This window comes from Lactuca sativa, chromosome 8 (genome assembly GCF_002870075.4).
Source record: "Lactuca sativa cultivar Salinas chromosome 8, Lsat_Salinas_v11, whole genome shotgun sequence".
Taxonomy (NCBI): Eukaryota; Viridiplantae; Streptophyta; class Magnoliopsida; order Asterales; family Asteraceae; genus Lactuca; species Lactuca sativa.
The window spans coordinates 78,361,885-78,433,973 of record NC_056630.2 but is presented as its reverse complement, the minus strand read 5'-3'; the positions used below and the strand labels follow the sequence as shown (position 1 = coordinate 78,433,973).

Genomic DNA, 72,089 nt, shown 5'->3' with positions numbered 1-72,089 from the left:
AGTTTGGATTTGTACGAAGCGAAGACGAATCTTGTGTATATGTCAAAGCCAGTGGGAGTATAGTAAGCTTCCTCGTTCTATATGTCGATGACATTTTACTCATAGGAAACAGCATCCCGACTCTGCAGGAAGTTAAGTCTTGGCTCGGGAAGTGCTTTGCTATGAAGGACCTTGGAGAGGCTTCTTACATTTTGGGAATAAGGATAGTAAGAGAAAGAAGTAAGAGACTAATTGGACTTAGTCAGAATACTTACTTAGAGAAGGTACTAAAACGTTTTAGTATGGAAAACTCAAAGAAGGGAGAACTACCGATACAAAGTAATGCCAAATTGAGTAAGACTCAAAGTCCGAGTACCGAAGCTGAAATAGCAGAAATGAGCCGAGTACCATACGCTTCCGCAGTTGGCTCAATCATGTACGCTATGACTTGTACTCGCCCTGATGTAGCCTTCGCTTTGAGCATGGTTAGCAGATATCAAGGGAATCCTGGCAAAGCACATTGGATTGCGGTGAAAAACATCCTTAAGTACCTTAGGAGGAAGAAGGAATGGTTCTTAGTCCTCGGAGGGAGTGATGACTTGAAGGTGCGAGGGTATAGTGACGCCAGTTTTCAGACCGACAGGGACAACTACCGTTCGCAGTCGGGCTGGGTCTTTACCCTAAATGGAGGAGCAGTGACATGGAAGAGTTCCAAGCAGGAAACCGTAGCTGATTCAACGTGCGAATCAGAGTACATTGCAGCGAGCGAAGCGTCGAAGGAGGCAATATGGCTAAAGAACTTCATCGGTGATCTTGGAGTCGTACCTGCCATAAAGGAGCCCATGGAGATTTTCTGTGATAACGAAGGAGCGGTTGCCTTGACCAAGGAACCGAGGGATCATGGTAGATCAAGACATATCGACAGAAAATATCACTTCATCAGACATCGTGTAGAAGAAGGACAACTCGTAGTGAAGAGGATATCATCAGAAGATAACCCAGCAGATCCGCTTACGAAGGGACTGAGTAGGGTTAAGCACTTGCAGCATGCTAGGAGTATTGGGCTGAAGGATGATATTAGCATAGATTAGATAGTGTTAGAAACGTGTAATAGATAAATGTAATTGACATTTGATGATTAAATAAAGGAGTTTTATTTATGAGTAATGTTACTATCTTATGTTAATTGTTTACCTATTATTTCACTTTGCATGTTTTGACTTCTAGAATAATTGAGTTTATTAGGAATAATCGAATTATTCAAATGGTCTACAATCGTTCATATGTTGGGAGTAGATATGAATGAAGGTTGTCATGAATTGGTGTGTAGAATGTCTAAATGGTGTTAGACATAGCAAAGGATTGCTGCAACGTTCATGAGTGCTTATGAACTAGTTTTGAGCATTGGAATAAACCCGCGCTTGTTGGAATCACCTTATGGAATACGATATAAAAAGTGATTGCAAGACGATAATATCATATAGTCTTAAAACCTAGATATATGGTTTATTATTTGTTAATTGATTGTACATTGATAATACGAAAACGCATCAGTAACTTGGTGTTATAAAACGTATTGTTGTGTATAGTTGGTTAATGAATAAGTAAATGCATATAAGTCGAAGTTTATCTGTAACTTTTATCTAAGAAGGTAAAAGCGATATCTCGGCCGCTCGATGATTTGATTTGACTTATGTGCCGGGCCCGGTCAGAAATGAATTGATGTGTTCGATTAAGTTCTATGTCAAATAAATCAGAGATCGAGAAACCTAAATGCGTGACTAACCATTCCATAGGATTGTCAGCATGATATCTAACAGAGGACTGTACGTTCCCTTATCTAAAGGACAAGATTGATTAGATCAGAGTTGACAGCATCTTTGAGAGCTACGATTGCAAACCGAATTGTACTTGTAAATATAGTTACTAGACTTATCCAAGTGGGAGACTGTTGGAATAGTGTCTAAGGCTACAAATATATTAGACAAGTGTTTGACCCGGTTGTGCATGGTCCTTTTGGGTTGCCTTCACCATAGCAACTTGATAGGATGATTTATTAAGAGAGAGTAAATATTATTAATATATTATGAGAATAATATAATGAATAATATATTTGTTATTTGATTAATATAAGTCATAGAATTAATTAGAATTAATTTGGTGACTTAAAGAGATTAATTAAATAAAGGGGTATAAACTGTCAATTGTTTGATAGTTAAGCTTTAGACTGTAAATCCATTTGGATATGGTATGGACGAATTCTAAGAGATTTAGGATAGCTAAAATCATCCATATGAGTTATCTATGGAATGGATTTGGATAGCCTTAAGAGAAGATTATCCAATTAGGGTTTAGGTTGTAACCCTTAAGGAGTCTACAAGTATAAATAGACCCCATGGCATAGGGAATTCGACACCTCTGATTAAGCAAGAGAACCCTGGTCGAAATTCCTCCCTCTCCTCTCTCCTAAATCATTCTTATTGCTATTGGTGTTTGTAAGCCATTAGAGGAGTGACACTTGTGACTCTAGAAGCTCCAAGACCTCAAGATCAACAAGGAACTCAAAGGTATGATTCTAGATCTGTTTCAATGTTGTTATTTAACCTAATTAGTCATTAGAAGTCTTGGATTCAAAAGCATGTTTAGAAGAAAGCCTAGATCCAAGCATTAGGGTTTTGCATGCGCACATAGGAAAGTTCTTACGGCCAAAACCCATCAAAAAGAACATATTTACTTCTAATTATAAAGTTATGTTTTTTAACATTTAACATATTATATTTAATTTATTAGTTTTAATATATTGTTGGATATAAACCATTATCATTTTAAAGCTACAAATTTTGAACAATTTGTATTAAATACTTATATAATTAATTTAAATATAATATTACATGGTCAACTTAAATATAAATCTCAGTTTAACTTAAACAATCCAAAGAATCTTTTTTAAATAGTTAAAAATGATAAATTGTAGTGTCTTTCTAATAATGATTATAAGTTGGTTAATAAGGTTAAATAAATATCAAACATACAGCGTAACCACAAATAAATTAAATTTTTAATATTAACATAATATCTTTACTTTTATTTATAAAGTTATGTCATTAACATTTAATATATTATACTTAATTTATTAGATTTAATATGTTGTTGTATGTAAATCATTATCAGTTTAAAGCTATAATTTTTGAACTGTTTGGACAAAATACTTAAATTGTTAATTTAAATATAACATTACAGTGTGAACCTAAATATAAATTCAAGTTCCACTTAAAAAACCCAAAGAATATTTTAGTTAAAAGTAATAAGTTGTATCGCTAAATGCAAAAACTAAATTGTAATATCAGTTTAACTACAATATTTCCTAAAGATATTTTTATAATCGTTAAAAGTTTTAAAATAAATAGCTTATAAAAACTTACAATAACAATAGTTAAAAGTAATCTTACATAAATTATTATATTGTTACCTTTAAAATAAAAAAACAATGTTTGATGTTTTAAATAATTATAATGATAGAAATTAAAATGTTAAGCAAATAAATTTTAAAAAATTAATTAACAAAAACAACAATTATAAATAACATTAAACCATATATTATATTTAATTTTATTAATAGTTATGCAGTTATAATAGATGTATATATATTATCATATAATTCAAAATAATCAATATATTATATCAACTTAGTATACGAATTAGTATATAAAATTTAACAACAACGTTATTCTTATATTTTTAAAAAACATATATTTGTAAAGATTTCAACTATATAGATGTTTTTGTGCAACGCGTTGCACCGCATTCATTTGAAACCTCCATGACTTTTCAATTTCTTTCTAATAATTATTATAAATTGGTTAATAATGTTAAAGTAATGCAAAAACTAAATTCTAATCATAAATTAGCTAAACTACAATATTAAAATATCATAATAAAGTGAACTAAAAAACCTTCGGAAATTTCCATTTCCATACTTTTAAGTTTGTTGGCCATGTCATTCATTACCATTACGTGTTCTCGGACACCACCATATCCTTCATATTTAGTTGTGAGCTTTTAAGGATAAGAGTACTAGCATGGCCTTTAGAGGTACCCTTGAATTGCTCCTCAACCGACTTAATATATCCGGTGGCTGTTTTAGAATCAGGAATTGCACCACAGATAACAGATGATATGGAGCTTCTAATGATCATTAGAGACATGCGGTTTGATCACTCCCACTGATCAAAAACACGTTTTTCATCAATAGTGGATTTATCGGTTAAGGGCTTAAGCCATATAAATACCACATTATGGCTCAAACCCTAGCCTCCTTACAGCCCCTCATCCTCAGAAACCCTAGAAACCCTCTCTTACTCCATTCTTGTGTGTGTGTGTGTGTGTTTGGACTTTTGAAGCTTGTTTTGGTGAAGTAGAGCTTGGAAGAAGAGAAGAGAAGAGAAGTTGGAGAAGATGAACTTTAGTATCCTGAGCTCAAGGATCTGAGATTACCTCACCTTTTGGCACTAATAGGAGGTATAAAGCTTCCAACTTTCCTCATAAATGCTTAGATCTAGTTTTATGGAGCTTTGGACCTTTTTAGGTCCAAAGAACAGATTTTTATGGTGCAACTTTGTATTTAGGCTTAGGGTTGCCACCCTTAGAGCTAAATGTGTCCCACAAGCAGTAAAGTTTCAATCTTTAGGGCCTATTGATAACCATGCATGAGATCTAGCCATTTCCATGAAGTTAATTGCTATATTCTAAGTTTGGGATCACTTGGTGGGTTGCAAGCCACCAAGTAGTCGACTTTATGGGCTAAGACGTGTTATTGGACTCAGATCTGTAATTTGGACTTAGTGTCTTTAAGGATTAAGCAGTTTTGAAGAAGATGGCTTAACAGAGTAACACGCTGGGTGTACACGCCAACAAGCGCATCTTACAAGCCATTCCAGAAGTATGTGTAGCGTATAGAGGAGGACGCTCAGCGTACTCTCAGATTTTAGGCTTACGACTTTTGGTCCACGGTTTGGGCCGATCTTTGGGCTTAGCAGTTATTGGGCCAAAATGGGCCATCAAAAATTAGATAATGGACCAAGGACATGGTTGGGATTAAGGAAAGGCCCATTTGAGGAATTGGGCCCAATTTAGAAGATTGGGCCATTAGTGGGTCTTTAGTGGGCCATTAGTGGGCTTAGAAAAGTTAGAAGGGATTAGGCCCAGGTTATGGTCCAAATTAGCTCAGAAGGAAAAATGGTCATTTTTCCCTTCAAAGGATTCTCAGTTTTTGACTAAGTTTTCCTTGTGAATTTATAGTCGGGGAGTCGTTGGAGCAGCCATCGGAGATTTCCTCACTTGAAATATCAACATCCAGCTTGAGAAGTGAGTTATCATTCAGTAGGAACAGGTCTAAGGCACCAAGGCCAGCCCGTATATGTGATATGTTAGTATTTGAGTCTGGGCAGGGCCCGAATCTTGTAGTATTATTTGAGTATAGTTATGTGACTGTTTGATAGATATGTTTGTTGTTAGTGTGATACTTGTATGCATGTTAGTAGCGGAGTGTGGGCGGGGCCTGAATCTCCCAGACAGTGGAGTGTTAGGACTAGATAGAATTTACACAACAAATCTGATCTACTAAGCTCTCGCCAACACTCCCCCTCAAGGTGGTGAGTGGATATCAACCATTCCCAGCTTGTCAAGAAAGCTTTCAAATATTCTTCCACACACAACCTTAGTTAGCATATCAGCCAACTGCTCTTTCGATGCAACATGTGGTAACTCCACGGTTCTTTTCTCAAAGTGGTCCTTAATGAAATGCCGGTCAATCTCCACATGCTTTGTTCGATCATGTTGTATAGGATTGTTAGCAATTTTCACAATAGATTCATTATCACAATATAATAACATGGGTGTAATCAATACTATTCCCAAATCCATGAGAATTCTTCTTATCCATAGTAGTTCACATATTCCATGTACAATTCCCCGAAACTCGGCCTCCGCACTTGATCGAGACACTACTTTTTGCTTTTTACTCCTCCATGTCACTAAATTTCCTCCCACAAATGTGAAGTAGCCAGAGGTAGACTTGCCATCCATTCGATCACTACCCCAATCAGTGTCTATGTAACCTCTTACTTCTAGTTCCTTGTTGCGATCTGTGTTCCTTCCAAAAAATAAGCCTTTTCCAGGAGATGACTTAAGGTACCTTAGTATTCAATTAACAACATTCATGTGTTCTTCTCCTGGAGCATGCATAAAACGACTAACCACGCTCACAGCATACGCAATGTCTGGTCGTGTATGAGCCAAATATATAAGTTTTCCCACAAATTTTTGATACCTTTCTTTGTTTGTTGGAACTTGGTTCTCATTGATTGACAAGGAGTGATTAGTTTCAATAGGAGTATTAACAAGTTTGCAATCTAGCATTCTAGTTTCAGCCAGTAGATCCAATACGTATTTTCGCTGGAAAAGGTTGATTCCTGCTCTTGACCTAGATACTTCAATGCCTAAGAAGTACTTTAGGTGAACTATATCCTTTAACTCGAACTCTGTAGCAAGAACCTTTTGTAACTTGGTTATTTCCTCATGATCGTTTCCAGTTACCACCATGTCATCTACATAAACTATGAGAGCTGTAACCTTATCTTTTCCTCCTTTGACGAAGAGCGTATGGTCAGCATCACTCTTTTTGTATCAAATTTTCTTCATAAAGGTTGAAAACCTCCCAAACCACGCACGAGGAGATTGCTTTAACCCATATAATGCCTTCTTTAACTTGCAAACTCTTCCGTTGCTGTTTGTTCCTGGTGGTGGATCCATATATAACTCTTCCTCCAAGTATCCATTCAAGAAAGCGTTTTTTACATCAAATTGTTTTAAGGGCCAGTCTCTATTCGCTGCAATGGATATCAAAATTCTGATCGTATTCATCTTTGCTACAGGAGCAAATGTATCTCCATAGTCTATGCCATATTTTTGTGTATATCCCTTTGCTACGAGTCTAGCTTTATGCCGGTCTATGTTTCCCTTTTCATTGAGTTTGATGTTATAAATCCACCTACATCCTACTGTTTTCTTGCCTTTAGGAAGATTCACAAGCTCCCATGTCTCATTCTTTTGCAACGCCTCCATTTCTTCATTCATTACCTTTTTCCACTTTACATCTTTTAGAGCTTCTTGTATATCTCTTGGAATAGTAACAGATGACATTTTTTCTACCCTTAGAGCATGAGTATCTGAAAGCCTGTGGTGTGATACAAAGTTCCCGATGGGGTATTTTGCTTTTGCTTTTAAGTTAGGTACATATTGTCTCTTTGGTTGGCCTCGATTGATCCTCACTGGGTAACGCCTTTCGCTTCCTTCTTCATTCATATCCTGCAAGACAACATCATAATTCCCAGAATTGACATCTGGGATATTAGTAACATCTGGAGTGTTAGTGGTATCAGGTTGTTCCGACTCCAGCTAATGGTTTTCATGGTTTCCGTTTGTACTAGGCTCCGGCTCAATATTAGTACTAGGCGTATCGATATCAATTTGACTTTCGTAATTCCCACATTCACCTTCTTCTTCATCAAAAAACATGGATAGTTCATGAAAGTCGTGTGTTTTCACTTCTTCGTTTTTCTCCCCTTGAAGGGAACATTCATGACCAAAGTATGGAATTGTTTCATGAAATGCAACATCACGCATGACATGAACCTTATTTTGGATAAGATCAAAACATATATACCCTTTCTTTGCATCTGCATACCCAAGAAACATGCATCGAACTGACCTTGGCTCCAAATTTCCCACATTTTGGTGAACATATGTGGTACACCCAAATATGCATGGTTCAAGACCATCACTTGTTTGTATTCCTGTAAGGTCACAAAGCTTTGTAGTGGAGGTTTAAAACCTAGTACCTTTGATGGTGTTTGGTTTAAGAGATACGTAGATGATCGTAATGCCTCACCCCAAAATTTTCGAGGTACTTCCATATCAAAGAGAGAGGCTCAAACTATTTCGAGGAGTTGTCTGTTTCTCCCCGCAGCTAGTCCGTTTTGTTGGGGTGACCGAGCACATGAAGTTTGGTGGTGAATCAAGTTCGCCTTACAGAAAATCTTCATTTGATTGTTTATATACTCCCCCCTATTATCGGACTGGAGTATTTGGACTTCCCTCCTGTACACAGTTTTTATAGTATTGTATAGTTCTTCGAAAGCATTGAATACCTCCCCTTTGTGTTTAAGGAGTGATACCCATACCATACGAGTACTTTCGTCAATAAAGGTTACAAATTACTTTGCACCATCAGGAGTGGGTATAGGAGCAGGACCCCATACATCCGAGTGAATTTTCATAAATAGAACGAAAGTTTTATTATCACTAGAACCATATGAAATTTTCGTGTTTTTTGCTAACTCACAAATACCACACTTGAAATCACTATCCGTTACATTTGAAAATAAATTAGGTTTAAGCTTCCTAAGATAACCAAAAGATAAATGTCCTAGCCTACGATGCTATAACATTGCCACACTTATTTATTTCCACTACTCCTTCATGACATGCTTGACTTTGATGATTTTCTTCAAGATAATACAACCTGCCACGCCTAGTACCATAGCCAAGAGTCTGATGAGTTTCCATATCCTAAAAGACACAATCATTTTTTAAAAAAATTACATAACAGTTTAGTGCTTCTGTAATTTGGCTGACGGATAGTAAATTTGAAGACAGTGAGGGAACTACAAGAACACAATCAAGATCCATAGAGTTTGTTTGTAACGCCCTGTTTATTTGAATAAATAAATAAATGTATAGAAGCCCTAAAATTAATAATAATTGAGCAAGGCGTTAATTTTGAGGAGTTAAAGGTCATAATTATAGAAGGTGGGGGTTAAAATGTAAGTTTTGGGTTCGTTTCGTAAATAGTTATGAAGGCAAGGGCTCCGTGGTAATTATTGTGAATTAATTTGAAAAGATTTGAAGGCTTAGGGGGTTGAATGGTAATTTCAGGACCTATTATGAAGAGATTCTTGAAGTCAGGGTCTATTTGGTAAATTTTGGATTTAGTTTGAAAAAGAATTGGCAAGGAGGGGCTGGTTGTGACAAAAGTGTAAGGATGTTTGGTATGTACGTGGGACTTGAACCCGACGGCTTATACCCTCTCGTATGCAGGTTCAGCAGCAAATACCCTAACCCTAAATAATAGAAGCGCCGCCATCCTTATCCCTCCCCTCCTCCAGCCGCCATCACCACCCGACTTCCCTCATGCCTTCCCGATCAGTCGAAGCACCAAGACTCCGAATGACCTCCGGTGACTCACGTTGACGACAAGCTGAAGACTGTCGGATTGCGGGGACGTCGTAACAAGTGAAGGGCAGCGGACTAGTCATCGTCGTGTGCTCGTCATCGCTGACGGAACGACCATTCGAGTGACGCCGGTTGCTGCCGGCGAAGTCAAGGATTGTTAGGCCGACGTTCGTCCGATGGGAGGTGAGAAATAAAGTCAGTTGCCACCCGCGGTTGTTTTCGGTGGCGAACGAAACCCCCCAGCTCCATCCGTTGCCGCTAGCCCACTCCTGTTTGCTCCGGTCTTCGTCGCCACCCCGAAGGGGCTGTGGTGTTCGTTGTCTCGCTGTTGCTGCTTTTTCCTTCTTCCTCTGCCACTAGCCACTGTGAGAGGTGGCTGTGGGTGTAATTTTGGGTGTGTATTCTTGTGTTATCACGGTTCTAGCAGTTATTAGATTGTATGTGCGTTTTGTTTAGCTGGAATTTCCAAGAACAGCCACTGCCACCACCGTGAGAGGTAGCTGCCGCCAAGCATCGCCGCCGGCCACCATGGTGTGGTTGTGTGTGTAGTTAGCTTAGTTAGTGTGTGTGTGTGTTAGTTTTGGAGTAAAACATGTAATTGTAATTGATGGGTTTTGGTCATAAGACATCCTATGTGCTCATACAAACCCTAAAGCGTGGATCTAGGTTTCTCTATTGTACATACTTTGAATCCAAGACTATAAACCCTAATTCTAGCATATGGAAATCAGAATTCACATGTAAATAGGTTTAAGAACATACCTTGATTGTTATATAGCAATAACAATCCAATTCCTCCTTGAATTGACCTTGGAAAGCTGAGAGTCACAAGTGTCACTCCTCTAATGGCTTACAAACACCATAAGCAAGTGGAGAAGGTATAAAGAGAGAGGAGGGAGGTTAGAATTCGTCTCTAAGACTTCTTGGGAAGGGATACACGAATTCATGACCCTAGGGGTGTTTATATAGGTGTAGAGATAGGGTTTCAGTCATTATCCTTATCTAGTTGCTTATCCATTAAGCAACCAATAAGATAATCCTTGAATCCTTATCATACTCAAATTCTAAGTGATTATCACCTCAAATTAGTTCACCATATATATAAGATAATCCTTACCTTATTTTGTAACTATCACATAATTACAAATCAGCCCCTCTAGTTTAATTAATTACACTTGATCACAAAATTAATTCTTAATTAATTATTGACCAATATTAATTAAACAAATATGATTTCTCCTTTAATATATTATTCTTATAACATATTAATAAATCATAATAGCCTCTCTCTCTATTTATTTCTCCAATCAAGTTGCTTTGGTGAAGGCAACCCAAAAGGACCATGCACCATCGGGTCAAGTACATACCAAAATAGTTATGGACTTAGACACTAATCCAACAGTCTCCCACTTGGATAAGTCTAATAACTATTCTGCGTATGACTTCGGATCCCGATCTGCAATCGTAGCTTTCCAAAGCCGTCGTCAACTCTGATCCTATCAAAAACGCGTGTCCTTAGATAAGGGATCATATATTCCTCCATTCTAGATATCATATGAGATATGATTTCAAATCATTCTCTTTGTACTACTTCTCGATTTCTGATTTATGACGACTGACTAATTGAACAAATCAAATTAGCCCTAGCCCGGCCGAGCATTTATGTTTGTCATCACTAAACCATCGAGGGGCCCAAAGATATCGCTTTTATCCTACTTTGAATAAAAGGAATGGATAAACTTTGATACAATGCTCGCTTGCACTCACGCACCGAATCACACACAACAATATGTTTTATAACACCAAGTTACTAGTGCGTTTACATATTATCAATGTGCAACCGATTCGCAAGATACAACTCACACATCTCGGTTTCAAGAATATAAGATGTTATCGTCTCACCAATCACTCGTGATACAATTCATGGAGTGATCTAAGTGAGCGTGGGTTTAATCCAATGCTCAAATCATATTCTTAAGCACTCATGAACGTTGCAGCAAACATTTGCTTATGTCTAATACTTTTCTAGACAATCCACACACCAATTCACGACAGTCTTCATTCATATCTACTTCCAACATCTGAACGACTGTGGCCCGTTTGAATAATTCGATTATTCTTAAAAAACTCAATTATTCTAGAAGTCAAAACATGCAAATGTGAAACACAAGAATAATACTAATCCCATATGGCCTCAACCCTTTGAGCATAAATAAAACACCTTTTATTTATCACCATATTGATTACTCATTATTTGTAGTTTCGGGTAATCAACTTCTTACTTGAATTACAACACTTGTCCCATGCTCCTAGCATGCACACAATGTTTACCTATGGTTCTTACTTTGTGAAATAGATCACATTGAACACATTTCCAATCCTTCTCATTTCACAACTCCAAATCCGTTTTTCATAAGTCAAAGAATATCAAATTCTTGCTACTTATAAAATATGCTAGATTCTAATATTCTATGCAACGATTCTTTCGTAATGTCACTGCACCAAAGTCACAAAGACTATTGCCAATGATATTACAAAGTATTCTATCGGATATTGTTGCAAGACAATTCCTTAGATATGATGTTTCTCACTCAAAGTACATCCTTTTGCATAAAGGTTTCTAATCTAGTCATAGATTTTTCAATATTCAATTCCCAATATGGACACGCTTCCATATTTTCCATATGACAACTTATTCTTAATAGAATCTTATCTATTCGTAATGATGTCGATATGGTCCATCCAATATGGAAACATTTTCATATTTTCCAATACTATACTTCCAACTACTCACAAGCGACCAATCCTCGTCGAACTTTGGATTGTCCTTTGATAGTTGTTTAATCATTTTAGTCAAAACCGATTCTAGTCCTTTTTCCCTCTAAATGCGCTAGACATTTGGAAATTTAAGAATGGTCAAACATTAAATCATTTGCAATCGATCCTATACCCAAAGCGTATGGGACACGACGCATAATGTTTTATTTGCTATGTTCTCAAAATTCGAATTGTGAAGAGGAATGCCATAATCATAATCGAAATTTTAAGAACACACTATGTACCTTTGACTAAATTTATTAACATTTCTCAACCTAATCCTTTAGATTTGAAATGAAGCATAATATTCTCTCCCTTAATTATAGCAAAACAACCTTTCAATTCTTACAACTTTGCAAAGTATGACTCTTGTTTTCTATAATTAATATTGCTAACCTTGCAATACTTTCCTTAATAATCATACAATCATAACATTTATGCTCCCACTATCATGATGATTATTATAAAACATAACACTTATGCTCCCACTAGCTTCGACATGTATTCATAAACATCTTAACTTTCAGAAAACAATACTTATTGAATTTCTTAAGTTCATGTTTCTAATACTTAGTGCTTTGATAATCCTTTATCAATGCTTCTTGAACTTATACACATTTGCCTTCGATAGTTCATATGTGTTTCTAAACAATTAAGACTAATTGCCAAACCTCACAACTCAAATTATGGAAAGGGATACCGTAACCATAATCGAATTCGAGAATGCAATTTTACAATCACTATCTTCTTAAATCTTTCTTAGTGAAAGCATTTCCTCACAATCATTTTCATGAAGGAGGAAATCTTATGACACTTAGATTTGAGCGGTGTATGTGTTCCTATCCATGTGAATTTGTCAAAACCAAAGTTTACGACAAATTCAAACTCTTATGGATCGAACTTTCTTGATCTTGATTTCTTGCCTTTATAGTAGCACAGCTGCCCACCATGTCTTCCAAGTAGTTAAGCAGCTCACCCTTTCCTATCAATGTACCTTTCATTGATTAAGGTGCTTTGCCTTTTATGCGTTCAAAATGAGAACTCATAGAACTCACATGCATAATTAACTCGATTGGATTGGCACAGAATCAAAATAATGTCAACACGATAGGTTGTAAACCTCAACTCGTGTGCTAGTGATGATCGATAAGGTTTATTTGATTTGTTCTTGAAACCTTTCAAGACCATTAAGACTCCACTGACTCCTTGACATATAAGATTCTCTTGTCAATAAACATTTCTTGACAAACAAATATTCAAGAGTTAGTGTAGTTTTTATCAAAACACTTCATAAATTGGTCCTAGTTGGTCTTTGTCTTATCCAAGACATCACAACTTTCCACATTTAATGAAAGTTACAAACCTTCTTAATACCTTTCACTCAATGTCACAATCTTAACTTTAAGATTTGTTATTGGAACGAAGTATGATTGACTTATTGATTTAACCATTTCTTCAATTCTTGATTCCTCTTCTTAGACATACAATTGTACTAAGACTCACTTAGAGGATCAATTGAGATATGGTTCTTAATCATTAAGACCTATCATAAAGCATAAAAGGTACTCTCCCTTCATCTTAGAATGGAGTAACTTTTATCTTTCTGCCTACTTGATTCTTCTTATTTGTTCTGCTATTGATTTAAACCCTTTAATCAATTCAGAATTACACCTAATCATGTAAGTATAATCATATTTACTAAACCTTTAGTAAATCATGACGAATATCATTTTTACTCTTATGGTGGACTTGATCAACACGCAACATTGTGTGCTCGATCTTTTAGTCCTTCACTTGACACCTTGTCAACGAATTAGTCTAATTTCCATATATGAAATTTCTCATTCATCGTGCAACCAAGTTGCATGATTCCAAAATTTCTGTCCAATTGAAACTTAGGCGATGAGAAAACTCTCCCTATTTGATAAATTCTTGACTTTTCCATAAACACCATGAATAAGAATCATATCCATTTGTTGTAGAAATATGCAAACACCAATTTTCATAACGATTTCATTGCAAGGAAATAAACAAATAAATAAATAAGTCAAACAAAAATTTATTTTATTTATAAAAGCAGCGGAAAACATATGTCCTTACAATGCAAAATCCATTGAAAACTATGTATTTCAAAAGAAAATTTTCTAACAACTCTATCATAACTATCTAAGATCAAAATCTAATCTTCAAGTCCATGCGATCAAGATCCATTCCTTGTGATTAGATTCATCTTGCTCTTTCACCAAGCTTCCTTTCTTTTCACCGATCATGTAAAACATTCAAATGCAATCTTATTACATTATGTATTAAGAATTAATGAATAGGAACTTAATGGAGTTAGATAGTGGATTTTACCTGAAGCGCAACCATACTCTTTGACTCTCCCATCTTCTGGACTCTTCAGGCTCTTTGGGCAGACTTGTATCCAACGCCCTTTCTTTTGGCAGCAAACACAGGTCGGTTCTCCTAGAACGTCCTCGGAAGTATGGTCGGTTGACTCTCCCAACAAATACGCTCCATTGCTTCGCCAAATCATTTCTGATTCAGCAGCAATGAGCATGTAAGTTAGGTCAATGAGGTTGTCGTCATGATCCATCATATAATACTTTCTTTTGAACTCATTATATGATTCTGGAAGTGACTGCAAAACCCAATTTACAGCCAACTCATTCGGGAATGACACACCCAACATTATCAACCTATCAATGTGTGATTTCATTCCTAGAACGTGGGCACACACGGGTTTACCATCTTCATGTTTCATTTCCAATAGGGCTTTAGTGATATTGAACCTTTCAATTCTTCGATCTTGTGGGTTGGGGAGAACAATAAAAGGAGGAGGAGGAAGTGAAGCATGATTTCTCGTTCCTCGATTGAATCGTGGAATACCATCTTCATTTGGAATGCTTGTTCCACGGGATTTGGGAAGACCATAGTTGTCAAACTTTGACATCTACAATATGGGATAAAAGCGAATTCAAGTTAGTTGATAGATTGAGTCCTTGGTAGATCACCCAAATGAAATTCCAAGGCTAGGACCCAACACAATACGCTACAACCTAGAAAAGGGATGCCGTAATCTAGTTGCAGAATATTTGAAGGTAAGTGAATGACGATTCACTAATTTCCACCATGAAAAACGAAAAAGAAATTTAAGTTTTAAATCTATGAAAACTCCTAGATCCTTTGAGATACATTGAACTTTCAATGGCATGTTTATATCTCGATATGCCCCTCTTGTTTGTGACTGGGATGCCGAGGATCACAAAGCGGGTGTGAATAACCATGCAAACTACATGGTGCCCTCACATGTTACAGTCACCTATTCGATGTGCCGGTAAACCACACACGCTCCACCGAACTATGACAAACATTGAGTCACCCTTTGCTACCTTTGCTTAGAACCATTTAGTGTGCCGGTAAACCACACACGCTCCACTAACGTCTTCGCAAGGGCACAAAGTGTAATTTCATGGAATTGCATCAATTCACTTTTGCCTAAGTAACTAAGATTGGGAATTTTATGAAAACATTTAGTTACTTTAGTAATACATTATACTTATAATGGAAGGTTTCGTCCTATCCTACCCGTTCGGCTAACGACCCTCCACTAGTCAAGAGTGCGGTGGGTAAGAGTGGATACCCATTCAATCGCCATTTTATAGGCAATTTCCTTAAACACCCCTTATAGACCAGCTTCGTGAATGAGGCCTACTAACAGTAAGACTGACTTTTACTCATACATATATATATATATATATATATATATATATATAATGTTAGACTTTTAATGTTATATATATAGTATAGGGTGTATTTTATACTTTTAAAATACCAGGTGGTCTAATTTAACAATTATACTTTTAATTCAATTAAATTGTAAACCTAAACTTTTATGGATTTATTAAATCTCTTTTAATTATACACCTTAATTAATTAATAAAACCATAAGGGTGTGATTTGAACTTTTTCAAAACTATACTAGAGTTTTAGAATTTAACATTCCTAATTAAACTTTTAATCAACTTTTAAATTCCAAAACTTGAGGGCAAGTTTTGAAACATTTCAACACATTAGGGTTTAGAATTTAAATATACATCAAAGTTAAACCATTTAATCAAAATTTAAATTCCAAAACTTGAGGGCAAGTTTTGAAACCTTTTTTTTAAAACATTAGTGTTTTAACTATTTAAATTTCAAAACTACAAAACTTTTGGGTTCAAATTTAAACTATAAAACCTAAAGGGCTAAATATGAAACTTTTCATAACAACAAGGATCAAATAACAAATAATTCAAATTAACATTTAATCACATAATTATCCATATTTGATTTATTTAATGATTTCTTGCAAAACAATTTATCAATTTAGTCAAAATAATTAATCAATTATCTTATAAGGAAACAATTATCTTATTAATTGATAAATATCTTCAATTAGATCAAAAATATAGTCAAATATATCATATAATCGGATAAATATTGATCTAACATGATAAGGTAACTATCCATAAGCAAAAACAGCAAGAAATCCCGAAGTACCCTCCATCTGACGAGCTGACTCGTCGAGTCAGGCTAGGACTCGTCGAGTCACCTTGGACTCGGCGAGTTCAGCTATGGACTCGGCGAGTCCAGCCTCCAAAACACCAAAAAACGAATTTTTTTAGATATATCAAGCATCAATACAATAGAAACCAATCAAGGATCTGATACCACTGATGGGTTTTGGTCATAAGACATCCTATGTGCTCATACAAACCCTAAAGCTTGGATCTAGGTTTCTCTATTGTACATACTTTGAATCCAAGACTATAAACCCTAATTCTAGCATATGGAAATCAGAATTCACATGTAAATAGGTTTAAGAACATACCTTGATTGTTATATAGCAATAACAATCCAATTCCTCCTTGAATTGACCTTGGAAAGCTGAGAGTCACAAGTGTCACTCCTCTAATGGCTTACAAACACCATAAGCAAGTGGAGAAGGTATAAAGAGAGAGGAGGGAGGTTAGAATTCATCTCTAAGACTTCTTGGGAAGGGATACACGAATTCATGACCCTAGGGGTGTTTATATAGGTGTAGAGATAGGGTTTCAGTCATTATCCTTATCTAGTTGCTTATCCATTAAGCAACCAATAAGATAACCCTTGAATCCTTATCATACTCAAATTCTAAGTGATTATCACCTCAAATTCGTTCACCATATATATAAGATAATCCTTACCTTATTTTGTAACTATCACATAATTACAAATCAGCCCCTCTAGTTTAATTAACTACACTTGATCACAAAATTAATTCTTAATTAATTATTGACCAATATTAATTAAACAAATATGATTTCTCCTTTAATATATTATTCTTATAACATATTAATAAATCATAATAGCCTCTCTCTCTATTTATTTCTCCAATCAAGTTGCTTTGGTGAAGGCAACCCAAAAGAACCATGCACGATCAGGTCAAGTACATACCAAAATAGTTATGGACTTAGACACTAATCCAACAGTAATTTGCTTGGATTATTAATGAAAATAATAATAACCATGGTGTGGTTGCCGCCAAGCATCGTCGTCGGCCACCATGGTGTGGTTGTGTGTGTAGTTAGCTTAGTTAGTGTGTGTGTGTTAGTTTTGGAGTAAAACTTGTAATTGTAATTAGCTTGGATTATTAATGAAAATAATAATAACCACCACCGTAAGGTGGTGGCTGCCGCCGTGAGCCGCCATCGACCACCACTACCCGAGGTGGTAGTGGGTGGTGCCCCGCTAGCAAACCCTAATGGGCTTAGAGATTGGTTTTGGGCCTATTAGGTCATGTGTGGGTGGAAAACCCTAATTATGAGTATTGGGCCTTAGACTAATTGGGCCACTTGTGGGCCATTGGGATTGGATTGTGAATTAAGCCCAAATTATTCCATGCCATTTATCTTGTAGACTAAAGGACTTAATGGATTAAGTCTTTAATGGGCTAATTGAGAAAATACTAATATTTGAGAGATTATCAGCATGCACACGAGAATTATTTAATAAGTGAATATTAAATAATAATCATTGGCAGAAATTAATCTAAGCAATAAAGGACTTAATGGATTAAGTCCTTAATGGATTAAGTCCCTAGTGTGTTAAGTCCTTAGTGGGTTAAGTAAGAAACACTTAACCCTAGTTATCATTTGATGTGAAACCCTGATTTCACTTGGGCTTTGTGTTGGGCCATCCGAGAATAATCAAATGGACTAAAGTAATTAGTTGGGCTTTAGGGTAAGGCCCATATGAAGGATTGGGCCCAATTTGGAAAATTGGGCCATAGATGGGCCATAGTTGGGGCCTAGATGGTGGTATGATATTGGGCCCTAGAATGATACATGTTGGACTGGACTGATCAATTGGGCCTTAAGGGAAGTCCATGTAGAGGTTTGGGCCTAATTTGGAAAATTGGGCCATATGTTGGGCTTTGATCTCTAGTTGACTTTGGGCCTATGGATTGGGCCTTGGGCTTGGGTAAGCCAAGCTAGGGGTAATGTAGTAATTATCCAAAGCATGTATTTTTAGTTATGTGTTAGAACCCAATTATTAATTGGGTGTTATTTGGTGTTGACAGTTCGGGAATCTGTCAGCCAGCAGCTGGGGTGGAGTCTGCGGGACTTCGACAGTGTGAGATTGTGTCTACAGGACTTCAGCAGTGTGAGATGAGTTTCCTTCCAGTAGGAACGGGTCTACGGCCACAATTCCGGCCCGTTTAGTTAGCAGTATTTCCGGACTTCAGTCCGATGCAGTAGTTCAGTATGCTTGGTGTCTTTGTGATACAGACATGGTATGAGTTATGTGTTCCGGACTATGGTCCGATGCGGTATGCAGTATATGTGTTTATATTATATGCTATGATTATGTTATGCTATGTTCAGTTGGTTTCGGACCTCGGTCCGATGTAGTAGTTAGAGTGTTCGATGTCTTTGTGATTCAAGCATGTTTGTGTTATGTGTTTTGGACTCTGTTCCGATGCAGTATGCAATATATGTATTCATGCTAGTTGATATGTTTATGTTATGTTATGTTCAGTCAGTTCCGGACTTCGGTCCGATGCAGGGGACAAGGTCCCAATCAGTTCCGGACTTCGGTCCGATGCAGTTAGTTCCGGATTTCGGTCCGATGCAGAGGGCAAGACCCTGGTTAATTCCGGACTCCGGTCCGATGCAGTTTCCGGACTTCGGTCTGATGCAGAGGGCAAGGCCCTGGTTAGTTTCCGGACTTCGGTCTGATGCAGTGGGCAAGGCCCAGTAGATGCTTTATATGTTATTGTATGGTATGTGGTAGTTTGGGGGAGCTCACGAAGCTTCGTGCTTATGGTTTTCAGTTTTGGTTTCAGGTACTCAGTTTTCAAAAGAGGAGCTCGGGAAGATTACAGTGCACACACCATTTGTTCAGCCTCGGATGTTTATACTCTGATATATTTGACAGTTGTTAAGATATTTTGAAATACATTCTTTATGATTCTTATATGACGTTTGATGAATATGGTTTTATTACTAATTTAAAACGAAATTTTCAGACTGTATTTTTGGGATGTTTCATTGTTACTTTTACAGTTCCTTCACCAACTATAGGTGCCATTTCCCCATTTGCGGTTTTAACATTTGCTTGTTTTGGAGTATGATACCTAATTAATTTTGCTGGATCATTCGTCATATGATCCGTTGCACCTGTATCAATTATACACCTGTTATTTTGATTCTTTTGGTTACTAATGGACATACCCGTGTTTGTAGAAGTGTGAGCTGCTATAGGAGTAGTCATTTCCACAGTTTGTGAAGACTTGACAGTAGCAGCTTGGCCAATCTTTTTTTTAGGTTTCTTTGTGAAATCCCACCACTCCGAGTAGCCAATAAGTTCATAGCATTTAGTTTTTGAGTGTCCATCTTCACCACAGTGAGTACAATTAAGCGTATTTCCCTTGTTATTTCTTCCTTTGGTGTTCTGAGTTCGATTTCGTGAGGCCAAATGCACCATGCTGTCAGGTTCTGGCTTGGGTTCCTCCATTGATTGTCTTTGACTATGGTCTTTGCGGATGTAGGCATACGATGATTCAAGATCGAGGGGTGGATCCTTCCTTAGGATTTCGCTCCTAGCCTGGTTAAACTCCTGATCCAGACCTGCTAGGAAAATGTGGACTCGAAATGTTGATAGAGTTTTGCTTGATGCTACCGTAGACTCCACAGTGTCCTCTTCAGGGGTTAATCGAGCATCAATCTCTTGGATGATACTTACCAACTCGTTGTAGTAAGTTGGTAAGGATCACCCACTCCGACGAGTATTGAAGGACCTTCTGTTCAGTTCAACCAACTGGGTTTCATCGGACCCATCATAGAAGGTTTTTTTCACTGCTTCCCAGATTTTAGCTGCTGTTTGGAGACGAATAAATCGGCGCATTAGGGTTGGATTCATTGAGTCAACGAGCCAACTCTTGACCCTATTGTTATCAGTGATCCAAGTTTCGATCGCCTTTTCATTCGTTGTGGGTTTCGCCGATGTACCGGTAAGGAACCCTGATTTGCTCCGAGCTCCGATACGCATCTCCATCAATTGAGACCACAAGGGGTAGTTTGTGTCATCTAGGATGACTCCAGTAGGGAATGGGGCGTCCTGAATGTTCTGCACAATCACAAATGAGTTGGACGGTCCTGAAGAGTCGCCTTCGTTTCCCATGGTCCTTTAGTAATCTGATGATTCGATGATTTATGATCTATTCTGCTCTGATACCATGAAAAACTATGAGATCAGGAACAGATGTGGAGTAATTTCCCGGTATATTATTTATTCATTGGATGGTACATGTATATATATATATATATATATATATATATATATATATATACAATATAGGAGCTAACAAATCACCTACAATACAACCATTAATCTAGGACTAGATAGAATTTACACAACAAATCTGATCTACTAAGCTCTCGCCAACAGACGAAGAAGATGACATTGTCGGTGCTGTTTTGTATAAGATGATTATGACTCCTCTCTTATGTGATGACTTTAGTTGTTTCTATGTAATAAATTATTATCTTTCTCTTTTCACTATGTGTATAGGCTGGATTCTCTGAAGGATGTTGCTATAATAAACATTAGACTAGCAAATCGATTATGTAAACTGTGGTAGCAATGTGTAAATATTGTATCTATATATTTTTTCCAATGTAATACAAGGAAACGTGATCACGTTTCCTTGTATTACATCGGAATATATATATATATATATATATATATATATATATATATATATATATATATATATATATATATATAGATATAGATATAGATATAGATATAGATAGATAGATACAATATTTACACATTACTAAGAAGTTGAAGAACCTATACTCAATCAAATGTCCGAAGAAGGATTGTTTTGTGAAAAAACAAAGATTGATGTCACCAAAAGCTTGTATGAAGGATGCTTGGCAGAAAAGATAGTTCACATGGAACTACGCACACAAGCTGGAAACAACTCTCCGAAATCTGATTCAGCTAATGAAGTTGACCAATCTCAAAAGGAAAAGCTAAGTTTAGAAAAAAAGTAACTAACCGTTGATCCGTTAGTGTTGGAATCTAAGGGTACGTTAATGGTTTTGCAATAATGGGAGATATTGATGTTAGAGCTGTTAAAGATCAAGTGAATCTCGAGAATGAATCCACTATTGATCCTCTTGTGTTGATAAAGAGTAATGGAATTGTTGATGATGTTAATGGTCATCTATGCAAAAACACATGGGATAAGAACAAGTTGTTAAAAACACCGAAGGGAATGATGCTAATAAGATCCCATATGTGGCCGATGAGATTGATGATTGGCTCCCTGTTGTTAGTCGAAGTACTCATAGGAGGCTTGTTGTTGGTTGAAGTACTCATAGGAGGTTGTTAAGGAGAAAAGCTAGGCACGAAATGTACGAGTTAGCATCTCAAGAGGATGTTCAAAACAATGCAAATTGGCATACCCAAAATGAAGACTATGTTCCTAATTTTTGTTTGACATCCGATAGGACAGTTTGCCATAACACCCAACGGACCTAGGTTCCATCCCTCCCCGAAGAGATAACAACATCATCCTTAGCAACCCAGTTTCCCATTAAGCGGCTTCACTGCTTTGGACACGGATAGAACCCGATACCATTCCCTCAGGAACCCCTGGGAGGGGAAAACTGGAGTGTGTCTCCGCCTAGTTGAACTGGACCTCATTGGCAAGAATATGTTCCTGATAAAAACAATGATGATGAAGAAAGAAGCTCACTGATAGGAACAAAGATGATGATGATGATGATTGTTTGATGGTTTTGAAACAGAAGGCTCTGAAGAGAAGAAGCCGAGGAGGAAAAAGATAAAAAAAAATCACAAAGTGAACGGTGGCCTAGAGATGTTCAGAAAAGGTGAAAATGGTGACTATTTCTGAATTAAGGAAAAAAATGTTGGGTTAATTCAGAAACGGGGACAGTTTTGGTCCCAGGGGTATTTTCGGAAGTTTTTATTTAAATAGATTTTCTTCCAGTTTTAGAGTTTGACTAGGATACTATTTTATTTAGTATATATATAGATGTAATTGTTGCTTTGTTAATTTATTCAGAAAACACGTTTTAGTTGGTAATTGTTTAGCCTCCAAGCAAGTTTTGTTTTCCCCTGTTTCGTTTCTACCCTGTTCATATGTTTCTTTTCATGCGCTGTTAAATTTTGCTTCATTCTTCCAGAATCAAGTGAATTGATTCTCAAGTTTTATGTTCCTGTCAATCGGTGTTCAGATTTCCTTCTTTCCTTGAGATATTCTATTAGAATCAAGTGAATTGATTATTGTATGAAGTTCATTCACGAAGAATTAAGTGATTTAATTCCTACACCCACTACCCTCTTATATACTCGGCTGCAACAAACAAAATAAGATAAAGTACCTAAATTACCCTCCACTACTAAGATCTTCTTTTTTTGCTAATTTTGCCAAATTAACCCTATATAAAATAACGTGACTGAAGAGGGTGCATAGCAATTTTGGTCATCTGAGTGTTTTTTTATTTTGGTTGATTGGATCCTGTGAAAGGGTGAAGACAACTGGGAGCCAATAGAGGGCTTAATGTATGGAAATAAAGTTGAAAATCTTTCTTTAGTTTATGTCAATAAACAATAATCATGGCAATTTCTTCTCTCTTGTAGATTTAGGAACAATATCGAAACGAAATCTGGTCCTACCTTCTCCTTTCGTTCATCCTCAAGAAGAATACCATTCATTTTGATTTTTGATTTTTGGAATCTCGTTTGAAGTTGAAGAAAATGGTGGCTTGAAGAGGAAATCATAGATTTAAGTTTATTTTAATAGATCTTCGTACTACGTCAAGTAATCTTTTGTAGATCATGAGTAATTTGATTTTAATACCGGTCAATTAAAAGGAAATCTTATGCAATTATAAAACGAAACTGTAAAATGAAAAAAAAAAAAAAAATCGTGAGAAAAAATGGATGAGAACATATACTGATCTTGGAAATAAAATTAGTATAATCTAAAAATAAGTGCTGCGTTTTTTTTTTTTTTTTTGTCTTTTTTAAAGGTATATCAAAAATGGGATTTCATTCATGTTAATCAAAATACAGAAATGGTCATTGTTGTGTATTATGCTTGTGGCATTCCAATAACCAAACACAAGGTAATTTGGTAATTAGTTAAGTTTTTTCCCATCATGCTATCAAATGCATATAATTTCCTTCATATTAGTTATTTTTGTTGATTCAAGTTCTGGTTACCATAAGCCCTGCTTCAAAGAGTTAACCTATCCTAAGTCTGAAGTATGCTTGTAATTTGTAAGAGAAACTATAGCTTTAATTAATGTGCTTTTAACTAACTTTAAGGGCTTGGTTTTTCCTATTAAGTCATGTATGTATAAAGTCGTTCAATGAGTAATGACATCTATATGGATAAAACGCTGTAAACACAAAGTTAATTTGCTTCTTTTTGGGACCTACACATAGGAAATTGAGCAAAATGATGAGATGCTTCAAAAGAAACAAGGAAACACGATCTCAGAGATGAACTATATCGCTACTAAATCAAGCAAAAGACCGTTCTTCAATGGCTCATTGCTAAAATCTATAAGAAATTAAAACAAAGGATATGAAGGCTGTCGACATAGACAAACTAAATGTGTATAATCTCTAAAAAAGTTTCTCAATCAAATACTCATCATGGACTCATGGCTCAGTTAATATGAAAGAGCAATCTGGTGCTTTCTTTAACCCTTGCCATTTGAATCCAAAACTTGATCGAATGGTACACACTACACAAACATGAAAGTACTAAGGCTGCACTTCTTATGCTTGTTAGAGTGGACATAATTCAAACCAAACTGCAAGAGATTGGAACTCTTGTCATTGCATAGGCAAGAAGTGAAGAGAGCCCCACCTTTTGGCATGAAAAAGGAATTACATTCTTTATATAATCTAATGGATGCCAAACATAGTACAACCTTTTTTGTTGATGTACTGCATAAGAAACAGAGCCTAAAGGAGAAAAAAGTAATATTGGAGAAGCATGTAAAGTATTAACCTTGGAAGACGTACAAGAAACATATAATTACTGTTAGCTATTGGCGTCGATGATCTGAACAAACTCAGACTAGAAGTAAAAATAATTGGAAAAACAGATACAAGAAAGAAGAATATGCGTCAACTCATATTTGAGCTGAAAGAAATAAAAAGGAACATCAAGAAATTGCTCAAAGACACATCAAGGGCTCCAGCACTCAAGGAAATAGTAATAACACAACTATAATTGTCAAATCAATACATAGGTGACCAAATAATCTCAAAAAATATGTTCCAGTATGTTTTCACTTTTCACTGCACAAGCAGGTCAATACTAATTAACCCTAATCTAGTCTCATAACTTGCAGACTCATGAGCAGAACCAAATAATCAACCAAGACCACTACCATTGCAGATTCATGAGAGAAGACAATAATCTTTATCTAAATATCAAATCCAACAAAAAATTTCCACCTTTTACCAAAACACCCCCCTTTACATAAAAGAAAAAACTACAAAATTTACAAATGAAGAAACAAATGAGTCAAAGTCGAGAGCAAGAGAGCAGAATTAACAAGAAAAAAAAAATCCTACAACTCAAATACACAGTAATCTAAATCTACAACTTGATCATGTATAAATACCAAATACAATAGAAATTTTGTAAATTATCACCTCTAAACAACACTCATATTACAAAGGCCATACAAATACAAAATCAAAATAGTATTATATTGGACTAAGCACAATAGCATATCTCAAAAGCAAAACTATTATTAATAACATACATTCAAGAACTACTTGCATTCCAGAGGATCTATGCAGCTTCTCTTCCTCTCTTGATTTTGGCAACTCTTACCATGACTCCAACATATATCTTGTCTACCATTTCCTCAGCAAACATGAAAAGCTTCTGTCTCCAATGCTTCTTGAACAACAGAACTCCAATAACACCCCAAAACCCTGTTGCAAAACCACTCATTATGTCCACGTAAAACAACCATACTCTGGTCTGCTCAGCTGCTTTGTGTTTCTTTTTGCTTGTTGTTGTCGTTGTTGTGGGATCTTGATGATTTGAGCAACTGTTTGGCAGTGGAGGTCCACATAGACCTTTGTTCCCAGCATAAATTGATGGATCATCAATAAGCGTCTGCAGTTGATTTCCTGTTGGAATTTGACCCGACAAATTGTTGTGTGACAGATTCAAATGGCTCAAAAAGTTCAGAGCTGCCATGCTTGAAGGGATCCTTCCGCTCAACTCGTTTTTTGAGAAATCAAGAGTTTCCAAATTCATCATCTTTCCAATGCTCTCTGGAATACCCCCTCTCAGATGATTATTAGACAGATTCAGACCCACCAACATGGAAAGTGCAGTGAGCTCAACAGGTATTTCTCCCACAAGTTTATTGCTTGAAAGGTCTATGTTATAAACCATACCCCAAGTTGTTGTATATTCAAGATCAACACCTTTCATGACCTGAATCACATTCATATCATCATCGATATCTAATAAATTCTCATATCTCGAGTGACTCACAACCATGCCATTTAAGTTTCCTACACACGGAGGGATGGTTCCGGTTAAGTTGTTGTATGCAAGATCCAAAATTTGAAGATTTGAATTTTTGCAAAGAGATGGAGGAATTCTACCAGTGAAGTTGTTTTTGTGTAAACTCAAAACTATCAAAGATGTAAGTTTTTTCCCTATCCAATTGGGTATATTTCCATATAATTTATTGTCACCCAAATCTAAGACTAGCAAACCTTGTAGATTCCCTAATTCTGGAGGAACTTCACCAGTAAAGTTATTTTTGTTCAAATTTAACCAAAATAATGATGAAATAAGAGCAATTGAGCTAGGAATGGCACCAGAGAGCTGATTTGAGCTTATACTCATGATAACCAAACCCTGCAGATTCCCCATACAGTTGGGAATTTTCCCACTTAACATGTTTCTTGAAAGATCAAGCCCTTCCAAATCTGTTCTTCTGCATAATGACCTTGGAATTGACCCACTGAAAAGGTTATATTCCAGAAGTAATACAGGTACATACCAATATACATCATCCTTTTTTGCATTAGGAAGGTTTTTCAAAGATCCGCTTAGTGTTAGAAGAAGCATCCAAGAGCTTCAACACTGAAAGATTAGCAAAATGGGCTTCGGTAACCGCTCCTTCTAAAGAATTGTTAGAGATAGATAGAGTACGGAGTTTGGCAAGTTGCCCAATTGAAACTGGAATTGAACCATTCAATTTGTTGGAAAAAAGGGCGAGTTGGGTAAGGTTCCCAAGGAATTCTGGAATGGGACCAGTCAACTGGTTTTCAGATAGATCAAGTACTTGTAAAAATCTTAATCCTGTTACAGATTCAGGGATTGAACCAGTCAGTCCATTCTGCGATAGATCAAGGTGTCTTAAATTCACCAGTCTTCCAAGTGTTTCTGGAATTCTACCATTTAAACTCCGACTTAATTCCAGAAACTCCAAAGCATACAACGTGACAAACTTAACTCTTTTAAGGAGGGAATCATGTGAAGCATCATGTCCCAGTTTTGTGCTCCACTAAGATCCACATAACTCAAGTCAAGAATCTCGAGTGACGAAAGGCCAAAAGCCCATGCCATATCATCTGCCTTCAGAAAGTTTTCAGAATCGTATGAACTGAGATCAAGAACCCTTAAATTAGAAAGATTTCCAATGTGAGGAGGAATAATACCATCAAAATTAGCATAAGAGAGATTCAGGTAACTCAGGTGTTTCAAGGATCCAATAAACTCAGGGATCCGACTTCCTTGAAAATCATTCCCACTCAAGTCGAGGTATTTGAGATGCCTCAACTCTGCCAAAGAAGAACTCACCTTGTTACCAGCTAAGTAATTGTAGGAGTAGGGCCAATCTCCTTTGAGATGAAGGCCTTGAACATTTCCAGTGACACCGTCACACTGGATTCCTTCCCACAGGCAACACTCATTTCCAACCCATGATGACATCATTCCTGAGTCATCTTCGACAATACTGTGTTTGAAGTTGAGAAGAGCAAGTCGCTCTTTCTCAGAGCAAAGGACACTAACATTTCCAACCCCCAAACAAGTATATGTGGCTGCAAACAAAAACACACATATGAAAATGAGATGGATCCCCATTATCAACCTTAACTCAGTTTTAGTTTAGAGGAAAGTTGAAGTAGAAAGATGGGTTGTGATGAAGAAGTGATGGGTTATTATGACGAAGCAACGAGTACATTTATAAAGCCATAAATGAATATTGGAAGACTTGGAAGTCAAAGGAGAATTTGTATCCACAACCTTATATTCTTATGCTTTTTTTTTGTCTGTCAATCAAAAAAAGTGATTTGTGGGACAAGACTATTCCACACAGCACATGGAATTCTATTTCGCCACAAATTTTTAACAAAATATGAATTGAATAAAACGCAGTATTTGACAAACAAGCATCTCCATTTTGATAAATCACAGATACATTATAAATATTTTTAAGTGATGGTTACAACTATAAACTGGGAATTTAAAACCGTGGCTAAATATGAAACTGCTAGATGGGTTGAGCAGGTCAAATGAGTGGAAGTCTAATGCTTACAAGCTTTTAATCACATTATTTAGAAATCATGTTATTATTTTGATATTATTATTGAGTTTAAATAAAAACAGTGTTCAAGATTACTAATCAATATGTTCACATTTATGATACACAAGAGGTCCATTTAGTTTTATTATTATTTTTGACATTACTTGTATCAGACCTTGGCCTCCCTAAATCACATGCAATATTCAGTTTCTTTATTTGTCTTATGTTATTATATGAAAATAATAACTTTAATTTATCACAACAAAATTACAAGTTGCAAACTAAGCAGTATATCATTCACTACTACAGTATTCAAGTGTTTTAAAAAATGTGATGAAACAAGTTTATCCACATGCTTTTGGTCTTTGTCTATATCTACTTTTCCCCAAAATAGGCATGGAAATCAATGTTTAATTTGTATCCACAAAATTGTATTTTTTGGTCATGAGCTAATACTTCCAATCTCTTGAATCACATTATTTATAAAAACTATATTATTATTTTTATAAATTAAAATACACAAACTTGTGAATTTAAAAACTATATTATTGTTTTAATATATTTAAGTCAGAAATGATACATGTACTTGGGAATTTGTTCACAAGAAAATGATACATAAGACTTTGAAGTCAACATGGAAGTCAACGGACAATTTGTATCCACAAACTTGTATTCTTTTGGTCCAGTTTCACTTTTAATTTTCTCTTAATCAAAATAAGTGGTTTTGGTCTAAGTTTATTCCCCCATAGCACACGTAATTACTTGGTCACAAGTCTTTAACAATTTATGAATTGAAAAAAGCACAATATATATTGACAAACAAGCATTTATGTGTTTGAGAAATCAAAGATAGATTATAAATTTTTGTAAATTATTGTTCTATATTATAAAAATGATTTTTGGTTTCAACGATTTAAAAAACTAGATACAACAGAACAAGTTGTTTTTAGTATTATTTGATGTAACAATGTTAATGTGTCAAGGAAAGGAAACGTATTTTAATTTTTGATTTTTTAGCTTGGTCCTAACAGTATGCTGGAGAAGGGTACAAGACTTGACATTGCATTTTGTGGAAAAAAAAAAAAAAAAAAAAAAAAAAAAAAAAAAAAAAACTAACTTATAACCAAAATTTTACAAGTTACAAATATGATGACTAAGTTGCCCATGCATGTGATGTGATGAAACAAGCTATTGTGATGGGAGACTTGGAAGTCAATTGAAAATTTGTATCCACAAGACAAGACTGCATGCTTATAGTCTATCTATATTTACTTTTCCATTGACCAAAATAAGACATGGAAATCAATTGTTGATTTGTATCCACAAAATTGTATTGATTTGGTCATGGGCTATTTTTCTTTTTAATTCTCTCAATCAAAGAAAGTGATTTTTGGCTAAATCAATTCCCCATGTCACACGTAAATGCATTTGCCCACAAAAACAATATATATGATGGTTTTAAGACTTGTCATAATTAAAGATTATAAACTTGATTTTGAAATTTAATGATTTACAGAAATACCTAAAATATTTTTTTTTTTAATTTTAAAACTTATTCAAAGTGTAATCTAATACTTACAATCTCCTGAATCACATTATTTTAAAACTATATTGTTATTTTTATGTATTAAAGTCAGGAATGATATAGGAACTTGTGAATTTAAAAAACTACATTAAATGATACATGAACTTGTGAATATGTTACCTCACATATGATTCTTAAAGTCCACAAAGTAGCCCCCAAAGTTTATGTTATATCTCTGACACTTGGGTTCCCTAAATTACAGGAAACATTCGGTTTGTTTAATTGATTATTTTATTAAAGTGTGGTGTATACAAGACATGGTGTTTTTCAACTATTACAAGGTTCACATAGATAACTCACCCACTCGAGTTAGAAAAAACTGACCTGTAACATGGTTATGAGTATAATATATGATGCATCTTCAATGACCTAAAGAAACAAATCAAATAAAGTAAAGGGCAAGGTTAGTCCTTATCTATATATACAATAAAACCCTCAAAACACATAATAAAATTAAAAAGGGGTTACCCTGCAAGAAAAAAGTAAAATTAAAGAAACAAGGAAAGCATCATAACACAAGAGGTAATGAATACATAAAATCTTTTTCATGCTCTGTGGGTTCAACCAACATTAATATAATGATAAAAAAAAAACCTACAAAATGAGAATGTTTTGGATAGCTAAAATGCATGTATAACCTACATTAAAGTAAGTAATTAACAACATGTAGAACTTTTGAAAGCCCACTAGTCAGCAGATTTAAAAAGAGTAATAATATCTTGCAAGAAATTACCTTTCCAATTAAAATGGATTTTGCATTCTTGAAGCTATGACCAAATCTTTGACATTCGCCAGATGCCTATTTGCAATGTTTTCACCTGATAAATTAATTGACAAATTTAATTTGTTGCTCTGTTTTATAATATAAGCTACTTAATTAATAAAACAAAAAGAATACTCAAAGACATTCCAATAAAGACTTATGATTGTAGACTAATCCATCTGAAAGTGTATCTCAATTCAAGCCCGATCCCTTTCCTAAACCAAATTGAAACTTAATGTATGTACTACAGAGGCATTGTCTGGGTATTGAATTCAATCTCATCTCAAGCAACAACATTATAATTATATACGGCATTTCTACTAATTGATGCTATTCTTTTTATTCTCTTGTCTTACATTCTAGATATGTTTACATTTTGGTAACTAATAGTGTTATAGGAATACAACATTGAATGAAGAGCTACCTTGAAAGTTTTCATTCAATGACTTTGAAGTCAAGACAAAACTATATAAGCAAGTTCAATTTCAAACATATATACCCCTCACTACATAGTACATACACTCTTGCCATAACTATAAAGTATAAAGTATAAACAATCCCCAGTTGTCCTTCTTAATTAAGCTAGAAGTAGTATACCATATATCCTAAATTTGCATAATATTCCACAATTCAATACTAAGTTGGTTGTTTTTAAGTTTTAACAATACTCTACTATATAGTATATACATATACCAGAAGAAAAGTAAACAAATTAGTCAAACAAAAGTCAAAGCTGGAGTCCAAAGTCAATAGAAGTAAGTTGTTAGAATGTAGCTCATGGGTTAGTTACACAGCCATACAGTTACTAGTCTGACTACATATAGAGAGATTGGAGAAGAGATTAGATCATTCTTGAATTATATTTATAGTCATCAAAATAAACATTTTGTCTAGTAATCAGTATGTATATATAAGTAATATGTAACATCAATATTAATTAATTAATTATATATCAGTTTATAAAATACCCAACAAGTATGCCTCAACCCACTTTCCTATCAACAGTCATCAATATCTGATAATAATATATTACAAGGTCGTATAGCCCCTCCAATATGTTCCCTATGTAATCAAAACCTTGTTCCAGCTATCATTTGGTTGATTTTTTACTTGATTTAACATCATTCCATAGTTTTAGCATATGTATATATATATATATATATATATATATATATATATATATATATATATATAATATTTTCATTTTTATTAACTAACATTATCTAATTCAATTTAATCACCATTCCCCAATTTAACCCGGAATTGACAAAATTAGGTCACTAAACACTATCTCAAGTCTCAACTCAGCTTTCTTCTAACTTAGTTCTATGTCTTGTTTTAGCTAAAATCCCAACAAATGATCATCTTACAACCATTACTTTAACACAACGTAAAAAAATCCAAATTAAAGCTTGACCACAGAAAAGTCAAATCTGTCAAATTAAATATTTAAGTCAATGCCGTTATATAATATTCTTCCAATAATTCAAGTTTCTAGTGACGTTTTAAGATACAAATCTTTACCAAACTGTGAATGCATCACAAAAACTCCAACAATTTCACAATCTTTACTAGGGTTTAGATGTTACCTTCACAATTTGGTTTCAAAACTGAAATTGGAGAGTTATGCGGTCGTTTCTGATCATCCCGGCCACCAATGACCTCTGGCGGCCGCCGCCGCAACCACTGCCATCTGCAGCCACCCACGGCGGCGCTGCTGGCTCCATCGATCCCAACAGCTATTTGCTGCTGCCTTGCGTTTTTTTTTTCCGGCTTGTCTATCTCTTTTCTCGAAATAACCCTTTTATTTTTTTTTATGAAAGACAAAACTAGATTATACCCGCGTTAAACACAGGAAACGCATAAATAAAATATAAATGTATATAGATATTGCAGAATAATTATAAAAAAATTAGGATTATTGATATTATTGAAATGTGTATAAAATACACTGAGGTTGGTAAATATATATAATCGTTGAAGGACCTCTTTATAGACAATATTTTTTGTTTTATTAGTTGAACGACCTTCATCGCCACAAAGTACCTTCAAACCTTTTTTACCTATGACACCGGAAACAGCAACATATAGTTAACAATGCGCAAAATGGGTCTACGCAAGTATAATCCAACGTTTGACAATGTACTTTCAAAATACATTGTTATTTTATGGTTATATTGCGAAATAGAATTTTTTTTATTTTAAAAATAGCAACTTATTTATGTTTATTTGAAATGAACCACATAACACCCTCCTCCCCACCCACCCCCCCCCCCCCCCCACACACACACACACACATACAATATTAAATATAAAAAAAAAAACTCTAACAAAGAAATATAAAAACATTTATGCTTCCTCAATTTAGATATTACCCATAACTCATTAAAAATGTCAAAATACATAATTGGCACAGAACTTACTTGTTATTATGAGACGAATTAAACAATTTAAACAAATGATGATTTTTTACTTTTATTTTATGACAATGATAAAATAATTGAAAAATGAATGCTTACTTCAAGGCATCTGCGGACGTTTGAGTAAGGTCTATGGTCTTAACTACTGAGTATTCATATCTTTCACATATATCTATTAAATGGTTATTCAAAATGAATTAAAAGGTCATTGCTATTTCTTGCCAATTTAGAAGTATGTTTCGACCACTTTTGCATCAGATAAAAAACATATAGGTTCTTTTAGTATTACTGCAATCCTACTTTCATATAAAATTACTTTTTTCAAATCAGACCAAACTCGGTGTTTTTAAGCATTATTATCATCATATATTATACATTGTTGATAGTTTTTAGAAGTTAGTTGCAATTTCTCATTTCTTGATACTAATCGGGTTTAAATTTTGAAGCCAAAAACTATAAATAATGGAATTAAATTATGAACAATATTAATTAGGGTTAATGATGACATAGATCGTCAAAAGGTGTCTTGAAGGAGATGCTTGCTTTAGTTTGTAGAGATTTGTGTGAAGCCAAAAAAGAGGTGTGATAATTGGAGATGCAAGGAAGAGGCAATACGTAAATTCTAAGAATCCATGAGAAAAAGGAATCACCTTATGGTGCTACATTCTGTTATGAACACACAAAACATCAATTGGAGCACAACCATTGACATGAAGAAGAAGAAGAGGATTAGGGAATTCTGGTTTAAGAGAAAAATAGAGGAGAAAGATGGAGGCGGTTATTCATGTTTTTGGCCAGATTTATGGAGAAACCGATGTCTCATATATAAATAGAATGATATGCTTTAATTGATAACATAATTGCTGAATTTAAAGATTCTACAATTAAATGTAATTATGCTTGAATTGTGAAATATATTTTCGAAAATATGAATAGATTCTATAATTAAATATGAGTAGATTCTATAATTAAGGATTCCATAATTTAATGTAATTGTGTTTGAAATGTAATTGGTAAATTTAAAGATTCTATAATTAGATGTTTGAATTCTATTTTGAGAAGATGATGTCATCAATTTGATCTAATGGTGAAAATCTTATGATTGAAATACAATCAAGGGTCTTGATTGCTTCATTGGTGAATTAAAGGTTCTCTTTTAATAATATTTAGAGATTGCTAAAACGGACTATGTTAAAATTAATCGGTGGTTTTGAATTATAGATATAACAAATTTTCTAATCCCTTTGCAGAAAATAGCTAAAAATAACCTATAATTATAAAAACTAGACGAATTCTCGTGCGTTGCGCAGCGAAGATTAAAAATATATTGTTAAAATATTAAAAGATATATGTTTAAAATGGTTATGTTATTGACATTAACTTTGAGATAATATTTTTACACTAATATATATATATATATATATATATATATATATATATATATATATATATATATATAATTATTTTGAACAATAATATTAGTTGACATCAACCCACATTCCTTATTAATATAATTAAAGATAATTATCTATTTAGTATTATTTTTAACAATTATTATTATTGATTAATTATATTTTTACTTATGCGATCATTTTTTTAATTTCAATAATGATGTTCATTTAAAATACAATTTATTTATAGCTAAATGTAGTTTATAATTTGATGTTATTATCATTTAAATTTGTTATTCATTAATTTTAAACCACTTATTATTAATAATAAGTTAAATAAGACTTTTAAGAAACACTTAATTTTATTATTAAAATTTGAAACATACACTAAATAATAAAGTGATAAGATAGACAATTTGCATTTCAAAAAAGACTTGCATGGATAATATGACATATCCATGTAATTTGATTTTATTATTTATAATCGTTGCTTATTATATATTTAAAATAAATCTTATATAAACATCCAACCTAAATATTCATCTTCAAGTTTTCTTTCTTCGCCACGTAAACAAACTTTTGTTATAAAGCCAAAAATGGAATAAAAGACACACTTAATTGTATGATCATGATATTTTGTATTTCGATTGGGGCTTGTACAAAACATGCATGAGCATATATTATTAATTTATCTTTTGTTTGGCATTGATGTAACATTTGAATAAGGAAAATAAGAGTTTGGGTAATTCAAATAAGATAGGTTCAAATCCAACGTATCAAACGGATTACCCATTTACTAAAGTCTAAAACCCAAAAACTCAAACATGTTCTAATACCATACAAATGCATGAGGTTTTAGCAAATTATTATCTCATATGAATTACTATTGATTATGTGTGATTAGTTATTAAGAAGGTGAAAAGGGTTGGGGGTTTCAAATGCATGAGGTTTTAGCAAATTATTGTGGGGGGTTTCAAATGCATGAGATTCAAGGGGAAATGCAAGCTTTATAAGTATGTAAGATAGCCACTAAAATCGCAGATGGATTAGGGTAATCTGCAATTTTGTCTTCTCATCTGTGAATGTATAAGCGCTTAAAGCATAGGCGTGCATTGTAAGTTGTATGTTCGTAGATTAACCCTGTCCATCTGCGACCATCTGCAATTTTCTCTTTTTAAGAATATAAATTCCTAAATTTTTTTTAGAACCCTCATTTTTCTTCACTTTTGTTTGGGAAACTCTCTCAAGTCTCTCAGAGGAAGCTATAGACGATCGTATGTACTCTCCTGAAAACATGGTAAGATCTTTACTATTTTGGTGTTATAATCATCATCTATCATGTTTAGGGTATGTTTGTTTACGACTTATTCATAAAAAGTACGAAAAAAAACATAAATCGAAGGTGTTGCCTTTCTGATTTTCGTAGATGTATAAGTTATATCCGATATTTAGAGCATTTCATAAGTAGCATTGTGGTTTTGATGCGTCGGTAGCCTTGGTATTGTTAGTATATTGCAGATATGTGATTGTACAAGTACATGATGCATAAATCGTGCATTGTGAGGCTGTATATTTGGTTTTCATGCATTATATTTGTAGTAAACAGATTTTCTGATGCATCTTCAAGTTGTACATTTGCCATTTGTAAGGCTGTACAGTTGGTTTTCATAATTTATATTTGTAGCCAAATGATTTTTGATGCAAGTGCAAGTATTATGTGAATATGTTAGACAATTGTGATATAAATATGATTTATGTTATAAAACTTATTTACGATGCATCTTAAGGTTGTACCTTAGCATTTCATAGTATGTTATTGCAAGTGAATTGTCATATGTATATGTTTTTTTTATAGTTTTGTGAATTTTTAGTATAGTTAGAAATCCATTAACTAACTCTTTTAAGTTCTTATTCTAGATTCTTAATACATGATGTGATAAGATTACATTTTGATGTTTTATAGAATTGAAGAAAATAGAGGAAGCTTAAGGGAAGACGCGAGCTGAATCTAATCGTGAAGAAATGGATTTCGATTGCATTGCTTGAAGATTAGAATTTTGAGCTACTACTTGGAGTTAGAATAGATTGCTATGAAATATGTGTTAACATAGTTTTCAATTGAATTGCATTGTAAGGACAAATTTTTCCGCAATAAAATAAATTTTGATTTTATATTATTTATTTATCCTTGCAATGGTGTGTATGAAAAATTGATGTTTGAATGTTTCAGTTATTAGCAATAATGGATTATGTTATTTGTGGAAATGTCAAGAATTTACCAAATAGGGAGAGTTTCTCATCGCCCAAGTTTCAATTGGACAGAAACTTGGAATCATGCAACTTGGTTGCATGATTAATGAGAAATTTTATATTTGGAAATTAGACTAATTCGTTGACAAAGTGTCAAGTGAAGGACTATGAGATCAAGTACACAAAGTTGTGTGTTGATCAAGTCCACCACAAGAGTGACAAAGATATTCGTCATGATTTACTAAAGGTTTAGTAAATATGATTATACTTATAAGATTAAGTGTAATTCTGAATTGATTGAAAGAGTTTCAATCAATAGCAAAACGGATAAGAAGAATCAAGTAGGCAGAAAGATAAAAGTTTCTCTATTCTAAGAAGAAGGGAGAGTACCTTTTATTATGTTTTATGATAGGTCTTTATGATTAAGAACCATATCTCAATTGATCCTCTAAATGAATCTTAGTACAATTGTATGTCTGAGAAGAGGAATCAAGAATTGAAGAAATGGTTAAATCAAGAAGTCAATCATACTTCGTTCCAAAAACAAGTCTTAGAGTTAAGATTGTGACATTGAGTGACAAGTCTTAAGAAGGTTTATAACATTCATCAAATGTGGAATTTGAAAAGGTTTTCTTATTCTTGCACATTTGAAATTGGAAAGTTGTGATGTCTTGGAGAAGACAAAGACCAACTAGGACCAATTTTGTGAAGTATTTTGTCTTGATAAAAGCTACACTAACTCTTGAATATTTGTTTGTCGAGAAATGTTTATTGACAAGAGAATCTTATATGTCAAGGAGTCAGTGGGAGTCTCAATGGTCTTGAAAGGTCTCAAGAACAAATCAAGAATAAACCTTATCGATCATCACTAGCACACAATTTGAGGTTTATAACCTATCGTGTTGACATTATTTTGTTTCTATGCCATTCCAATTGAGTTAATTATGCATGTGTGTTCTATGAGTTCTCAATTGAACGCATAAAAGGCAAGCACCTTGATCAATGAAAAGTACATTGATAGGAAAGGGTGAGCTGCTTAACTACTCGGAAGACATGGTGGGCACTCGTGTTACCATAAGGCAAGAAATCAAGATTGAGAAAGTTCGGTTCATATGAGTTTGGATTTGCGCAAACTTTGGTTTTGACAAATTCGCATGGATAGGAACATATACACCATTAAAATCTAAGTGTCATAAGATTCCCTCCTTCATGAAAATGACTGTGAGGAAATGCTTTCACTAAGAGAGATTTTAAGAAGATAGTGATTATGAAAATTGCATTCTTAAATTCGATTATGGTTACGGTATCCCTTTCCATGATTTGAATTGTGAGATTTGGCAATTAGTCTGAATTGTTTAGACACACATATGAGCTATCTAAGGCAAAGGTGTATAAGATTAAGAAGCTTAGATAAAGGATTATCAATGCATTAGGTATTATAAATATGAACTTAAGAAATTCAATAGGTATTGTTTTTCTGGAAGTTAAGTTGGTTTCTGAATACACGTCAAAGCTAGTGGGAGCATAAGTGTTATGCTTATATGATAATAATCATCATGATAGTGGGAGCATAAATGTTGTGATTGTATGATTATTAAGGCAAGTATTTCAAGTTAACAATATTAATTATAGAAAACAAGAGTTATACTTTGCAAAGTCGTAAGGGTTGAATAGTTGTTTTGCTATAATTAAGGGAGAGAATATTATGCTTCATTTCAAATCTAAAGGCTTAGATTATGGAATGTTAATAAATTTAGTCAACGATACATAGTGCGTTCTCAAAATTTCGATTATGATTATGGCATCCCTCTTCATAGTTCGAATTATAAGAACGTGACACATAAGATATTATGGCAGCAGATTAATAAAGTATCGTATCTTTATGTAAGACATTATGCATCGTGTCTCATACGCTTCGGGTATAGGATCGATTGCAAATGCTATAATATTTGACCATTCTAAAATTTTCCAAATGTCTAGCGCATTAAGAGGGAAAAAGGACAAGAATCCATTTTGACTAAGATAATTAAACAACTATCAAAGGACGATCCAAAGCTCGCTGAGAATTGGTCGCTTGTGAGTAGTTGGAAGTATGGTATTGGATGGACCATATCGACATTATTATGAATAGATAAGATTCTATTAAGAATGAGTTGTCATATGGCAAATATGGAAATGTTTCCATTTTGGGAGCTGAATATTGAGAATCTATGTCTAGATTAGAAACTTTTATGCAAGAAGGATGTTCAAAGGAATGTACTTTGAGTGAGAGACATCATAGAGATTGGCCAAGTCTTGATGATTTTGAGATATGACTTTACGAAAGGATCATTGCATAAAATGTTAGAATCTAGCATATTCTATAAGTGGCAAGAATTTGATATTCTTACATTTGTGATAAGGATTGGGAGTTGTGAAATGAGTATGATTGGAAATGTGTTCATTTGATCTGTTTCACAAAGTAAGGACCATAAGTAAACATTGTGTGCATGCTCAGAGCATGGGACAAGTGTAGTAATAATTCAAGAAAGAAGTTGATTACCCGAAACAACAAATAATGAGTAATCAATATGGTGATTAAATAAAATGTTTTTATTTATACCCAGAGTTTGGGGCCATATGGGATTAGTATTATTCTTGTGTTTCACTTTGCATGTTTTTACTTCCTGAATAATTAATTATTTCATAATATTCAAATTATTCGAACGGACCACAGTGGTTCATATTTTGGAAGTAGGTATGAATGAAGACTGTCGTGAATTGGTGTGTGGATTGTCTAAAGTGTATTAGACATAAGCAAATGTTTGCTGCAACGTTCATGAGTGCTTATGAATATGATTTGAGCATTGGATTAAACCCACGCTCACTTGGATCACTTCATGAATTGTATCATGAGTGATTGGTGAGACGATAACATCTTATATTCTTGAAACCGAGATGTGTGAGTTGTATCTTGCGAGTCGGATACACATTGATAATATGTAAACGCACCAGTAACTTGGTGTTATAAAACATATTGTTGTGTGTGATTCGGTAAGTGAGTGCAAGCAAGCACTGAATCAAAGTTTATCCGTTCCTTTTATCCAAAGTAGGATGAAAGCGATATCTGTGGGCCCCTCGATGATTTAGTGATGACACATAAGCGCTTGGCCAAACTGAGACTAATTTGATGTGTTCAATTGTAGTCTGTTATCATTTGTCATAAATCGGGGAACAGTATAGAAAGGAATGGTTTAAATCCATGTCTCAGTATATACGATATCTAGAATGGAGGAATATATGATCCCTTATCTAAAGGACATGCTTCTGATAAGATCAGAGTTGACAACGGCTTTTGAAAGCTACGATTGCAGACCAGGATCTGAAGTCATATGCAGAATAGTTATTAGACTTATCCAAGTGGGAGACTGTTGGATTAGTGTCTAAGTCCATAACTATTTTGGTATGTACTTGACCCGATGGTGCATGGTCCTTTTGGGTTGCCTTCACACCGGTGACTAGACAAGATGATTGTTGAGGAGAGAGGCTGGTTTATTGTTAAGAATAATAAATTAGGGTATAAATATGATTTGTTAATACATTATATGATTAATATATTAATTTGGAATCATATTATTAATTAGTATTTAATCAGAAATTAATTAGGAATTAATTTTGGGATTAAAGGAACTGACTGAAAGTGTAGGGGCCATTTTGTAATTATTCAATAGTTGAGGCTTTGGGCCACTGGATCACCTTTATTAAGGCTTGAACGAAAATACTAGAAGGATCTAGGAGTTTTCGTCCAAGGTCTTAAGGAAAGGAGTCCATGGACTTGCTTAGGCCCTAAGCTAAGGGATTAGGGTTTACACCTGGAAACCCTAGTTAGCCTTAAGTATAAATAGCACCCTAAGGCACTAAGATTTCGTCCAAGCTTTGGGAAACCCTAAATGGGACGAAATCTAGGGCAAGATACCCTTTTCTCCTCTCAACAATATTCATCCTTTCACCTAGTGTGTTTGTGAGCCATTAGAGGTACTATAATTATGGTACTTGCTTTTAAGAGCTAAGGAAATTCAAGGAACTAGTTGTTATTACTATATAACAACAAAAGGTATGTATTCTATTCTTTTATATGGACTTCAAAAATAATAGTAGCATGCCAGGTTTCTTTTTGTGTTCATAAAGTTGTATAACTAATAGTGAAAACATAGATCCAACTCTAGGGTTGCATGCACACATAGGATTGTTTGTATAAACCCATCAGTTTCAAGTTGTGTTTGAAGTCTTTCCAGGATGGATGCAGTTTGTCAATGATGGTTGACACAACAATGGACTCATCCATATTCATTTGGTGCAGTTTAAAGTAACTGTATATGTCAAGGAGTTCATTGAATTGTTCAGTAACAGACCTTGAGTCGTCCATCTTATAATTGTTAAAGTTACTTACCAGAAACTTCTTGCTAGAAGCATCCTCGGTGATATACTTCAACTCAAGGGTGCCCCACAACTCCTTGGCACACAAGGCTTCACTATGGATATCAAATAAAGCATCAAACATACCGTTAAGAATGTGACCTTTGCAGATGTAGTCATTGTTGTCCCACTTCTATCTCCTTCTTATCTCTTCAATAGTCTCAACAACACCTTCCTCTGGCTCTGCTGGTCTTGGAGTACCAGCACCTATGCTGCTTTCAGAGTTGTCAGCATGAAGTACATCTTCTTCTTCCAGCTCCTAAAGTCGACGCCTTCGAACTTCTCCAGCATTGCAAACTTGGTGGTCATCTCGCGGATTAAGTCACCCATCTCCAAGAATAGTAAATATCAGTTTGAATGTTGGGAAATTTAGGGTTTATGGTGGAGATCTGGATACCAACTTGGATCGTAATATCACTTTCCGAACTGATATTTCTACCCTATGCCTGGGTTACAAGAAATTCATCCTAGGATAATCATAGTGGACACTTACGATTCTAGGCACAGAAATCGTAAGCCAGTATGCTAGAGGATTTTTGAAAGTATGATGAAAACGAGAGCTTAAGATCGTCCCATTTTTCTGAAAAGAAGAGTCGTTTATATAATAAACGATATTAGGGTTTCATTAGGGTTGGGCCGCTATAAATTCCTTTGGAAGGAAGTTAGGGTAATCCGGATTTTAATGAGGATTTAGGGTTACCAAAACTAATGAGTTTCGTTAGTTTTACCATAATCACTCTCAAGAATCGAAATATCACACTAGCGGGACACCAGCCAAGGGCTATGCCCCTTGGATCCCGCTAGGGGCGCTGCCCCTAGACCCCGCCAAAGGGGTGTTGCCCCTTTGGAAACCCCGGACCCAGGGGCGCTGCCTCTAGACCCCCGACTAGTCGTCGAACCGGCTATTAAGTTGATCTTATACATGCGTGCACTCCGTACCAACCCGTACACATATTAGAAAACAAATTAAGATGCCCCTTAGCTCACATGATAATTCAAGTTACATAAAATGACATGGTGAAACTAAAATCACCAACATCTTACTCCTCTGCATATTGTTCTTTACACGAGAACCACAATGATTCTTTGTATCCTGGCTGCCACTGCAGGTAGCAACGCTGACACCAAATGTTCTGACGATGTAAGAACTTTATTTTGCTATTGTGATGACCAGATATGTCCTCTGCACTGTCAACAAACATTCTCACACGCTCTGAGACCAAAATACTTGTTGTAGATCATCAACTACTCGAAATTGCTTTGCTTGTGATCAATCTTCTCAAAAAACAATGTCTCCTTGTTATCATCTCCAACAACCCCCATTGATGTCGCCCTCTGATCTAACAACCACCTCCTACGATTACAAAAGCCTAGTATAGGGTGGAGTTACCAGATTCAGATTCTTTGTAGGGGTTGTTTATCACCGTTGTGTGTAACTCAACTCAATCGCCATCGCCACCGTGTTTGGACAACATTAACCTCCTTCAAGTAACACACATGGGAGGAGCTCTGACGGTTCTGAACATGATAATCAATTTTCCTGAAGTTGGTTGACCACCGACCAGAAACCATTCCCAAATTCATCTTGAAAACTGACAAGCAGAAAGAACACATAATTTATATCAAGCGATTCTTTTTATATATCGAACTTCAAGTTAAATTTCCATGGGACTCTAAAACATGAAACGAAAAACATTTCTGTAAAATTTGATGATCAGAATCCCTAATAGAACTCAATTTGTTTATACCTAAAATAGAAATAGAGTTATTATGTTCGATGAGAAACTAAACGAACAAAACACACAATCGAAGGAAGGCGTCGAGAAATTGAGAAAAATGTTAGAAATAACTGAAATTGAAAAGGAAAGAGATGTGTATAAACACATGCGTCTCCTGTGTACTTGTTTCCTAAGTACTTCTCCATTGATCTTCTTTGTATGCACTAGAGTTTTGGTAATGGGGAGGCAGGGGATGAAACTGAGCAATGTGTATGTGTGTTTGTGCGCGCCTTTCTCTTGCCTTTATCTCCACATATGGGAAGACTTTTTAATTGTTATCGGTTTATCACTAAACCAACCGCCATATGATTGATATGTAGATGAAAGTTTGACAGATGGGAAGAAATTAGAATGACGAAGCTACATGTCAACACTTTCTAGCCAAATAAAAAAGTCAAATAACAAACTAACCGATTATAATGGGTTTGTTACATAAATTAGCGGTAAAACACAAGTTGGTTCCCTTCATATGCAAAATATATAAATAAATAAATAATAAGATGACAAACTTTTTAAAATAAAACGATAAATTGGTTGGGCTAAAGTGACAATGAAACAAACAAGTTGGGAGCACGTTGAAACTTATCCAAAGTGTAATCTAATACTTACAATCTCTTGAAATGATACACGAAATTGTAAATTTAAATACCGATATTATGATTTCGATATATCTAAGTCGGAAATGAGATACACGAACTTGTGGATTTGTTAATAGGAAAAGGGAAAATGTCATCTTATCCTAACGAACTTGTCAAGTTTGTTTTAAAAGGTCACCCAATTAATCTTTTTTGTACATTAAGGGAACGACATATACATTGACCAATTGAAATGGTCCCTTGACCTGTAATAAAAAGTTTCTATGACAAATCAGTAAAAAAAAAACGGTGAGGTGGCTGCCTAGTCACAGCTGATGTGGCAATTGACTCTGGTCCACGGTCAACCCTTGTTCCCCAAGATTGGACACCCCCTTATATAAATAAAGCGATGTCCTAATGAGTTTATCACGCCCACTTTGTTACCCTTATCGGTCTCTTCGTTTGTTCTTCCTTTCGTTTCCCACTTTGTGAGTCCATCGAACCACCACTTCGAGATCAGAAAGCATTAAAGAAAACAACCCATAAACGTTTATTAGAATAATTGCTACAATGCACGTGATGAAACTTAATTGTAAAAAAACATATATGAATGGAACAAGAATGGTTTGACTTTGACTGTAGATAGCAACTAAATTACAACATAACCTATATATGGTGTGTATCTAATACCGACTAACAAAGTATGCAAGTACAACGAGGGACACCCTTTATACCAGAAATGTAACTTCTAGCAACCTTAAAACAGATGTGAGATGAAATATAAGTCATAAGATGAAAGATACATAACCTAAAACAATTTCATTAAAACAGAGGGAGTATATAATATTTCTCTTTAAGACTAAACACACTAAGTTGAATCAAATGAAGGCATCACCTGAGTTAGCATTCACACACAGATCGACAAGCTGCAAAACAAAGAATCAAGCCAATCAATGCATGATTTTGGGTCAATTATAAAATTAACGATCATAGCTAAACATGGTGTAGAATATCACCAATCAATGCATGATTTTGGGTCGATTCTTGATTATTTCATCAATAATTGCAAATTATTGAGCATATTAAGGTTTACACATGATATATATATATATATATATATATATATATATATATATATATATATATATTAACATCAACCTAAAAATACATTACCCATAAACACCAGTATGGCGGTTTATGTATAATCTGAGTAAAAGATCGAAAGAACATAAAAACTCACAAGGACCTTGAAGTAGATGTAATCATGGGCGTTGAAGCACCTTCATAAAGATGAATATAGTACCAATTATTGATTGAAAAATGGAAATTTTCAAACTTCATGGTTGGATTCACAAAACAACCACCATGCTTTTCTTACAAAAATTAGTATACAATACTTACCTACTTCTTCATGATGTTAATTGGGTCATAAGGGCCTTGTAATGACCGATTGCTTCTTGTAAAACAGCACCCATTTGCTAATTTGTTAGTTATTCCAAAATTAAATGATTTTCATGAAGAAAAATCACGAATTTATTTCAGAAAGGGAAGAACAGAATATTATCCATAATTGAATTTATTACCCACCCAAGTTCAAGGTAAGCTTTTGGACGTTGTACATTGAAATCAAGATCCCATCTTTGCAAAGAGATCAAGGAATTCTACCAGTGAAGTTGTTTTGTTGAACCTCAAAACTACCAAATATGTAAGTTTTTTCCCGATACATTTGGGAATATTTCCACCGAGTTTATTGTCACCAAAATCTATGACTTCCAAAACTTGTAGATTCCCTAATTCCCGAGGAAGTTTACCGATAAAGCTATTGTTGTTCATAATTTAAGCAATATAATAATGAATTACGAGCAATTGAACATGGAATGCTACTAGAGAGCTGATTTGAGCTTAATCTCATACAGATTCCAAACACAATTGGTAATTTTCACCTGATACAATAGACAAATTTAATAATTTATTGTTCCATTAAAAATATAAACAAAATTGCCAACAAATTTAATTAAAAGAATGCTCAAAGGTATTTTAATATATATGAACTTACAATATTTTTAGATAAAGGGTAAGATGGTAACTTTACTTGGAACATGACCAAAATTGCTATAAAACATCAAAATAACCACCAAAATTGCAACAAATTCTTTTATTGTTTTGGAACAAAAATGCTTTTTTGAGGATAACTAGTCAAATCTATTCATAAGAAGTCTAATTACTTTCACGGTAGACCTCACATATGAATTTGAAGTCGATAAAGTAGCCCCCAAAGTTCACATATTTGTTCTATTATTATTTTTTCACACTGTATTAAACCTTAAACGTTGGGCTACTTTAACTGAATGCAACATTCATTTTATTTATTTGTTTGTGTTTATTATTTAATCAGGCTGTGGTATATATTAGACAATGTGTTTTAAAATTATATGGTTCAAGCAAAATATTTTATCCACTTGAAGCAATTCAAAGTACACAACAAAACTCACCAGTAATTAACATGGTTTAATGGAGGAGAGGAGCAATCATGAAGAGCCATGCGATGATGAACTCAAAATGATCTAAATTAAGAAACAAAATGTATAAAGTAAAGAAAAAGGTTACGCATGATACAATATATGAAAAACTTAAAACACATAAGTAGAAAGGGGGATGGGTCAAGAAAAATCCAAAATCAAAAAAACCGACAAAATATCATAAACTTAGAAATAATATAGTATCAGAAGTGACTTTAAGACCCTCTTTACATCTATTGTCAATGATGATATGCCTTGTGGAGGATTACATAACATAGATGATGATGAGAAAAACATAGATATCCTATCCTATCCAAAACCATCTTACTCTTCAGGAAGGGTAAAATGGACCACCAGTTTAATGCAACAAATACATACAATACAACTTCATGTTAGTCAGAGTGATTGTCTGAATAGACTGAACACCATACAAACAAACACAAAAATATGAGATTAACCCTAATCTAATCTCATAACTTGCAATCTCATGAGAATATAATCAAACAATCAACCAAGATCACTGCCATTGCAGATTCATACAAGACCAATAGTCTTATCTAAAAACCAAATCCAACAAAAAAAAAACTCCACCTTTCACCCAAACATCCTCTTTCTATACATGAAAAAACTAGAAATTTTACAAATGAAAAAATAAATAATGAGTCAATTACATGTTTCTTACTTACTTGGACCAATGTAGATGAAAACCGGGGGATACAACACCATGTTGGGAGTGAGAACAGCAGCAGAAGGTCGAGAATTAAAAAGAAAAAAAAAATCTACAACTCAAATACATAGTAATCTAAATCTACAACTTGATCATGTATAAATACCAAATCCAAAAGAAATTTTGTAAATTAGCACCTCTAAACAACACTGAGATCACAAAGGCCATACAAATACAAAATCCAAATAGTAATACATTAGAATAAGCATATCTCAAAAGCAAAACTATCACTGATAACATGCATTCAAGAACTACTTGCATTCCACATGATCTACACAGCTATTCTCTTCCTCTCTTGAACTTGGCAACTCTTACCACAACTGCAACGTATATCTTATCCATGGTTTCCTCAGCAAACATGAAAAGTTTGTGTCTCCACTGCTTCTTGAACATCAGAACTCCAATAACACCCCAAAAACCTGTTCCAAAACCACTCATTATATCCACATAAAACAACCATACCTCCATCTTCTCATCAGCTGCTTTGTGTTTCTTCTTGCTTGTTGTTGTTGTTGAATCTTGATGATTTGAGCAAGTGTTTTGCAATGGAGGTCCACATAGATGTTTGTTCCCAGCATAAATTGATGGATCATCAATAAGCGTCTGCAGTTGATTTCCTATTGGAATTTGACCCGACAAGTTGTTGTGTGACAAATTCAAATGGCTCAAAAAAGTCAAAGCCGCCATGCTTGAAGGGATCCTCCCGCTCAACTCGTTTTTTGAGAAATCAAGAGTTTCCAAATTCATCATCTTTCCAATGCTGTCTGGAATACCCCCTCTCAGATGATTATTAGACAGATTCAGACCCACCAACATGGAAAGTGCAGTGAACTCAACAGGTATTTCTCCCACAAGTTTATTGCTTGAAAGGTCCATGTTATAAACTATTTCCCAAGTTGTTGTATATTCAAGATCAACACCTTTCATGACCTGAATCACATTCTTATCATCATCGATATCTAAAAAATGCTCAGATATCGAGTGACTCACAACCATGCCATTTAAGTTTCCTACACACGGAGGGATGGTTCCGGTTAAGTTGTTGTATGCAAGATCCAAAATTTGAAGATTTGAACTTTTGCAAAGAGATGGAGGAATTCTACCAGTAAAGTTGTTTTTGTGTAAACTCAAAACTACCAAAGATGTAAGTTTTTTCCCTATCCAATTGGGTATATTTCCATATAATTTATTGTCACCCAAATCTAAGACTCCCAAACCTTGGAGATTCCCTAATTCTGGAGGAACTTCACCAGTAAAGTTATTTTTGTTCAAATTTAACCAAAGTAATGATGAAATAAGAGCAATTGAACTAGGAATGGCACCAGAGAGCTGATTTGAGCTTAATCTCATGGCAGTCAAACCCTGCAGATTCCCCATACAGTTGGGAATTTTCCCACTTAACATGTTTCTTGAAAGATCAAGCACTTCCAAATTTGTTCTTCTGCATAATGACCGTGGAATTGACCCACTGAAAAGGTTATATTCCAGAAGTAATACAGGTACATACCAATATACATCACCATTTCCTGCATTAGGAAGGTTTTTCAAAGATCCGCTGAGTTTGTTGTGAGAGAGATCTAAGAAATTAATGATGGGCATCTTCCGCAGCCATGTGGGCAGCGGCCCCAAAAGTGTAGCATTGGAAAACTCTAACCATTGAAGTTTCCTCTGATGTCGAAGCCACTGCGGAAATCCATTCCCGATATTACAAGAGCTGAGACTAAGATATATCAACTGGAATGGAGGTATCCACCCACATGAAACATTGAATGTCAGCTTAGTGTTAGAAGAAGCATCCAAGAGCTTCAACACTGAAAGATTAGCAAAATGGGCTTCGGTAACCGCTCCTTCTAAAGAATTGTTAGAGATAAATAGAGTACGGAGTTTGGCAAGTTGCCCAATCGAAACTGGAATAGTCCCGTCTAATAAATTAGATCCTAGATCCAAATCTGTTAAAGATGCTAATTTTCCAAGGGATTCTGGAATTGAACCATTCAATAGGTTTTCAGATAGATATAGTACTTGTAAAAATCTTAATCTTCCTAGAGATTCAGGGATTGAACCAGTCAGTTTGTTGTATGATAGATCAAGGTCTCTTAAGTTTGCCAGTCCTCCAAGTGTTTCTGGAATTCTACCATTTAAACTCCGACTTAATTCCAGAAACTCCAAAGCATATATGGAGCACTCTGATGCATTTTTTGGTGTGTCAATCATTTCCATAGCAAACTCATTATCTGTTACACTTAATTGTTTCAGGTGGCACTGTCTCCAGATTCCAACATCCTCAATCTGCTTAAACTTGTTACCAGAAACATGAAGCTCTAGAAGTTTAGGCATAATAGGAAGCGATGAATTCAGCATGGTATCTGAAAGGTCAAGGACTTCTAGGGAGCTCATGTTTGTCAATACAGATGGAAATATACCCCCAAGTGGATTATTGCTAAGATCGAGGTGCTGGATGTTAGAAAGTGTACTGTAATTAAGATGTGGAGAAGATAGATGCGTCTTATCCAGCCCACAACCTGACAAATGAAGCTCTGACAAAGAAGGGATCATGCTTAGTAGCTTTGGAAAGTTCCATGCCAATAAACTATGATTAAATCCAGAAAGACTGAGGAATGTTAGGGATGTCATGTTTTGAAGAAGGCCAGGGAGTGGACCTTTGAAAGAATTGTAGCCAAGATCGAGGTGTTTTATATTAGGAAGTATTCTACTGGAATTAAGAAAAGGACCAAGATTAACATTGGAAAGTCTACAACGTGACAAACTTAACTCTTTTAAGGAGGGAATCATGTGAAGCATCATGTCCCAGTTTTGTGCTCCACTAAGATCCACTGAACTCAAGTTGAGAAGCTCGAGTGACGAAAGGCCAAAAGCCCATGCCATATCATCTGCCTTCAGCTCATGATGGTTTGAACTGAGATCAAGAACCTTTAAATTAGAAAGATTTCCAATGCGAGGAGGAATAATACCTTGAAAATCAGCATCAGAGAGATTGAGGTAGGTCAGCTGTTTCAATGATCCAATGAACTCAGGGATCCGACTTCCGTGAAAATAATTCTGACTCAAGTCGAGGTATTTGAGATGCCTCAACTCTGCCAAAGAAGAGCTCACCTTATTACCAGATATGTAGTAGTAATCATCTGCTTTGAGATGAAGGCGTTGAACATTTCCAGTGACACCATCACACTGGATTCGTTCCCACATGCAACACTCATTTCCAACCCATGATGACAACATTCCAAAAGGATCTTCAACACTCTGTTTGAACTTGAGGAGAGCAACTCGCTCTTGCTCAGAGCAAATGACACTAACATTTCCAACCCCCAAACAAGAATATGTGGCTGCAAACAAAAACACACATACGAAAATGAGATGGAAACCCAAACCCCTCCAATTCCCCATTATCAACCCTAACTTAATTTTAGTTTAGAAGAAAATTGAAGCGAGCAGATGAGTTGTGATGATGAAGTGATGGGTTCTTATGATGAAGTAACTAGTACATTTATAAAGCCATAAATTAATGAAGAATAACTTGTTGCAATATTGGAAGACTTGGAAGTCAATTAAAAATTTGGGGAAAATGACTTAGGAATAAATTAATGAAGAATAACTTGTTGCAATATTGGAAGACTTGGAAGTCAATTAAAATTTTGGGGAAAATGACTTAGGAGGATAATTATCTTAATCGCTTTGTTTACATTTAGGTAATTTCTTTATTTTTGTATACATTTAACCATTTAACTTGCTATATGTAAACACATATAACAAGTTAAATGGTCAAATGTGTACAAAAATAAAGAAGTTACCTAAATGTGAACAAAGCGATAAAGATAATTACCCTCGTAAGTCATTTTCCCTAAAAATTTGTAACCACAAACTTATATGCTTATGCAAGTTTTCTTTATCTCAATAACTAAAAGTGGTTTACGGGACAAGACTATTCCACACAGCACATGCAATTCTATTTCACCACAATCTTTTAACAAATTAGAATTGAATAAAATGCAGTATTTGACAAATAAGCATTTCCATTTCAATAAATCATAGATACATTATAAATATTTTTAAGTGATAGTTACAATTATAAGCTGGGAATTTAAAACCGTGACTAAATATGAAACTGTTAGATGGGTTGAGCATGTCAAATGAGTGGAAATCTAATACTTACAAGCTTCTAAATCACATTATTTTGAAATCATGTTATTATTTTGATATTATTATTAAGTCTAAATAAAAAAACAGTGTTTAAGATTACTAATCAATATGTTCACACTTTATGATACATAAGAAAGTTCATTTAGTTTTATTATTAATTTTTGAAAATACTGGTATCAGACCTTGGCCTCCTAAATTACATGCAATATTCAGTTTGTTTATTTGTCTTATTTTATTATATGAAAATAATAATTTTAATTCATCACAACAATATTATAAGTTGCAAACTAAGCAGTATATCATTCATTACTACAGTATTCAAGTGTTCTAGAAAATGTGATGAAACAAGTTTATCCACATGCTTTTGGTCTTTGTCTATATCTACTTTTCCCCAAAATAGGCATGGAAATCAATGTTTAATTTGTATCCACAAAATTGTATTTTTTTGGTCATGAGCTAATACTTCCAATCTCTTGAATCACATTATTTATAAAAAACTATATTATTATTTTTATAAATTAAAATACACAAACTTGTGAATTTAAAAACTATATTATTGTTTTAATATATTTAAGTCAGAAATGATACATGTACTTGGGAATTTGTTCACAAGCAAATGATACATAAGACTTTGAAGTCAACATGGAAGTCAACGGACAATTTGTATCCACAAACTTGTATTCTTTTGGTCCAGGTTCACTTTTAATTTTCTGTTAATCAAAATAAGTGGTTTTGGTCCAAGTTTATTCCCCATAGCACACGTAATTACTTGGTCACAAGTCTTTAACAATTTATGAATTGAAAAAAGCACAATATATATTGACAAACAAGCATTTATGTGTTTGAGAAATCAAAGATAGATTATAAATTTTTGTAAATTATTGTTCTATATTATAAAAATGATTTTTGGTTTCAACGATTTAAAAAACTAGATACAACAGAACAAGTTGTTTTTAGTATTATTTGATGTAACAATGTTAATGTGTCAAGGAAAGGAAACGTATTTTAATTTTTGATTTTTTAGCTTGTTCCTAACAGTATGCTGGAGAAGGGTACAAGACTTGACATTGCATTTTGTGGAGTGTATATGAAAATAAAAATAAAAAAAATAAATAAAAAAAAACTAACTTATAACCAAAAATTTACAAGTTACAAATATGATGACTAAGTTGCCCATGCATGTGATGTGATGAAACAAGTTATTGTGATGGGAGACTTGGAAGTCAATTGAAAATTTGTTTCCACAAGACAAGACTGCATGCTTATAGTCTATCTATATTTACTTTTCCTTTGACCAAAACAAGACATGGAAATCAATTGTTGATTTGTATCCACAAAATTGTATTGATTTGGTCATGGGCTATTTTTCTTTTTAATTCTCTCAATCAAAGAAAGTGATTTTTGGCTAAATCAATTCCCCATGTCACACGTAAATGCATTTGCCCACAAAAACAATATATATGATGGTTTTAAGAGTTATCATAATTAAAGATTATAAACTTGATTTTGAAATTTAATGATTTACAGAAATACCTAAAATATATATATATTTTTTTATTTTAAAACTTATTCAAAGTGTAATCTAATACTTACAATCTCCTGAATCACATTATTTTAAAACTATATTGTTATGTTTATGTATTAAAGTCAGGAATGATACAGGAACTTGTGAATTTAAAAAACTACATTATTATTTCAATATATTTAAGTGGGAAATGATACACGAATTTGTGAACATGTTAGCAGGCCAATAGTACATAATAGTTCTAAATAGTTTCACGGTAGACCTCACATATGATTCTTAAAGTCCACAAAGTAGCCCCCAAAGTTTATGTTATATCCTTGACACTTGGGTTCCCTAAATTACAGGAAACATTCAGTTTGTTTATTTGATTATTTTATTAAAGTGTGGTGTATACAAGACATGGTGTTTTTCAATTTTACAAGGTTCACATAGAAAAACTCACCCACTCGAGTTAAAAAAAAATGACCTGTGACATGGTTTGGAATATAATGATGCATCTTCAATGACCTAAAGAAACAAATCAAATAAAGTAAAGGGCAAGGTTAGTCATTATATATATATATATATATATATATATATATATATATATATATATATATATATACATACATACATACATACATGTATGTATATATATATATATATATATATATATATATACACTCAAAGCACATAATACAAAAGGGTTGGACCAAGGGAAAAACTAAAATTACAGAAACAAGGAAAGCATCATAACACAAGAGATAATGAATACATAAAAGCTTTTTCACGTTCTGTAGGTTGGACCAACATAAATATAATGATAAAAAAACCCTACAAAATTAGAATGTTTTGGATAGCTAAAATGTGTGTATAACCTACAGTAAAGTAATTAACATGTAGAATTTCAAAGCCCAGTGGTCGGCATATTTAAAAATTAATAACCATGATATATCTTGCAAGAAATTACCTTCCCAATTAAAATGGATTTTGCATTCTTGAAGCTATCACCAATTATAACAAAAAGAATGCTCAAAGACATTCCACTAAAGACTAATCCATCTGAAAGTGTATCTCAATTCAAGCCCTCCCTTTCTTAAACCAAATTGAAACTTAATGTACATACTACAGAGGCATTGTCTAGGTATTGAATTCAATCTCATCTCCAGCAAAACATTATAACTATATATAGCATTTCTACTAATTGATGCCATTCTTTTATTCTCTTGTCTTACTTACTAGATATGCTTGTATTTTGGTAACTAATAGTGTTATAGGAATGTAACATTGAATGGTTGATTATGTTACTTATACTGACTCAATGCTTTCTTACTTGTTTTTAAAAGTAATTACAATAACCTGTCTAATTATGAGCAAAAAAGATAAAGTTGGTCCAAACAGAAAAGTTTGTAAATTTTGAGGGTGATCCCAATGGTCCAGAGCACATAGTGTGGTGGAGTTTGGTTTGAAGAAAGTGATTGTCAACAAAGCATTACTACATTTATAAAATAAGGAAAGCAAAATGAAGAACATTCACAACCTCAAAGGAAAAAAGTGTAAGCAGGAGATGTTTTCAGGGAAAGTAAAAGAAAGAGTATTTGAAGTGTCTGGGGATCAAAACTCACTGAATCCAATATAAATGAAAAAGAAATATGGTGAGCTTAAAAATCAGGTTACTTTTGCTGGGGAAAAAGAACCTGCAATTATGCAGTAGGCCAGTAGCTGAGGCAATTGAAAGATCTGGTGAGCTTTTGTCAATGTGGGACCCTAATCTTTTTGATGTTATCAAATTAAAGGAAGAAATTATATTGTTGCAACTTGCAAGTAACTGAGATACGGAAAACCTGCAACACAATACGTGACCTCATCATTTAGTTGATTCTTTTTTACTTAAGTTGACATCATCCCATAGTTTTAGCATATATATAATATTCTCAATTTCATTACTTAACATTGCCTAATTCACTCAAATCACCATTACCCATTTTAATCGAGAAAATGACAAAATTAGGTCAGGAAACACAATCTCAACTTAACTTTCTTCTAAGTTAGTTCTATGTCTTGATTTAGCTTACATCCCAACAACTAAACATCTTACAACCATTAATTTAACACAACTTAAGCAAACTTTACAAATGTAATCAACATACCTCGACTAAATCGGCACCCAGTTCAACCCAGAATGATTTCTCCTCAATATTACAAGCCATATGCTTAAAACGACTGTACTATATTTTCAATTCATAGATTTACTTCATGAATTCTCCTTCTTCCGTCTTTCGCTTTACTCGAACTTCCTCGTTTTCATCTGATACGAGATCTGGTCATATTTCCGTTATTTAATATATATATAATTCATTTTAGAGTAAAACACTTTTTTGGTCCCTATGGTTTTGCCAAAATAGCGCTTTTGGTCCTACTATTCGCTTTTTGTCATGGGTGATCCCTATGGAGGGTTTTGTTACCACTTGTGGTCCCTGCATTGTTAAATCTAACTGTTTAGATGTTATGCTTTTAGCATAGGACTAATTTTCCCTTGTTTTATCTTTTCTTTATTGCTTATTATCTACTACTAATCACTACTGCTAATTAGGTCTGTTGATTGGGTAATTTTCGAGCTTCGGGTAATTCAAGTTTTTTCATAAAATAATATGAACCGAAACCTAAACTATTTACAATTCGGGTCTTATAGTTCGGGTATCCGGGTTGATGATTCGGGTTAGGTATTTTCGGGTATACCAGAAATATACTTTAATGAAATTTATTTATGAATAATTTGGGCATTGTTCCTTGTTGTATGAATAAGATTGAAAAAACATTGTGATAATAGATTTTTTTAATAAGCTAGTAATATCATCACCAAATGAATAAAAAACATGTAACAAATAATCATATTACTTTTACCATCTGAAAAGTTATAATAGGTTTCCTTTTAGGATATTATATGCTATATTCATGAAATCTTATGTTTGAGGACCATGTCAAACGAGGGATGTATCTGGTGACTTTAATCATATTTTTGTCATTGTTAACTTATATAAGATATTGATAGGTTTTACATGTAATAATACGGAAAAATCATTATATTCTTAAGGGTACGTGCAACCTACTTTGATCTATGTCATAACACTATTTAAGCAACATATTATTGAACATCAAATCTTCTAAACCCTAATGGAAAGCAAAATTCACAAAATTGCATACCTTTTATTTGTTATTGTAAACAAATCTTTGATTCCAACAAAGCAATCTAGAATTATCTTTGAAAACAAGCTCTATTTGTGTGCGAGCCTCTAATGGTTCACACCCACAACACAAGAACCATAGAAAGATTAGGAGAGAGGCGAGAGAGGATCAATTTTTGGATCTAGTATCTAAAAAAAGAGTACTTGAAAATTCCAAAGTATAAGGTTCTATTTATAGTTGAGTAGGAGACATGTAGAAATCATGATTTGAACATAAAATAATATTATTTCAAATAAGACAGTTATCTGGTTCATTGATTATTTAAATAGAAGCTACCTGAAACGCTTTTAGGGTCTCCAAATCCCCATCATGTAGCCATACACCACCACCGTATTGCTCTTTTTGCCACGATCACAACCAGCACTACCTCACAAATTTCCTAATCATCACAAAAATCTGCCACAAAAAAAAGTAATATACATATCTTCTAAAACCATATTTGAATCTTCCAATCTTTTTGCTTTGGATAGCCCATCTATGAGTGTTGTGTAAGTATATTGATCAGAAATCATGACCTTTATAACACCCGTGTTCAAGACTAGTTTAGCTTTATATTTTTAGGAGGTAAAGATGGAGTTTTGAGAAATCAAAGATAGATTATAAATTTTTGTAAATTATTGTTCTATATTATAAAAATGATTTTTGGTTTCAACGATTTAAAAAACTAGATACAACAGAACAAGTTGTTTTTAGTATTATTTGATGTAACAATGTTAATGTGTCAAGGAAAGGAAACGTATTTTAATTTTTGATTTTTTAGCTTGTTCCTAACAGTATGCTGGAGAAGGGTACAAGACTTGACATTGCATTTTGTGGAGTGTATATGAAAATAAAAATAAAATATAAAAAAAAAACTAACTTATAACCAAAAATTTACAAGTTACAAATATGATGACTAAGTTGCCCATGCATGTGATGTGATGAAACAAGTTATTGTCATGGGAGACTTGGAAGTCAATTGAAAATTTGTATCCACAAGACAAGACTGCATGCTTATAGTCTATCTATATTTACTTTTCCTTTGACCAAAACAAGACATGGAAATCAATTGTTGATTTGTATCCACAAAATTGTATTGATTTGGTCATGGGCTATTTTTTTTTTTAATTTTCTCAATCAAAGAAAGTGATTTTTGGCTAAATCAATTCCCCATGTCACACGTAAATGCATTTGCCCACAAAAACAATATATATGATGGTTTTAAGACTTATCATAATTAAAGATTATAAACTTGATTTTGAAATTTAATGATTTACAGAAATACCTAATATATATATATATATATATATATATATATATATATATATATATATATATATTTTTTATTTTAAAACTTATTCAAAGTGTAATCTAATACTTACAATCTCCTGAATCACATTATTTTAATCCTATATTGTTATTTTTATGTATTAAAGTCAGGAATGATACAGGAACTTGTGAATTTAAAAAACTACATTATTATTTCAATATATTTAAGTGGGAAATGATACACGAACTTGTGAATAGGTTAGCAGGCCAATGGTAACATGATAGGTCTAAATAGTTTCATGGTGGACCTCACATATGATTAATAAAGTCCACAAAGGATCCCCCAAAAGTTTATGTTTTATCATTATTTTTCGACACTTGGTTTATTTAATTATTTTATTAAAGTGTACTGTGGTGTATCCGAGATATTGTGTTTTTCAACTATTATGAGATTCCCATAGAAAACTCACCCACTTGAGTTAGAAAAAACTGACCTGTAACATGGTTATGAGTATAATATATGATGCATCTTCAATGACCTAAAGAAACAAATCGAATAAAGTAAAGGACAAGGTTAGTCGTTATCTATATATATAATAAAACCCTCAAACACATAATAAAATTAAAAAGGGGTTACCCTGCAAGAAATCTTTGATGGTTCAAGTCAGGTTTAATTGGGTTTTAGTGATGGGTCATGGGTTGGTTTTAGGCAGATTCATTTAGTTGCTGAAGTGATCATATGTTGACCAAGTATGAAGGAGAATAACGGGGGCTTAGTTGCCACTTTGATAGGAAGCACATGCCTGTAAGTTTTGTAGTATTTTTCGTTTGTTTGTTTGGCTATATATAGTTCTCTTTGTAATCTATTTTAGCATTCAAAAGTAACTTGGTTGATGCCTCAAAAGATGATGAATATGTACCCTACATGGTGAGAAAACTGAGCAAAATGATGAGATGCTTCTAAAGAAAACAAGGAAGCAAGATTGTAGAGATGAACAATAACTCTATTAAGCAAAAGACCATGCATGATTCGATGACTCATCCCTAAAATCTAAAAGAATTTAACACAAAGGATATGAAGTCTGTGTACATTGACAAACTAAATGTCCATTCTCTAATAAAACAAGCTTTCAATCAAATATTCATCATTGATATCTGTGCAAATTGACAAGGAACATCAAGAAATTGCTCAAATACATATCAAGGGCTTGAACACCCGAGGAAATAACTAGTAATAACACAACTATCTTGGTCAAACCAAAAAAAAAATAGGTGATGCAAATAAAAAAACTCAAGCAATACAATATGTTATGGTATGTTTTCACTAAGGAAATGTCCAAGGATATTTGAGGAAATATATTCGACTAAATGTTCTAAAATCTACCTCTTCTTTGGTAAGAATTGTTCATGCACAAACTCCCACCTGTTTGTATCAATCATGCAGGACAAAAAAACAGGTAAAATATTACAATGATGTTAAAAATCAGAAATTACAGATAGAATGATAGATACATAGAAACAAAATAAGGATGACATTTTACATACTGATTAACCTTAATCTAATATCATAACCAAATAATCAAACAAGACCACTACCATTGCATATTCATACAAGCAGACCATAATCTTATCCAAATACCAAATCCAACAAAAAATTTCCACCTTTCACCCACACATCTTCCTTCTATACATGAAAAACTAGAAAATTTACAAATGAAGAAATAAATAATGAGTAGATTACCTGGTTCTTACTTACTAGGACAAATGTAGATGAAAGCTGATAACATATATATATATATATATATATATATATATATATATATATATATATATATATATATATATATATATATATTTGAGAACTACTTGCATTCCATAGTAGTATAATCTACAACTTGATCATGTCTAAATACCCAATTCAGTATAGATTTGTAAATTGGCACCTCTAAACAACACCCGTATTACAAGTCATACAAATTCAAAATACAAAAAGTATTGTATTAGGATAAGCATAAAAGGAATCGATGAATTCAGCATGGAATCTGAAAGGTCAAGGACTCTTAGGAAACTCATGTTTCTCAATACAGATGGAAATATGCCTCCAAGTGGATTGCAGCTAAGATCTAGGTGTTGGATGTTAGAAAGTGTACTAAAATTAAGATGATGGGAAGATAGATGCGTTTTATCAAGCCCACAACCAGACAAATGCAGCTCTGACAAAGAAGGGATCACGCTTATAGTAGCTTTGGAAAGTTAGAGATGTCATGTTTTGAAAAAGGCCAGGGAGTGGACCTTTACAAGAATTGTAGCGAAGATGGAGGTATTTTAACGAGGGAATCATGTGAAGCACCATGTCCCAGTTCTGTGCTCGACTAAGATCCACTGCACTCAAGTAGAGAAGCTGGAGTGACGAAAGGCTAAAGGCCCACGCCATATCATCTGCCTTCAGAAAGTTTTCATAATAGTTTGAACTGAGATCAAGAACCTTTAAATTAGAAAAGATTTCCAATGTGAGGAGGAATAATACCACCAAAACCAGCATAAGAGAGATTGAGGTAGCTCCGGTGTTTCAAGGATCCAATGAACTCTGGTATATGACTTCCTTCAAAAAAAAAAAAAAAAAAAAAAAAACGATTCCCACTCAAGTCGAGGTATTTGAGATGCCTCAACTCTGCCAAAGAGGAGCTCACCTTTTTACCAACTAAGTAGTCATAGAAGTAATCTCCTTTGAGATGAAGGCGTTGAACATTTCCAGTGACACCATCACACTGGATTCCATAATGATCATCAACACTAAGTTTGAACTTGAGAAGAGCAACTTTCTCTTGCTCAGAGCAAATGACACTAACATTTCCAGCCCCCACACAACTTGCTCATCATTTAGTTGATTCTTTTTACTTAATTTGACATCATCCTATAGTTTTAGCATATATATATATATATAATATTCTCAATTTCATTACTTAACATTGCCTAATTCACTCAAATCATCATTACTCATTTTAATCGAGAAATTGACAAAATTAGGTCAGGAAACACAATCTCAACTCAACTTTCTTCTAAGTTAGTTCTATGTCTTGATTTAGCTTACATCCCAACAACTAAACATCTTACAACCATTAATTTAACACAACTTAAGCAAACTTACAAATATAATCAACATACCTTGACTAAATCGGCTCCCAGTTCAACCCAGAATGATTTCTCCTCAATATTACAAGTCATATGCTTAAATCGACTATACTATGATTTTCAATTCACTGATTGAGTTCACGAATTCTCCGTCTTTCGTCTTTCGCTTTACTCGAACTTCCTCGTTTTCATCTGATACGAGATCTGGTCATATTTCCGTTATTTAATATATATTTAATTCATTTTAGAGTAAAATACATGTTTGGTCCCTATGGTGTTGCGAAAATAGCGATTTTGGTCCTACTATTCGCATTTTGTCATGGGTGATCCCTATGAAGGGTTTTGTTAACACCGGTAGTCCCTGCATTGTTAAATCTAACAGTTTAGATGTTATACTTTTACATCCCGTTCCCGAGTTCAACTTAACGAGAGAAAGAAAAGGAAATAAGTGGAAATGAAAAGAAAATAAAAGAGATTGGTGTTCCCGAGTTTCATTAAAGGAGAGAAGTGGAAATGAGAAGAAATTTTTCTTTCATTTCCTTCGAACTCGGAAACACTTCTTTTGAACTCGGAAACATAGAATAATGAATATTTTCCATCCCCTCCCTTTCTGTCAAAATTTTCCTTCTCTTTCCTTTATTGAATTTACAAAAAAAAAATCATGAACAAGGCGTTAAGGGTACATGCAACCTACTTTGATCTATGTCATAACACTATTGAAGCAACATATTGTTGAACATCAAATCTTTTAAACCCTTACGGAAATTAAATTCACAAAATTACATATATCTTATTTGTTATTGTAAAAAAAATCTTTGATTCCATCAAAACAATCCAAAAGTCTATTTGAAAACAAGCTTTAATTGTGTACGAACCTCTAATAATTCATTCCCACAACATAAGAACCCTAAAAAGATCAGGAGAGAGGAGAGAGGGAAGAGAGGATCAATTTTCGGATCTGGTATCTAGAAATAGAGTAATTGAAAATTCCAAAGTATAAGACGCTATTTATAGCTGAGTAGGAGACATCTAGAAACCCTTCTTTGAATATAAAATAATATTATCTCAAATAAGACGGTTATCTAGTTCCTTAATTATCTAAATGGAGGCTATTGGAAACCCTTTTAGGGTCTCCAACACCGTCCATAGGATGAAGGTTTTGGAACCTCTTCTCTATTTAACTTTTGAACAATTACAACTTTAGTCCTTCAACCTTTAATTAATTCTAATTAACCCGCTATTAATTCCAAATTAATTATACCTATTTCTAATTAGTATATTAATAAATCATTTATCTCTCTCCAATAATCAATCTAAGCAATTTCTTAATCATGGGGCTGATGGGTTATGAGTATATCTACAATCTTATGTGATCACGCAACCCTAATTGCTTTGGATCTAAGTTTTTCACTAATTGACACATGCAAATTGAATACCAAAGCAATAACCCTAGTGTAACATCCCGAAATAGCGAGAGTAGAGTTGAAGGGCCAAAAGTGTTAATTGGGAAAGAGTGACTCGGCGAGTCCATGGATGGACTCGGCGAGTAGAGTCGCGGCTTGACCGCGTGTTAAGTAGCCGACTCGGCGAGTCGATGAGTTGGACTCGGCGAGTAGGCGCTGGGTGGAGAAAACCCTAATTCTCGGGGTTGAGCCCTATATAAGGAACATTATGTTCCTTCCCCAGCCTCTTTACTTCCCTCTTGAGTGTTAGAAACCCTAAATCGCAGAGGAGATCCATTGTTGAGTGGATTGAAGCTTGGAGAAGTAATCTTTGAAGGAATTTGTGGGAATTGAAGGCTTGGGGCAAGGGGCTTTGCTTGGAATCAACTTCATTTCAGTTGGGGGCGTCCATTGGAGGTAATATCTCGTTCTTGGTCCGATTGTATGTTGTTTCTTCATTTTGGGGTTTGTGGGATCATGTTTAAGGGTGTAAATGGATGTCTAGAGGGTAGATCTGAGGTTGCTACCTCAGATCTGGAAGGGAGGAGAATCAGAGAGCATGAAAGTCCCTGTGTTGGAGTGTTTAGTGAGGCTTGCAAGTCCCAAACCCTAGTTATGAGTGAATATGGCCTAGATCTCTATGGATTCACGTAAAGATTGCCACTTTACGTGATGGATGAGTTGTAGGAGGTTGGATCTATGTTTTGGATCATTTGCATGGCCTGGAATGCTTCTGAATGGATTCAGATTGGTGGTACTCGGCGAGTCACATGGGTGAACTCGACGAGTTGCTTGAAGATGAGCTGGGACTCGACGAGTTGGAAGAACAACTCGGCGAGTCGGATGAAGATAGCCTTGGACTCGGCGAGTCTGTTCTTGGACTCGGCGAGTCTTGTCGAAGAGTTCCGATATTCTTTGGTTGAGTCGAGAATCGGTGAGTCAAGGGATGACTCGGTGAGTTGTGTGCGAGTGGTCTCTGAGTTGTTGGACTCGGCGAGTCTCGGGGTGACTCGGCGAGTTAGGTCGCGGATGGAGTGAAGTCTGAGTATGGGAACTCGACGAGTCATAGGGTTGACTCGGCAAGTAGGGTCAGTCAGGAGTTGACTTTGACCTTGCCTTTGTCCAAGGGTTGACCAATGGTGTCCAGGGGCATTTTGGTAATTATTGTTTGTTGTTTTGAGTTCAGCGCATTGGTGGTTGACCAGTGGTGGAGATCGTATCAGTGATCGGAGTAGCTCAGATTATCTGTTCAGTCGGCAGCTTCGAGGTGAGTTATCCTTACTATATCAACGGGGTCTAAGGCACCAAGGCCGACCCTTATCGGATTGAGATCCGGGTAGTTGTTTTTATGTTGCTGTTTTATCATGTTTGCATCCTGTGAGTTAGGATGGTATATGCTAGAGACCTGATTGAGATCGGTATCCAAGAGTTAGAGAAATGCTATGTTAGTGACCTGTTAGGTCGGTATCCTGGCGAGGATAGTGGCATGTTATGTGATTTGTTGATCTGCTTGTTATCTGTGAATTTTTAGATGATTGTATGTATATGTGCACATGGATGTATGGACTGGAGTTGGGTTGAGGCGGGTCCTGCTGTGTGCAGTAGGCCAAGATACCCAGGGCGGACCGGTTGTCCCGTAGGCCCAGCGAGCGGTCCGGATAGGCTGTAGGTCCCGGTAGGGGCGGACCAGACGTGCCGAAGGCTCGGAGAGTGGACCAGACAGACTGAAGGCCCGGTGCGGGCGGACCAGTCATACTGTAGACTCAGAGAGTGGACCAGGTGGATTGAAGGCCCGGGAACGGGCGGACCAATCACACTGCAGACTCGATGTATGCGGATTGACTCAGAGGGTGGACCAGGTGGACTGTTGGCCGGTGCGGCGGACCAGTCACACAGTAGACCCGGAGAGCATGGCTGTTCTATGATCGGATATGTTATGGCATGTTATGCGTGTATGGTATTTGTGGTTGGTATTTTGGGGGTATCTCACTAAGCTTTCGGGCTTACAGTTGTGGTTTCATGTTTTTCAGGTTCTTCAGGAGATCGTGGCAAGGCGAAGGCGTGATCGTACCGCTCCTCGTAATTTTATGGTGTGATGATTCTGGGAATACGATAAATATTTTGAATTGAAAACCTTTTTGTAAAGAATTATTGGGATTGAGATGTTTTTGAAAAATTTAAAATTTGTTGTGTTTTTCGGTCGTTACAAGTTGGTATCAGAGCCTTGGTTTGAGTGAATTGGAGAAACACCCGTGTGACTCCAGTCTCAAATCGAGGAGAGTTTTCGAAAGAGTATTTAAAAATGGTTTTCAAAAATGAGTAAAGGAGGACGCGGAGGTACGATCAGCCGGAGCCAGTAAGTAACCCCAAAATACCATGCATGTTATTTGTTTTTGAGCTTTGATAGAACAGCATGCTAGTGTTAGGCTAGGGACCTTCAGGATTTCATGATATGTTGCCTGATTTGTGATGCCTGTAGCCTAGGGTCCCTTATGGGAGATTCTCAGTGTTTCTCTAGTGGTGAGGGATGATTATTGTTATGCTTGTTCTCTAGGGTATTGTGGTAGTACTTCATACAAATGTGGGTAGGTGTGGAAGGTAGTATGGGCCCGTACTACTGAAAGCACAGGACCCATATGCGTATCAGGGAAACCATGATCTCTAGGGTGGGTTGAGAGAGAGTTGGATCCCAGGGTGTGGGAAGAGTCTGAGATTTTGTGTGGTGTTTCCTTTCAGTATGGAGATTCCGAGGCATGATGAGAGTGGATCCGGGTCAGGATCGAGAGCTGGAGAGAGGGTTCCGGGCGAATCAGTGCCGCCCGAGATTGTTGGTCAGATGAGCTCGAGTGAGTTGGACGCGAGGATTCGTGAGATCCTGCGTGAGGAGATTGCGGAGTTGTTCCGGGCTGAGTTGCCAGAGCTGTTTGGGTCGATTAAGACCGCCATGGTTGAGTATTTTGATGAGCGTTATGCGGCTCTCACCGAGACGGCTACCGCGGCGGCTACGGCAGCTGTAGCAGCGGCAGGGGGAGGAGCTAGTCGGGGTTTTCAGTATCGGGACTTCGATAGGACGAAGCCTCCCACGTTCGACGGAGTTCAGGACCCGATTGTTGCCATGAGGTGGTTGTCTGACGTGGAGGGATGTTTCTTCACGTGTTCATGCCCTGCTGATCATAGGGTGAGGTGTGCTCTGAACCTGTTGAGGCTCGGGGCGAAGGATTGGTGGAGATTGACCACGGGGTCACTTTCGGAGGCGCAGAGGGCTGCGGTTTCATGGGATCAGTTCAGAGAAATGTTCAGTACTCGTTATGTTCCGCAGGTTGAGAGGGAGAGATTGGCTCAGGAGTTCCTTGAGCTGAAGCAGGACTCGGAGTCGGTGACTGAGATCACCAGGACGTTCACTGAGAGGGCGATGTTTTGCCCAGAGTTCGCTTCAGAGCAGGCTCAGATGTCTCGATATCTGAGCATGCTCAAGAGGGATATCAGGCAGTTTGTGTCTGCGCAGAGGTGCGAGACCTTGTTGGAGTTGCAGGAGGCCGCTAGGCGGCGTGAGTTAGAGATTGAGTTGCAGATGCGTGAGTTGAGGCAGGCTCCGGTGCAGTCGCAGCCGGCGCCGAAACGGTCCAAGACCGTTGATGTTAGAATGGGGGATTCGAGCAGCCACACTTGTGGGAAGTGTGGGAAGGGTCACACCGGGGTTTGTAGGACCGGTGGTGCATGCCGCAAGTGCGGAAGGGATGGGCACTATGCGAGGGATTGTCGGCAGTCAGCGTCAGTTCGGGATTTGAGGATCTGCTATCATTGTCATCAGGTTGGACATTTGAGGGCCAACTGTCCACAGTTTGCTGCTGGGTCGGTGCAGGCTCCAGCACCGGCCACTTTGAGGATCACAGGTGAAGGTCAGGGTGGAGCGGAGCCCCCAAGGGCTCAGGGTCGTGTTTTTCAGCTTGTTGCAGAGGAGGTCAGGGCAGTGCCAGAGACAGCTGCGGGTATGTTTCTTTCTTGATGTCTTGTTATCTTGTGATTATTGTGGTGTAATGTTCGTGAGCCGGTAATTGTTTGGTTTTCGTTGTGATATTCTTCATTTTTCGGGTTGTGGTTTGGGTTATGGATTTGTGTTTCGGGTTTTCGTCTTGGTATCCGTTGCTCCCTGAGGGTTTGATATGATTATGGTTAGTGTTTTGGTGCTTGCGTTGGCTATCGTTCGTAAGGGTTGTTAGTGGAGATGCGGCATTGGGTTATATGTCAGGCAGCATCATCGTTCATGGAAGGGATAATTAGAGATCGGATTCTTCTTGAGCGGATTGATCGGTGAGGAGATGTGTTTTGCTAAGGGTTGTTATGCTTGTGAAAGCGGCCCGTGTGTAAGTGGTCTCTTGGTGCAGGGTTGTTTGGGAAGGTTGTTGATGGCGGCTGGCGGTTGTTAGTCAGTGCTATAGTGGGGGAGAATTGGAGAATTCTCCGGGAGATCGATGAGTATTTGAGGGTGCTTAGCTGTTGGGTTTCAGCAGTGTTCCGTCAGCCTAGAGTATAGGCTGATAGGAGCGAGTGTCGGGCATGCGGGGCGGGATACAGACCTAGGGCATTGGTTATGGAGGCCTGGAAGCAGGCTGGGATCGAGTGTGTCGATGGAGTTAGAGTTCAGAACCCCTAGAGGGCTAGAACGGTATGCATGAGAGGAATCCTGAGGAGGGGATAGCATGGAATGTTGGTTGATAGTGAGCGGTCCGGATAGACTGAAGGCCGGAAGGCGTACCAGTCAGACCGAAGGCTCGGAGAATGGTCCAGCCAAACTGAAGGCTCTGAGAGCGGTCCAGATTGGCTGAAGGTTCTGAGAGAGTGGTCCAAATGGACTGAAGGCCGGATGGGGCGGTCCAGTCATGCTGAAGACTCTGCGGGTATTGTTGGTCCAGTTTGAGATTGCGGTTTGTGTATGTTGCAGTGTGATTGCATTGGAAGGTCTGGCCCCGGGTAGTGATTTTGATGAGTTGAGAGAATGCTTGGGATTGAGAGCCCCTGCAATGAGAACCAGAGTATGTGATTCGCGGTTACGCAAAAAGGGTGGTGTCGCGTTGGGCGAGCACCGTGGCACGTGTTGGAGTGGCTATGTGGCCAAGTGGATTCCTTGGAAAAGGAAGAGAGAAAGGTGTGTAACTCCGAGAGGGGAGTGCAAGTTCGCGAAAGTGAAAGCTGCAGAGCAGAATTATGATTAGAGTATTTCGAGTATGGTTTTGAGCATCGTGTTCACGGCAGTGAAGTAGGAGCTCATCCGGTTTGGGATGTCTGCTGAGGTTGTGGAAGGAATTCCGCAGGTGTAGAGCCCTGAGGCTTGGAAAGGATGCAGGGGGAGAGTCCTGGGATCTCGGTATGATTCTGTTCAGGGTATTGGTTATGTAGTAGTGGTTCATCCTGGGGGATGTTTGAGGGTGTCATCAGTGTGTCGGGTTTTCCAAACCTGAGGATGCTGGAGCTAGTTCAGCATGTGTAAGTGTTTGTAAGAGGAGGACTCATGGGAGTGCTCTGAGATAGAGAATGGGTTTCCGTCGTCACGGAATGGACAGAGTGGGATTCGGATCGGGGATCCGATGGTTCATGGTTTTCTAGCCTTTATGAGTCGAGTGATGGTTGTGATTTGGAGCAGTGTTTCAGTATGGGTAATTCGCAGGGGTTAAGCGAAGATATTAGGGGGTGAATCCGGTCCCCTATTGGAGACGGTGGTCAGGACACCGTGAGGGAAGGAAAGTGTATTCGAGTTCATTTGGGTATGCCTTGTGGGACCTGGTCTGGTTGAGGCCAGGTGGAGCATTGTGGGAGTATCCTTGGAGTTGAGCTGCTGTAGGCTTCGAGGGCGAAGCCTAATATAAGTGGGGGAGAATTGTAACATCCCGAAATAGCGAGAGTAGAGTTGAAGGGCCAAAAGTGTTAATTGGGAAAGAGTGACTCGGCGAGTCCATGGATGGACTCGGCGAGTAGAGTCGCGGCTTGACCGCGTGTTAAGTAGCCGACTCGGCGAGTCGATGAGTTGGACTCGGCGAGTAGGCGCTGGGTGGAGAAAACCCTAATTCTCGGGGTTGAGCCCTATATAAGGAACATTATGTTCCTTCCCCAGCCTCTTTACTTCCCTCTTGAGTGCTAGAAACCCTAAATCGCAGAGGAGATCCATTGTTGAGTGGATTGAAGCTTGGAGAAGTAATCTTTGAAGGAATTTGTGGGAATTGAAGGCTTGGGGCAAGGGGCTTTGCTTGGAATCAACTTCATTTCAGTTGGGGGCGTCCATTGGAGGTAATATCTCGTTCTTGGTCCGATTGTATGTTGTTTCTTCATTTTGGGGTTTGTGGGATCATGTTTAAGGGTGTAAATGGATGTCTAGAGGGTAGATCTGAGGTTGCTACCTCAGATCTGGAAGGGAGGAGAATCAGAGAGCATGAAAGTCCCTGTGTTGGAGTGTTTAGTGAGGCTTGCAAGTCCCAAACCCTAGTTATGAGTGAATATGGCCTAGATCTCTATGGATTCACGTAAAGATTGCCACTTTACGTGATGGATGAGTTGTAGGAGGTTGGATCTATGTTTTGGATCATTTGCATGGCCTGGAATGCTTCTGAATGGATTCAGATTGGTGGTACTCGGCGAGTCACATGGGTGAACTCGACGAGTTGCTTGAAGATGAGCTGGGACTCGACGAGTTGGAAGAACAACTCGGCGAGTCGGATGAAGATAGCCTTGGACTCGGCGAGTCTGTTCTTGGACTCGGCGAGTCTTGTCGAAGAGTTCCGATATTCTTTGGTTGAGTCGAGAATCGGTGAGTCAAGGGATGACTCGGTGAGTTGTGTGCGAGTGGTCTCTGAGTTGTTGGACTCGGCGAGTCTCGGGGTGACTCGGCGAGTTAGGTCGCGGATGGAGTGAAGTCTGAGTATGGGAACTCGACGAGTCATAGGGTTGACTCGGCAAGTAGGGTCAGTCAGGAGTTGACTTTGACCTTGCCTTTGTCCAAGGGTTGACCAATGGTGTCCAGGGGCATTTTGGTAATTATTGTTTGTTGTTTTGAGTTCAGCGCATTGGTGGTTGACCAGTGGTGGAGATCGTATCAGTGATCGGAGTAGCTCAGATTATCTGTTCAGTCGGCAGCTTCGAGGTGAGTTATCCTCACTATATCAACGGGGTCTAAGGCACCAAGGCCGACCCTTATCGGATTGAGATCCGGGTAGTTGTTTTTATGTTGCTGTTTTATCATGTTTGCATCCTGTGAGTTAGGATGGTATATGCTAGAGACCTGATTGAGATCGGTATCCAAGAGTTAGAGAAATGCTATGTTAGTGACCTGTTAGGTCGGTATCCTGGCGAGGATAGTGGCATGTTATGTGATTTGTTGATCTGCTTGTTATCTGTGAATTTTTAGATGATTGTATGTATATGTGCACATGGATGTATGGACTGGAGTTGGGTTGAGGCGGGTCCTGCTGTGTGCAGTAGGCCAAGATACCCAGGGCGGACCGGTTGTCCCGTAGGCCCAGCGAGCGGTCCGGATAGGCTGTAGGTCCCGGTAGGGGCGGACCAGACGTGCCGAAGGCTCGGAGAGTGGACCAGACAGACTGAAGGCCCGGTGCGGGCGGACCAGTCATACTGTAGACTCAGAGAGTGGACCAGGTGGATTGAAGGCCCGGGAACGGGCGGACCAATCACACTGCAGACTCGATGTATGCGGATTGACTCAGAGGGTGGACCAGGTGGACTGTTGGCCGGTGCGGCGGACCAGTCACACAGTAGACCCGGAGAGCATGGCTGTTCTATGATCGGATATGTTATGGCATGTTATGCGTGTATGGTATTTGTGGTTGGTATTTTGGGGGTATCTCACTAAGCTTTCGGGCTTACAGTTGTGGTTTCATGTTTTTCAGGTTCTTCAGGAGATCGTGGCAAGGCGAAGGCGTGATCGTACCGCTCCTCGTAATTTTATGGTGTGATGATTCTGGGAATACGATAAATATTTTGAATTGAAAACCTTTTTGTAAAGAATTATTGGGATTGAGATGTTTTTGAAAAATTTAAAATTTGTTGTGTTTTTCGGTCGTTACACCTAGAAACTAGCATACAAATCGGAATTCATGTATAAATTAGGGTTAGAAGATTACCTTACTTGTTATGTAGTAATAACAAGACAATCTTGAAGATCCTTAACTCTTGAAAGCTTAATTAGTGCCCCAAATGTTGCACCTCTAATGGCTCATAAACACTCTATGTAAGAGGATGAGAGGAGAGAGGAGGAGATTCACTTAGAATTCGGCTAGGGTTCTTCCAAGGGTCAAGTTGGCCGAAAATCCAAGAGGAACACTCCTTATATACTTTTGGTTACTAGGGTTTTCAGGTGGAAACCCTAATTTCCTGCTTGGGGCTTAAGCACCTCATGGACTCCTCATATGAGGCCTTGGACGAAAATCTCATAGGGCCTCTTATAACTTTTTTCCACTCCATCATAAGGAGTCCAATAGCCTAGTTTCATAACTATCAATGATTTGCAAAACATCCCCTCCATTATTAATCAGTTCCTTTAATCCCAAAATTAATCTCAGATTAATTTCTAAATAATAATATGATTTCAGGGTACATGCTCTCAGCAAAGGTAAGTGTTCATCCCAGTTGCCTAGGAATTCCAGGGTACATGCTCTCAGCATATCCTCAAGTGTTTGTATTGTTCTTTCACTCTGACCATCAATCTGCGGATGGTAAGCTGTACTTAAACACAACTTGGTACCCATTTCCTCTTGTAGACTTTTCCAAAATCGTGAGGTGAAACGGCTGTCACGATCTGACACAATCGTTAACGGAACACCGTGAAGCCTCAGAATTTCCTTCACGTAAGAATTTGCAAGTTTTTCCATAGAGCATTTCTCATTGGCTGCTATGAAATGCGCACTCTTAGTGAATCGATCAACGACCACCCAAATCATGTCGTGACCACTTTTTGTTCTGGGTAGTTTAGTGACAAAATCCATCACAATGTCTTCCCATTTACCCATAGGCACATGTAAAGGTTCTAAACTCCCATATGGTTTCTGATGTTGTGTCTTGACTCTCGCACAAGTCACACACTCGGCCACATACTTTGCAACATCCAACTTCATCGTTGGCCACCAGTAGTAGGGTTTTAGGTCCCTATACATTTTAGTGCTACCAGGATGAATTGAGTACATGGTCTTGTGAGCTTCTTCCATCAGAAGATCTCTTATTCCTCCGGACTTGGGTACCCAAATACGACCTTGGAACACCTTTAGTCCATGACCGTTTGTATCAAACACCAACGTTTTGCCCAAACGTTCCTCCTTTCGGTCATTTTTCTCAGAAGCTTCCTCTTGAGCTTTCTTTATAGTCTCCACAATTGTCGAGACAACTTCTATTCTCAACGCTCTTGGCCTTTTTCCTTCAAGATTGACTTTCCGACTGAGAGCATCAGCAACAACATTAGCTTTACCGGGGTGGTAAAGTATCTCACAGTCGTAGTCCTTAAGTAATTCTAGCCAGCATCGTTGCCTCATATTCAATTCTTTCTGACTAAAGAGATATTGGAGACTCTTATGGTCAGTGAAAAGTTTGCACTTCGTGCCATAGAGGTAATGCCTCCATATTTTTAGAGCAAAAACTACCGCTGCCAACTTCAAATCATGAGTCGGGTAATTCTTTTCATGCTCCTTCAGCTGTCGAGACGCATATGCTATCACCTTTTCTCTTTGGGTCAAAACACAACCCAATCCAACCCCATACGCATCGCTATAAACAGCGAAGTCTTCAACTCCATCGGGTAGAGATAGAATCGGTGCCTCACATAGCCTCTTCTTTAGCTTCTCGAATGCTTATTTATGCTTATCACTCCAAGCATAAGTAGCTCCTTTGTGGGTCAAAGCTGTTAATGGACTAGCGATCGAAGAAAAACCTTGGATAAACCTTTGGTAATATCCGGCTAATCCTAAAAAGCTTCGGATCTCCATGGGACTTTTCGGTTGTTCCCACTTCATTACAGCTTCAATCTTCGCTGGATCAGCCATTATCCCTTCTTGGTTGACCACGTGACCCAAGAATTGGACTTCTCGAATCCAAAAATCACATTTGGAGAACTTCGCATACAACTTCTCCTTTTTCAAGACTTCCAACACTTCTCGCAAGTGTCTGCCATGCCCCTCTTGGCTTTTTGAGTAAATCTGAATGTCATCTATGAACACTATCACGGATTTATCAAGGAACGGATTACAAACCCTATTCATTAAATCTATGAATGCTGTTGGAGCATTGGTTAGTCCAAACGACATAACAAGAACTCGTAGTGTCCATATCTAGTCCTGAACGCAGTCTTCTCGAGATCTTGCTCTCTTAATTTTAGCTGATGATATCCTGACCTAAGATCGATCTTCGAGAAATAGCTCGAACCTTGTAATTGATCAAATAGGTCATCAATCCTTGGCAACGGGTATCTATTCTTTATTGTTGCCTTATTCAGCTCTCTGTAATCAATGCACATTCTCATGCTTCCATCTTTCTTCTTTACGAATAACACCGGAGCTCCCCAGGGTGATGAACTAGGTCTAATGAAACCTTTGTCCAACAACTCCTGAAGTTGCATCATCAACTCCTTCATCTCCGTCGGTGCTAATCGGTAAGGTGCTTTTGCTATT

At 36.1% G+C, this 72,089-nt stretch overlaps 3 protein-coding genes across 13 annotated transcripts; all 3 read right to left on the bottom strand.

Moving 5' to 3' along the window:
• Nucleotides 1-25,468: 25,468 nt before the first annotated feature.
• On the bottom strand, nucleotides 25,469-26,773 carry LOC111897435 (receptor-like protein EIX2). Its single transcript, XM_023893400.3, has one exon. It carries the CDS (start codon nucleotides 26,771-26,773, stop codon nucleotides 25,469-25,471), a length of 1,305 nt encoding a protein of 434 aa, XP_023749168.3.
• A 19,244-nt stretch (nucleotides 26,774-46,017) lies between these two features.
• LOC128127620 (receptor-like protein EIX1) lies at nucleotides 46,018-56,831 on the bottom strand. 10 transcript variants are annotated; one of them, XM_052766268.1, is made up of 5 exons: nucleotides 55,883-56,831; nucleotides 54,511-54,837; nucleotides 54,058-54,204; nucleotides 52,824-52,888; nucleotides 46,018-50,042 (listed from the first exon to the last, which is right to left on the bottom strand). In XM_052766268.1, exons 4-5 carry the CDS (start codon nucleotides 52,876-52,878, stop codon nucleotides 46,978-46,980), a joined length of 3,120 nt encoding a protein of 1,039 aa, XP_052622228.1. In that variant the 5' UTR covers nucleotides 52,879-52,888; nucleotides 54,058-54,204; nucleotides 54,511-54,837; nucleotides 55,883-56,831; the 3' UTR covers nucleotides 46,018-46,977. The 10 variants fall into 10 exon arrangements, 8 of the variants coding, with proteins under 8 accessions (XP_052622228.1, XP_052622230.1, XP_052622229.1 ...); XM_052766270.1 differs by having other exon boundaries at nucleotides 54,511-54,680; XM_052766269.1 differs by having other exon boundaries at nucleotides 54,511-54,668; nucleotides 55,565-56,830.
• A 1,141-nt stretch (nucleotides 56,832-57,972) lies between these two features.
• LOC128127590 (receptor-like protein EIX2) lies at nucleotides 57,973-60,172 on the bottom strand. Of its 2 annotated transcripts, none has more exons than XR_008225481.1 (4): nucleotides 60,020-60,172; nucleotides 59,382-59,622; nucleotides 59,147-59,297; nucleotides 57,973-58,277 (listed from the first exon to the last, which is right to left on the bottom strand). XR_008225481.1 is itself a non-coding variant. In XM_052766207.1 (4 exons), exons 1-4 carry the CDS (start codon nucleotides 60,077-60,079, stop codon nucleotides 58,228-58,230), a joined length of 498 nt encoding a protein of 165 aa, XP_052622167.1. In that variant the 5' UTR covers nucleotides 60,080-60,172; the 3' UTR covers nucleotides 57,973-58,227. The 2 variants fall into 2 exon arrangements, 1 of the variants encoding a protein (XP_052622167.1); XM_052766207.1 differs by having other exon boundaries at nucleotides 59,147-59,293.
• Nucleotides 60,173-72,089: the final 11,917 nt, after the last annotated feature.

Bases quoted from the DNA above. Each gene is read 5' to 3' on its own strand.
- LOC128127590 (XM_052766207.1), bottom strand. From the start codon at position 60,079: ATGACTTGTAATATTGAGGAGAAATCATTCTGGGTTGAACTGGGAGCC. The intron at 59,294-59,381 runs GTATTATTCCTC...TTCTGAAGGCAG, and splicing joins CTCTTATGCTGGTTTTGGTG to ATGATATGGCGTGGGCCTTT. The intron at 58,278-59,146 runs GTCCACTCCCTG...TGATACAAACAG, and splicing joins TCGCTACAATTCTTGTAAAG to GTGGGAGTTTGTGCATGAAC.
- LOC111897435 (XM_023893400.3), bottom strand. From the start codon at position 26,773: ATGCTTCTTCTAACACTAAGCGGATCTTTGAAAAACCTTCCTAATGCA.
- LOC128127620 (XM_052766268.1), bottom strand. From the start codon at position 52,878: ATGCATCATTATATTCCAAACCATGTCACAGGTCATTTTTTTTTAACT. The intron at 50,043-52,823 runs GTGAGTTTTTCT...TTTTGTTTGCAG, and splicing joins TTTTTTTTTAACTCGAGTGG to CCACATATTCTTGTTTGGGG.